Source organism: Solea solea, chromosome 5, assembly GCF_958295425.1.
Source record: "Solea solea chromosome 5, fSolSol10.1, whole genome shotgun sequence".
Taxonomy (NCBI): domain Eukaryota; kingdom Metazoa; phylum Chordata; class Actinopteri; order Pleuronectiformes; family Soleidae; genus Solea; species Solea solea.
Genome location: NC_081138.1, coordinates 2,328,879 through 2,400,967, shown reverse-complemented (window position 1 = coordinate 2,400,967; position 72,089 = coordinate 2,328,879). Strand labels below are relative to the sequence as shown.

General features: G+C 41.4%; 2 protein-coding genes across 2 annotated transcripts in view; both read right to left on the bottom strand.

Moving 5' to 3' along the window:
- Window positions 1-1,816, bottom strand: part of ric3a (RIC3 acetylcholine receptor chaperone a) — a 5,115-nt gene extending 3,299 nt beyond the window's left edge. The window contains exon 1 of the mRNA XM_058630173.1: window positions 1,657-1,816. Within this exon, the coding sequence (XP_058486156.1) occupies window positions 1,657-1,774 (118 nt within the window). The 5' untranslated portion in view covers window positions 1,775-1,816. The remainder of the gene's footprint in view (window positions 1-1,656) is intronic.
- Window positions 1,817-31,278: 29,462 nt separating this feature from the next.
- On the bottom strand, window positions 31,279-53,674 carry lmo1 (LIM domain only 1). The gene is made up of 4 exons (XM_058630386.1): window positions 52,976-53,674; window positions 41,146-41,359; window positions 33,643-33,768; window positions 31,279-31,993 (listed from the first exon to the last, which is right to left on the bottom strand). The coding sequence occupies exons 1-4, from the start codon at window positions 52,995-52,997 to the stop codon at window positions 31,888-31,890; spliced, it is 468 nt and encodes a 155-aa protein (XP_058486369.1). The 5' UTR covers window positions 52,998-53,674; the 3' UTR covers window positions 31,279-31,887.
- Between the last annotated feature and the right edge of the window lie 18,415 nt (window positions 53,675-72,089).

Below are 72,089 nucleotides of genomic sequence, written 5' to 3'. Positions count from 1 at the left end.
TTTTGAACGTGACTCACTACAGATATTAAAATGTGAAATGTTAAATACCTTTATTTTATTTTCCTTAGAAAAAGAACCAACTGTAGGTTATTGAATGGGAATTTTTTTTGTCAAAGACCTGCAATACCACCGCGGCCCACTAGTGGGCAGTGGACCACACTTTTCAAGGAAGTGTGAGGCTCACCTGCAGTGATGTGGACAGGTGAAGAAGATGAAGAAGACGCATTTGTTTGTTGGTCGTTGGAAAATCAAAGCATTTAAAGAGACTTTTCCACGGGAGACTGAAGAGGTTTGGACACGAACAACAAACAAACACTCATCTGCTGCAGAAACAGAGACGCAGCTGCACAGACACATGGACGTGGAGGTAGGAAACAGTCTATCAACACAACTTAAAGAGAGTTCGACCGAATCTGTGTTTTGTTTGTTTTGATTGGTCTTTATTTTCTCATGATGACTGAAATTACTTTGATACTTGGATTACTATGATCACCATTACTATATTATGTATCAGTCACGTGACAATCAATTGATTGATATACAGATCTGTGTGACAGCTGCCAGCTGAGTCAGCATTGACATGAATGAAGTAACACTACTGGACTATAATCAAATACAGAATGTCTGTATATAAAAATCCATACAATAAATGCATGAGTTAAAGCATAGCGTAATCGGTGCAAAATCCAAATGATCTCATTGTTTACATTGGAGCACAATATTTTAATGAAATAAATCAGCATTTTTCTATTGGGTAGACAAATAAAAAATAAACCCATGTAATCCTTTTACCCTCAGGTTTTAAGGGATTTTTAAGTGAAAACGTCTATAGAGAATAGTTGTCAATATACATGTGTACATTCAAACCAACATGTATATATGTATATATGTGTGTATATATATATATATATATATATATATATATATACACACATATATATGAATAGAGATATATATATATACATACACATACATATTTGTGTATATATATATATATACATACACATACATATTTGTGTATATATATATGTATGTGTATATATATATATATACACATACATATATATGAATAGAGATATATATATATATACATACACATACATATTTGTGTATATATATATATATATATGTGTGTATATATACACATATGTGTTATATACAATGTCCTTATAATTATATATAATTACTCCGTGTATTCATATTCTGTGTCGTGATTTATTCCATTGGCTTTAATATACTGTTAAAGCCGTTCCTACAGTCACTGCTTTTCATTTAATCGTCTTTTTGTTTCCCTGCGTTTGTTCCACACAGAAACACCATAGCAAATTCCTTCTGTGATGATATTAATATTAATTTGCCAATTAAACAAATTCTGCTTCCTGTAACACAAACAAACAAACTGCTCTTCTTTTCTTCTCAACTCGCTGTGAACCCTGCATCATTCTCACTGGTTTATATTGGAATAATCCCACAGAATATTTGACTCTCACTTATGCTTAAAACCCCCTAAATATACACATTTTAGCATGTTTTGTTGAATTCTTATCCGTTGTGTAACGTTATGACGTGTGCACTAAGGATGGTGCTTAGGCCTGCTCCACTCAAAGATGGAGGTAGCTGGATGGATGATGATCTGATATAAAGCACCTTACTTACCCTCAGGATGCTCCATCGCCTTTGTCCCTCTGGGTAAAAACATCCTGGGCAGGAACAGAGACACGCAGAGCAAGGAGCAGGATATGAGCGTCACCTTCTGGCAAGTGGTTATTGACATTCTTGCCCCCGAACACGACAGCGTTCATGCGTTTGTGTCCCTTGAAGAGTAAAGCTCGTATCCTCTGATGACGTTTCCCGTCCAGATTAGAGCAGATTAGAGCCGATGCATTCGAGTGCTATTTGTGATGATAGCTGCAAAGCCTCAGTGGGCTGAACGAGTGGCACAGTTTAATGAAAAGGTCATTTTATTTCATTCAGTCCTCCCAAAGTTACTTCACTTACTTCACAGATCAAACTTTTGCAGCTCACATAATTCACACTCTAGATTGACCATAGGTGTGAATGTGAGAGTGTTCCTGTGACGGACTGGTGATCTGTCCAGGGTGTGACCCCCGCCTATCTCCCTATATCAGCTGAGATTGGCACAGCACCCCCACGACCCTCCTTTGGAGGATAAAATGGTAGAAGATGGATGGATGGATGGTTGACAGCTCAAGTTCTGGTGTCTAACTCTGTGTTAGTTAGTATTTGACAGGTGTGTCTACTCATGTGATATTATTCTGTTAAATTATTGGGGTTAATATTATTGTCATCAACCATCACTTCTAATTGCTTGACCATTAAATCATTTGGTCCAATTAATCAGGCCAATATTTGCCACTTATTCATTCATCAGCCGGTTATTACAGGCCAGTCATGCAGTGCCTATACTGCTTTGTCCTTCACATTAGGGTCGCGGGGCTGCTGGTGCAAATCCCTGCTGACATAGGGCAAAAGATAGAAATTTCCAGTGTCCAATTAACCCTGATTTTTAACCGATTAAAAAACTGGCAACAGCATAGATAAACCATATCAGTCGACCTTTAGTTGCCACAGTGTCATATTGCAACATCCTTAACCGTCTGGACTTTATTTTTTATCGTATTTTAACCATAAAAGTACCAGAAAATGTCCTGCGAGTTAACTTTTGTCCATTTTTCCAGAACAACGTCCAATATCTGGCAGTTATTTACCATAAAATACTGCTTAAACAATTAAAAATGAAGAAAACAACAGATTTTGCGTGTTAAATTTGATTATTGAACGAGTCTTTGTCTCTCAATGTGCAAAACCAGGCTAAAAAAATGGAAATTATGCACAGGTGTTCCTACCACCCTCTCCTCTCTGGCGACACAGCACGAGTGAAATTACCGTAATAACCACATGTTGACGTGCAACTTCTCGGCTTTCAGAAAACGTTCACATTTTTCCGATAGGACAAACTGTTGTATAATTACGGTAATGCAATGTGCACTTGATTTTTTAACACAAAAGCCAGAATCCATTCATATTTTTTAAAGACTAAGACTTTGAGCACCTGAATTTCATTTATACATATTTACAGTGAGCATGTGAAGGCATCATAAGAACCCCACTGTCACCTCTCTGGTGTGTTTCACAGCAAACAGCAGCAGGTGGCAGTACATGCTCAGGTACTGAGGAACGACACTTGATCTGTTGAGTTCCAAACAGTGAAGTAAAATTGACTCATCTTATAATTTTAGAAACCACTTCACATGAGCAGCTCAAACATAAAAAATATTTAATAATATAAGCAAGTTTTTATTTAGTTTTGCCGTCAATGTTGAGAAATATTTACTTTTTTTAGTATTTTTGAAAGATGCTGCAAATTAACCTTTAAAGAGTAGCGGATAGTTATTGGATGGTTTTTTTCCCAACCATATGTTGTTGTTTTTTTTTTAATGTTATTTTGAACATGCAAACTCCTATTTGGCTCATTATCTCAAATCAGCGTCCACAAAGGTTGTGTAGGTGGGACATAAGGGACTAGCAAAGAGCACGCTTTGTTTTTTTTTATTTTTATTACTGTGATCAATGTCCATGGGTCCGATAAATAATGCATTGCATCCCCGTCATAGAAGGACACTTATGCGTCTTTCAACTTAACATGCAATGATTGGTTTGTTCACAAAACATTGAAACACTGAAAGCGCTGCTACAATGGTTAAGAGCTCTTGTAAAAACACATTCAGAAAGAATTTAGGCATAAATTTGGAGAGGCCACTGAAGGCCAAAGAGAAGTGGAGCAACATGGAGGCAAACAAACCAAAAGTTTTTTCACTAAGAGACATGTCAGAAAGTCACTTCATGTACCTGTGATTAGACCAAAGTGCCCCAATTGCCCTTAATATTATGCTTTTGGGTTTTTCTGTAGTGCACAGGAGAGCGTTTTTGTGCTCGGGTTATAATGATCCAAGTCCACAGCAGAGGGCGTTGTTCTCTGCTGCTCTTGCAGTGCCACAAAAACACCTTGTTCCACTCGTTTCCAGTCACATGTTTATGTGTTGACATGTACATTATTACACAAGGCTGCTTTAACGGCACTGGATCAGGATTTTAATCTTTTCGCTTGTGCAAAGTGACGCTTTTTACTTGTGTGGTGATAAATAAAAATGCTAATTGACCAGTTGAACTGAGGGGATGTAAATGTCTGCAGGAGTTGTGGACCCATCTCTCATTTCTTGTCACACATCTGGGGAAGGTTTATTGCCAACTGCTTATATAAATAAAAATGATCCTTTCATTAGATGCAGTCGGCGTTTATAGCCGACTTAACTTGCTTAACGTAATTATTTCTCGTCATTCATCTATTCCAATTTAGTTTTTAATCAGATTAGAAATGAATTTGTCAGTTTTAAACTTTAAAAGACGCACATGTTTGATGAATCAGGTGTCAAAAATAAGTCATTCCATCACATTTGAGACGGTACCAGCTCTGCAAATGTGCAGGAATTATAATCTTTTTTTATTAATCCCACTTTGTACTGTAAAGGTGTGATTATTTGCTTGTTCATATGCATCAGCTGAACATTAATCTGGCACAAACGCTCATTGCACTATATCTACTGTACCTTTTAAAGTGGATTTGAGGCTCTGGGTGCTTCAGAGCTTCTGTGCAGCTCATCTTGTGCGGAAATGCCGTAGAAAAGGTGGCGTTGGATGTGTTTGTGGCAGCGATTGCAGCTGGCCACGAGGGCTACACATGCTTCACAGCGAGTGAGGAGCCATGTGCTAATTAAATGGTTATTAAGTGGTGCTTTGGAGGCTGAGGCCTGCTGTCTGTTGCTTGGCACCCCAGTGGAATCCGCACCTCTGAACCTCTAGAGTGGGCCGCCCTGGATGACCTGTGCGGATAGGACGTTGGTGTGGTCGTGTCTAATGACTGTGACCTCCACATCTTTTGTTCTTGCACTGTAGAGGGCGGAGCGTCATCCGGCCTGTGGCTAACTTGTGCCGCAAGGTCAGAGAGGGGGTAACGGGGCACCTCTATTTCTGATTTTTATTTTGAGATGTGGTGGGTAGAGAGTTTTCACTGAAGAATTGGGCTGGGATTTGTGGTTCCATTGTGAGGCTCTGTTTTATAGTATAGTTTCCTGACATGCTTTGGTCTGTACCCATATAAAATAATAGTTACCTCCAGATGTAGTTCTCTAACAACGTCTCCAGCTGGTGTTTCTCTCTTCGGCGTCAACAAGTAGGACGAGGCCCTGTGTGCAGGTGGGCGGGTGAAAGTTGATTCTTTATGGAACAACCTGATTGTGACACTTGTAAAACAGAGCTGAGATTACAGCCACCGCTGCGTTTATTGCTGTTATTAGTGCTATTTCTGGCTGTTTCTTTGCTGGAGCAGCTGAAAACAAATGGTAACACTTGGTGAGGCAGTGACCAATACTGAATGGATATCTTTAATTATGGTTGCATTCGTATAAAAAGTGAACATAAAGTGAGATCATTGAACACAATTATGCCAATAACCGAAAAAGGAATTGGCTGAACACCAAAAAACACCAAGAAAATACATAAAACAACCTTCACCTCACATTGTAAGCTGTAATTATTTTGCATTTCCAACTTTTTTTTGGACCCCAAATGACTTTTTTGCACAATTTTATTTCATCATTGAGTTTGTTCCAAAAATGACACAAAATCCTATGAAAAACTGATTAGTGGATTCCAGATATCCAATTTATCTATTATTCTAATGACTCTATTCTGAAGTTTAGTTATTAAGGGTTTCCCAAAATTTCAACACAGTTTGACATCTTAAGGCAGTTTTTATTCAATAAATCCTTTGTTTTATGAAGAATAGCAATAGATTTGAGTAATTTATTTAGATTGATGTGTTCTGTGTGGTTTCCAACCAGCTTTTGCTCACTGTGATAAACTAAAAGCAGCATTGTAGCATGGTCTTTTTCACTAAAATGATGTTATGTGCATTGGGCCCCATATAATATATAATATACTTTAGTGGCATAAGAGCCAGGCTCGAGTCAATCACATTTTTGTATCAGACTGTATCATTTTCTCTTTCATCATGTTCTATTGAAAAAGAACTGAAACCAGTGATTGAGATTATTAAAGGAATACTTCACCGATTTTTGCATGTGGCTTTGTATTGCTAGTATAGCAGTAGTATTTTTAAAAATTGTGCTTCCCTCCCTCAGTTTTCAAAAAAGAAAATATATTTTTCCCTTTTTCCAATGACGCGAATCGCAAACGTCAGTGCAAGGTTTGAAACTACAACGCCAGTTCTGCACTTTTTAGACTCACCCATAGGGGGACGAGACTCCAATTCCCAGAATGTAAACACGGTGTCCGTCTACTTCGAAGCTTGAGACTCTCGTGGGGCAGCGAGCGCCGTGCATGCTGGGAGTTGTTCATCTACATGAGCCAAAATTAACATTTTTCTGCCTTTCTCGGCCAAGAAGGCACTTGCTTCAAATATTATTTCACATTTATACTAAATAGATGACCCAGTTTTAATAGATATTCATCTTTCCAAGAGAGAAGTCGGCTCCTCTTTGCACAGCCGCCCCCTGGTGGGTATTCCCTATATTTCACTTCCTATTCGTCTTCAGGAGAAACGTGGAACATTATATATGGAATGTTACTTCTGTGTAGGGGAAGTGAAAAACACCAGAATCTCCTACAGACAAGAAATAGCAGACATTATGGGATAGACGACCCCCGGACCACCAAGGCTCTCTCACCGCGAACCTGTAGGTTTATCCCTCTTAAGTCGCTCCAAAATCTTTGTCCACATTGTGCTTTTGTAGGCTGACACCAGGGAGATTTCAGATAAGTGAAGAATGTCGAGACAAACAAGGCATTGTTCCTGCGTAGATGTTCCTCATGAGCGTTGATCCTCAGTAAAATCAGCGAGCATTTACCTTGTTATACACTTTTCAAACTTTTCTTGGACAGTAAATTAAAAGTTCAGTGAGGCTTTATTGGCAGAACTAGAACCCAATAATCAAGTGTGTTTATAGAAAGCTATAATTACTTTGAAATTAAACTAATCAGGTTGTCATAGCTGAAGAATAAGCCTTTTTAAATGAAGGTAAAGGCCTTGTGCGGCCATGTTTCTACAGCAACGCCAACATTTGAATCGGGAGCTCGATCAGCGCTGCCCATCTGATACATGAGAGAGAGAGAGAGGGTGTTGTGCAAAGGCCACTGTAGTTCTGATGTTTGTGAAAGAGGGAGGAGGGAGCCGAGGATACGTCTCTCTGCACACATGACACACATTTGTAAACCCTGGACCTTTTAAAAATCTGCGACTTCACACAATTGACCCATCCTGACCAAGTGAACTTCATTTGGTTTGGTTTAAATAACGCTTTTTGGTTTTCTGATCAATTACTAACATTTCAGTCTCTATTTCATTGTCTTAATTTTTGAGTTATGCACTCGTTACCCTGAATGAAAAACCCTTTATCCACCACACAGCTGAAAATTTATGTCCTCGTTGGCATGAATGATTGTTATTGGCCATGCCATACTCCCCCCCCGCATAAGCTTTTAATCCCAGGAAACAAATATGCATTTGTGTACCTTCTCTGGATGAATAGATTATAGATTATTGCTGCCAACCAGCATTTGATGCCAGGACAGATTATGGCTGCTGTATGTTGGGAAAAAAAAAGTAAAGTAATATGGATATGCTGCAGTATTTTGACGCATAGAGGGTGTTGAACATCTTGTTTTGTAACATTGTTTTCATAATGGGCAGCTATTTTAAAGACAGTTGGTCCTTTTTCACCGTTCTCGCCTTGTTTCCGTGTTCTGTTCCCATTATTCCAGTCAACTCGACTGTGAACTGGCATAAAATGTATTTCTATTTTCCCCCCCGTAATTGCGACATTGTTGAAATAAGACTCATTGTTCTCATGGAAACCTCTGAGTACACATCAAGCTGTGCAATTACTCCAAAAAAAATAAAAGCCGCTAATGTCAGAGTGGTGAAAATATCACGGTGCACTCCCATTCCCAAAATCCAGCTGGGAAGAATCAAATTTTAAATTTGACCATGTGCATTTTCACAGCCACAAGCTCTTTTTAAGAAATGACATTCAGCGCTTTTGATTCTTTGTCTTCCTGAGTCCGGTCTCTCTGCAGCACTGCACCATTAGTGTTAATACCAGCACTCTGCTTTTATCTGTTTATTCCGCCTTTCTCTTATCAAGCATTTAATGACTTAATTATTCTTCATTGGGCTCAATTAATACACAATAGACGCGGCGGCTGCAAAGAGTCAACTGTTTCTGCTCCTGCATAGCTGTGCGTAAAGCACAGGAGAGCTGGGCTGCTGCAGTCGGCCTTCTATTATGCATTTGGAAATAAATGAGATTCCGTTCTTCTTTGGATGAAAGTCTGGCCTTTCTGATTATTATGCTAACAGCAAAATATAACATTGACTTTCATAAAATGTTCCATGCTCCTCGAGTCGAGTGAGGAATAGATTCACATACATGGCAATCAAAGCACCTTCCCCAAACAAAATTACTTTTTAGAAATAGAAATCGTTTTCTTTCTCTATTCATGCAGGTGATTTGTTGCGCAATGTCACCTTACTCAATAGCAGCGGACCAGGTTTACGTCAGGGTTTCTTCCCCCCCCCCCCTACACCTCCCCATGCCTCTAAATCAGTCAATTTATTTCCAAATTGCATGTCGAGTGTAGGAGCAAGGGCTTATGGCAGTATATTAAATCAATGCACTCCTACAGTATATGTTTTGAGAAGGTTTAATTTTTTCCCTCTTTTCGCTGATATTGATGGGGACGCACCTGGCTTAGAGTGTCACAAAGGACACGCCGTCACAAATTGCAATCCTATATTCATAGAAGAAAAGACAGGTGTGAAACGTGAATGAGGCGCATTGATGGAGTCGAAACAGGCTTTATAATAAAGGCTAGACCTTGACTGTGTTTTAGTTGTATGCTTGCCAGTCGGCACACTTTAGTTTATTAGTATCAGAAGGACAGACACCATCAGCATAACAGGAGTGCTATTTGAGTTTGTGCTGCCTTCAGGGACTGCCGTGAAGAAAGTACACACTTTAGGCTGTAGAGAGCGCGAACGCGATGTTTTCCTCCGTGATTAGACTGTTTTGCAAATGCGAACGGTTCGAGCTAAAACATTAGTTTCTGACCGTTTGTTGCTGCAAACAGAGCTGAAGGATACACAGAATGCTGAAGGCCACCGGCTCGGTGAGGCGATGGTTACTCGGTTGTTGACAGTTTGGAACTTTGGAACTAAATCTTAGAAACTGTAGAAGCTTCGAATGTTTCAAGCTGCAACAATTATTATTACTTTTAACCTCGATTAATCTGCTGATTGTGTCCTTGATTCACTGATGAATTGTTTTGTACCGTCCTGTGTAAAATCTCATGATCTCATTATTTAAATCAAGTTTTTGTTATCGTTGGTTGGTTCCAAGTCACATACTGTACATGTATATTCTGCTAAAAACCGATTTCTGTTTCCTGGTTGTATTGTTTAATGTGACTACAGGGTAGTTTCTAGGTATAAATGTCCAGTGTATAAACATTTAGGAGGGCTTATTGATTATGACTGTGTATCATTGCTTTCATTTAAAAACTGTTGGTTTTTGTTAGGGCCGAAAAATTAATCGAAATCGCAATACGGCCTGTATTGCGATTTCAATAAAATTTCGATTAATTGTTACTATAATGTGTGTGTGTATATATATATATATATATATATATATATATATATATATATATACATATATATATATATATACATATAGATATTTATCGATACAATTACTATTACTAGAATTACTTAAATTACTACTTATTACTATTACTACAATTATCAAATTGCAGGAGGCACAATACTGTATATCTTCAAAATATAATTTTAGATGACTTATTGTCTTGATCTATACAGGTCTTATTCTACAGACTGAAGAGGACATCTTTGTTTCTCACAGAGCTGCACAAATATCACGCAGTAGTCATTTAAAATGTTTTTAAATATAAGAAAAATTATGGAAAGATTAGCATTCCCTCTGATATCGCAAATCAATCAATTGTTCAGCCCTAGTTTTTGCAGCCTTAAGACCTTTGCACACCGGACTTGTTTTTTTCGTCCTTTTCCGATGAACTCACAGCTAACCAATCAGTGTGTCCAGCTGAGTGTTAACCAATCGGAACAAGTGTTATAATGACGTACAGTCCAAGCATTTAACACGGTGGCGGATCGCGATATTGTTGGGAGCTCCAGTGGCATGACGTGTGAATAGTTTTCACCGATGTGCTTTTTGCATGTAAAGGTATGAGCTAACTATACTCCCGGCTCAGCCCACATAAACCTGATGCATCAACCAAAGCAGGAGGAAACGGCAGAGAAAGAGTGGGATAGTAGAGAAAGTTGTGAAAGAGTGTTTACATCCTTTCTGGTATGCAGGGGCCACCGTACTTCCTCAATGTGCTTAGGAAAGGGACTCATTGCTAAAGTCTTTTTAGCTGATCTACGGTTCGGCATTGTTCGGTTTGATTCTTGTGTCGGCCTTCGTGCTGATGACTCTGACCAATCAGTGGCCGGCAAGTCTGTTGATGTCACACTTTAGCATCGGCTCAGCTCAGTAGGAACCTCGCCAGAGCTGGTACCAAAAAAAGCAACAGGTATTTGGAACTATCCCTGATGGAAAAGCAAAAAAAACCCAGAGTCGAGCCGTCAATTTCAAGGTATCTTTATTTTATGGATGGACAGATGGACAACAACAGATAACATCATATTCAAAGAACCAATAGTAAAGATAAAATATGATTAAACGAATAATAATAAGCAGCATGGATGCATAAAGTGCAGGTGCAAGGTGCCCAAGCAGGTTTCTGAACAATATGTAACCGGGCCAGTGTTGTATAATGTAAAACCGCCATTAGTATTTTTTCCATGTCGTGTTCTGTGCACGTCAGTACCTCCCGGAATCATTAGCAACATCTTTAATGGTCGAGTTCCTCTCGTGAAATTTGCCGCTGCACATGCGTGTGCTTCGTTTTAAGTATCAAACAGAGGCGTGTCTCCTGTGTGTTGGCGGCACCTTGAATGCCCTTAACCAGCACTAATAGGAGATAATGATTGGTGCTCAAAAAAAACCAGAGAGATCCATTTTGAATTATTTAGAAGTTAACTTTGTAGTGGAGGCACTTTATGCCCGAGGACAAACAGCCCAAATGTTTGCAAAATATAATTAAGCCGAGGCATCTTTAAATGTCATTGCTGCCTGTGCCATGTTTCAAATTGTTCTGCATCAACAGAATTTAACGAGATGGCTAAGGAATCCATTTCCTGCAAGCATGTGATAAGCCACACATACAGTGGAGCACTTTCATTGATTGCCAAAATAAAGCATTTTGTATGCAAATGTGGGAATGGAGTGGCTAAGCTGATTCAGCCTCATGGACACCAAATAATGGTCTTTACAATTAATACTTTAACATGCTATCCATTGAAAATTTCATCTTCCATTTAATGGGTCTAAAACATTTACACATGCCCGGAAAAGAGGGGGAAACACACTGTGTTCCAATGGATTAATATGAAAGCCAACAAACAAACAAAGCCACGCATGCATCGCTCTCCCCCCTCTCCCCCCGGAGTATTGGTCCCTTTCCTGTCATCTCATGCTCCTGCACATTTTGGATTAACAGATAATCTTTGAACATGAAGGAAGGTCTGCTAACCCCAAGGGGGAGGGATGTAGCGAGTGAAAGGGGGCACAGGATTGGAGGCAGCACTGCATTGTCTGAAGGTGATGTGCTTGTCTTGTTCTTGTAAACATGCAGCTCTTTTTTTTTTCTTTTTTCGCCGTGATATGGCCTTACATGCACCCCCAACCCAACCTACCCCCCCCCACCCGCCCATTTGCTCTTGCAGGTTGTGGTGTTACAGGAGAGCCACCACAGTGTGAGGGTAACATGGTTGCGCGCCAAGAAACCAAAGTCCAGTGGGAGTCTTTCAAGCGTAGATTGTAATCGCTTGTATTCAGTGACTGTATACATCAACGGGAGCGTACTGTTGACCCGTCTCGTCTCTCGGCGTAACAGCCTGCCAGAAATGATTATTAGAAGAAGAGGACCTGTCTACTCTCATCTTTTTATCGGGCTGGTTACAAACAACCACTGGGTAAAAGAACGGGAGGAGAGTACATTGAGTAAACTCGTACCCCGGCTCGGCCAATTTGTGTCTTGTCGTGTTCTTTGTCCTGGTAACTTTTAGTGTCTCATCCTGTGTAATGGAGGTTTTGTACTGAATGCCCACTCCGTCCTTTCCTGCCCTCTGTTCGTTGTGTCTCGTCCTTTTCAATTAGCTTAAGAGGCACCATCTGTTTATTATAGTTTAGATTTTTTTTTTTTGGTGACACTTGACAATACAGTAAAGTAACAATGACGGCAGTAAGTTTTATGGTAATCTTTTTTTCTGTAGTAATAGCTTGGAAATGAAAAAGCTGTTCTTTTCTGTTCTCGATTATTATGTATTAATATGATTTTATATAATTGTGTCCAAGATTTTTATCATTTTATGTCAAAATATATATATTATATTACATATCTGCTCACACACTGACTTTTTTTCCATGTACATGCTGCAAATTAGGAATATGTACACTATCATCCCACTTAAATATCTATATTTTTAAATCCAGACAAAGGAGTTGCCACACAACGGCACAGAGAGTGTATTTAACTTTCTCTATGTTTTAAAGCCCTCCTGGTCACATGATTAACTAAAAGATGGGGAGCTTGTGCCCTAACTGTTTTTAAATCTATTGCCTGCTTCCTTTTCTTCAAACCAAGAGAGTACAAACTTTAAAAATGATTACATGAGCTTCAAGTACAGCAACCAAAACTGTTGACTGCAGCGTTTGAAGCATAAGAGAAGTCTGAGCCTTTTCCAGATCTTCTTCAGAGTGCAAGGTGTGCGAGAAGGATGATGAGGAGGATGATGATGATGATGATGGTGGTGGGACTGACCTCCTGATCAGGGCAGCGCGAGGAGGCCTGAGGACACAATCCCCTCTCTGCTGTCCATGCTGGAATTTTGTGCTTGAGAAGTGTTTAACTTTCTCAAATCCCAATTGCACTCAGTGGGGAGCGTCTGCCTTCCCTCTGCCCGCAGGTTCAGTGCCTGCCCTCGACGCCTGGGCCTCGGGGGTGGGGGTGGGCGTTCGGAGCTTGGGGAGTAAGGGGATCAATAGGATGGCAGCTCGCCGGTTTGACAGAGGTGAAGTAAAGCAACGCGGGGGAGAGAATTGGGTTGAGCTAGTGAAGGCTGTAGATATCTGAGTAGGAATTATCCATGACACCTGGGCTCTCAAGCTGCGACCTTTAAGCACATGATTTAGGATCACCTCTATTTGCAGGGTAGCCTGAGCACATTCAGCACATTCAGCACATGCAGCCATTGAGCTCTGTTAGCTCACACAGGTGAGAGTCATTGTTTGTTTAGATTCAACCAGGGCCTTTTTTTATTATACTGCGCCGTCTTTAGTTTCACTTGGTTGTCAAGAAGATGTGGAATTCAGTCCATTCCCATTTTATTCTGCACCAGTGCCGATACAAACGTGTTCTTTTTTTTAAAGATAAAATATAATTTCGAGACAACACTGAGGAGAATAAACCTATATGTGATCGGAAATGCTGGGATTCAGAAGTTTGACATTTAACTATTGCAGATACGACAGATACAGGAGATGGAGCATGTTAATGGAAAAATGACAAAAGTCACGTCTCAGGCGCATTAATCCACCGCATTATGAAAAAAGGCTGATAAAAAAAGAAATAAATGTGGGCGAATATTTGTAACAAGTGGCATCGGTTTCCTCTCCGACTGTCAGCGAGGGAAGATTTCCTGAGCAGATTATGTTATTTACTCTGCTCAGGAAATCACAGGAGTGTAAAATTCAAATTCCCTTTTCTTCTTCTTCTTCATCGTCTTGATTATTTCAGAGGGAGAACCCAACGGCAGCTAAATGTAAATGTCACAGGTTTAAAAAGCCGCATAATGACGATGTAGCTTCATCATACCTGCATTAATTAAACCCGGCTCGAACCGTAGACTTTGACACAGTCATTTTCTGGCCAATTGTGCACGCGTGAGTGCTTTTTTCTTGGTCTGTTTTCTGATGACAAGCTGATGCACTGATACACTGAAAGATAACGGCTAAATGAGGAAATCCTTTGCGTGTTATGGACGCTGGAATAGAGGCTAAATAATAGGTTTTGCATATATTAGAATTATCTTAGAACATGAATATAGAATGTCCACTAAAGCTGGGTGATATGGTCAAAGGGTCATCAAGATAAAGAGGTTCAAATCTGTTATTCATAATTAAAGTTTTTGTTCCAAAGAAATCAGTTTGGATTTTATTTATTTTACAGAAAAACGGACAAAAGATCCCAACAAAACAATAAAAATGGAAATCCCATTTCAGAATTGTAAATCTCAAAGGCAAAAGTTAAATTAACAAATGATATTTAAACTGAATGAATGTTCTATCCTCACTAAACCTTCCTCTATCTCTGTCTTTCAATTTCACCATTTCTTATTACTTGAAAAATAAAGTAACATTTAATAAACAGTCAAGCCCTCCACCTCCTCTGCTCTAAAAATAAAAATATCTCTTCCATTAACTTGTAAAATTTGGACAGCTGAAACAATTAATAGATTAATCGATTACTAAATTAATCGACAACTATTTTGATAATCGATTAATCGGTTTGAAGCTTTTTTCATGATTAAAACAAGATTTGCGATAGTTTAAGCTTCTTAAATGTGAATGTTTTCTTCATTTCTTTGCTCTGGATAACAAAGAAATCACTAAAAGTGAATCATTTTGGTTTGTGGACAAAACAAGACATAGAATAGAATAGAATAGAATATACTTTATTAATCCCTTGCGGGAAATTCTTTCGTCACAGCGCTCCAGTGTACAAAGGTAACGAATGTTGTAGCAGCAAACGAATCTTATGGCAGCAATTTTTTTTGAAAATTACAAAGTTAAAAACTATAAGAATAAGTAGGAATAAAATGTTAACATTTGTGAACATCATCATTTCTGGGTTCTGACAAACAGCGGTCAACATTTTTTAAGGTTTTGTGGTTTTTTATGGACCAAACGATTCATCGATTAATCAAGAAAATAATCGACAGATTAATCAATTATGAAAATAATCGTTAGTTGCAGCTCTATGGACAGTAATTGTGATATACGGTCTATTGCTCACCAAAGTTTGGATTTTACATTCGTTAATAAAATAAACCTGAGGAATAACTCATATTCCTTTTTAAAACAAACAGAGATGTTTAACCGTTCCTTTAATCCAAGCTAATAAGTATTACATAAGGAATTCCTTGCAAATCTGAAGCGTGCCAAACAACAGAGATGCAAAAAAAAAAAAAAAAAGACTTCCCCTGGACATGTTTCCATGCCTTGTACTTGTTGAATAAAACATCTGTGTCATGCACATGGTTACGGCAACAAGAAGGCTCATGTTTGCAGAGATGATCCCCACCCCCCTCCGCCCTCCCCCCCCCCAAACAATCCTCCACCACCACGTCTGGGAGAGTTTAGCCTTGATGCATTTTACACCGGCCCCAAAAAAACCTGCGTTGACAACTTATCTGTGACCCGCGTTGAGAGCGGGAGCGGCGGCGAAAAATCAATCTTCCCTTCTCCCCTCGCCTTAAATACCAGCGGAGCAAACAAACAGGCCTAAACAATATGATATATACCACATATCAATTACACTAAATGCCTCAGTATCTATACTTCACTGTCCCAGGCACACACCAGTTACAAGGCACACATGCTGCTGCGAGACGATAATGGCGCTGCATTGTTCCTCACCATCTGGAGGACTGATAAGGGCTGCCTGTGCATCGTTGATAATGAGAACAGGCACAGGGAAAAACTGAGTGTTAAACATTTCCTTGGCCCATGAAAAAGGTTCCATTAAGTCCACTGACCCCAATTGAATATTAATGAGCTAATTAACGGATTTATTGTTATGCGCAATTTCTGGAGGGGCAATTTTTTTCAAGTGCTATTATTTTTTCTAATTATTTTCTGTACTTTTTTTATAATTGAATCTTTGTAGCTGCCAGCATCCTGTTTGTGCTTGGCAACAAGGAAACAAAAAAAAAAGAGAGGGAGAGAGAGAGAAAAAAAAGAATGAAAAAAACCAACTGGTTTTCCTTCTTTTAGCTGTAGCTATGACACAAAAAACAACATAACAATGCTCTTTTCCATCCAATTTGTCACCAGGAACACAATCCCCCCCCAAATATTCCTCTTTTTTTAAAACAACATCCCGCTTATCTGTTTTGGAAACAAACAGGACAAGTGATGTTCAGGTATTGGATTACAAAAGTGCAATTACTTGGTTTACTGCAGGCTGCATTGCATGGAGGACTTGACAAAGGTTTAAATGGGCAGTGACAGCTGGGCTTGATAGATAGCATAATCAGCTGATTTAGAGGATGCACTGAAGCAGTCCTCAGTGGACAGCTGGAGACTACAGCAGGCTACTGAGGGAGATGGTAACCTTGGGAGGAATGACTACAGACGCGTTGTCTAATTGCTAAATAACATATGGACTTTAGCAGCTTCAGAATCCACTTACTTGCTCTTAATATGCGATTCCCCCCGATTTAAACATGTTTTTTTATATTTTATTTTGTAGATTTAACATCTGAACACACAACAAACGAGCAACAAATGCATCGTAATGACGCATTATCGTGCGAAGCATTTCCTCTGCAGGTAGCATCCTCTCAAAAAGGTCTGTTTCCCCCCTTTTCTGGGATGAGTTGCTAACGTCGCTAAAGTGATGGTGAGCTCTGTTTGAGCTAAACTCCTTCACATGATTTGATTGGCTTGTGCCTGTGTTGGTATAATAGTATAAACATGTCTTGTTTGGCGTAGACTTGGAAAGTTGACGCAAACTGATGTAACGGACCCACAATGCAGTTGGGCAAAGGTTTTACGCAGCTCAATACGAAGTGAATGAGAATCAATTCACTTGAATCTCCTGCTACATACGTGTGAATCTGGTGTAAAAGAGAAAATAGCGATCACTCAAACTAACACCGTTATCACCACCGTTAAAATATTTCAGATTTTCCTCCAGGTACCGCCAGAGGAAGCTCACGTACCACTGGTGGTACACGAACCACAGTTTGAAAACCACCAGGTTTCCAGAGGTTGTTTAAAATGAGGGACTTCCCTCAAAGGATATTATCATATTTGAAGAAACAAAAACATATTTCGGTGTAAATGACTTAAAAATATGAAAGCTAAAATAGTTTGTGTAAAACCACAAACGTCTAAGACAACATTATTATCTCGTGTATATGTGAATATTTGTCATGACCAGAATCTACGCTGCCTGTAACACGGCTCTGTTTACTTCACTTGTTTACTTTTTGATATCTGGTGCAATTAAAATAAACATAATGAATCCTCTCAGCTCATTTAAGTCCTTTTTGTTTTTAAATGTATGTTTTTTCTTTCAATTTTCACCAGAAACGAACTGTAACTTGCAACATAAATGAATTCTAAATCTCGAGAGGTGTGCACACGACTGTAGACTGCGGTGTAAAAAGGCATGTGAGGTGTTTTAGTATCGGTTATTGTTGCGTCATAGCTCACCTCCAGTGTTAAGACCTAAAACACAAGACTGGAATTAAGCAGCCATTTGCACCTGGGTTTCTGCAGCACTGCACTGGCAGCTGCACACATTTCAATCAGCCTGAGCCCAGTCTGGGAAATTAGAGCGTAAACAGTATCTCTGTTGGAAAACTATGAATAAGAAGGAGCAGTGGCCACTCTGATAACCTTTTAGATAGCGCTAATGTAATTGTCATTGCATTTTGCTCCGTGCATGCTCGCCTAATTCTGTTTATGACGGAAATTCAATTCCGGCTTAATAAAACCATCAATTTCTTTTGGTTACTTCACCAATATAACTTAGAGTAATGAACTCATTTTGCTGTTGTATGGAGATTTAGTCTCATTACAATAATTTTTGCCTTGATCCACTCGGCAGCCGATATTAAGAGTAAGGCCCTACAGACATGGACGGCGTTATTATGCTATACATCACAAAGTGCATTAGGCTCATAAAACCTGTCAACGGTGTGGTTGAAAAGTTTGTGCACACAGCCCGGCAGGTTAATATATTTCCTCCAAACACCGAGTAGAAGTGTCCAAGCGATATTGCTGCTCTACACAAACCAATTTTCTGCTAGTTGGGAATTGTAGATTCAGTACCACCCCCTTCACACACACACACACACACACATTATTTATCCTGGATCAACACAGATGTGTTTCCCTTCAAATCAGCTACTGTAGTGCCGTCGGAGTCTGTTGTATGTAGTTAAAAATCTGCATTGAGTTTGGTAAACAACCCTGTGTTACTGGAGGGGTTCTCATAAACGCACAGTGAGTGACAGTGAATGTAATTACATCACTTCAAGGCCGGGTGATGTTTTGTTGTGCCACGGTTCGCTCAGCCTTCGCAAAACTCCGGCGGAAAACATCCCCTGCACCCTGTTCTCGGAGGCGACATATGCGGCGACAACTTTTTCCCCAACGGCTCTTCATTATTGTTTTTTTTTTTTTTTTTAACGACATCGTTTTAGTCGTAATTGCAAAAACATGATTGTCCGCGCGGCCGGCGAGCGGGTTGTTCGTGCACGGGAGGAACCAGAGTGGGGGACAAAGATCACAACAGAAGTGCACGGTAATTGTTTCGCACGCCGGCGTGGATGTGCGACGCCGACGGAGCCTTCCGCGGCCCTTTAAGGCGTCAAACGCAGTTTCGAAGAAGCTTGATGCTTTTTGAGAGGGTAATCTTTTGTAGCAATCAATTACAATATACCCCCCCCCCCCCCTTCCCCCCAGTGTCTAGGCACTAATGGCTTCTGTCTGCGCACATGGTGATGCATGTCGAGTAAATATACACTGTTTTCCTTTTAAATGTCTTATAATATGCATGGGGAACACAGAAACACACTATGATAGAGGGGTTGAGCATCAAAGCCGGAGAAGCAGTTCAGCCGAGTTTCTGAGTCAAAGAAATGAGAATGGAGCCGTTTGTGGCTTTCCTCCCATTAGCCAGATTGAATTACTGTGTTTTACTTTTAAGGGCCATCTGTTCTGGTTTAAGTCATATTTCTAAATCCGTCGTGTGTGTGTGTGTGTGTCTCTCTCTCTGTGTGTGTGTTCTTCTTTGATGGGTGAGAATATTTCTTTTGCTCAAAATAAAATGACTCTTGTGACATCATTAGCTATGTTTACGCGAACACAAGTCGTCAGAATAAAAGCCCGATCAGACGTAAACATGCCAATCTGAAAACCCTCTGATCTGATGCAGCGCCGGTCTACGCCGTGTTATCGTGTTCGTGTAAACAGTCGATCTGATCGCTACGTCGTGGTTTGGCGCTATCATGTGTCTGATCCGAGTAAACGTGACGGGTTTCTGGGAAAGGATAACAATTCCGTTCCAAACATGATTATGAACATAGATGAGAGTCACAGACGGGGAAGAGGAGGAAAATGAGGCAGATAACGAGCAGACAAGTGTTGCTTCATTAGGTGTGAACGATTTTGACTAAATGTCTAATTTTCTATTTTTGACAGGAATTGCGATTGTGATATGATTCGCGATATCAGAGGGATTGTGATTTTCACATCATTATTCTCGATTACTGTGTGATATTTAGGGCTGAAACAATCACTCCATTCATCCATCACTATGTTGACAATCGATTAATCGGTTTGAGTTTGAAGTTTTCAGCCTCTTGAATGTGAATATTTTCTGCTTTCTTTGCTCCATGTAACAAAGAAGTCATTAAAACAGAGTTGTTTTTGGACAAAACAAGACATTTGAGAACACTGATCGACATTTTATGACGTTTCATGGACCAAACAGTTACTCAGATGAATCGATAATGAAAATAATTGTTAGTTACAGCCCTAGTGATGTTTGTGAAGATCTTACTTTACTTGTTCAGCCCTACTGTGCATGTCAACATAGTCTATTCCAAATGAATGCTTGTGTATGCACGCCATTTTCCGTCCATGTAAATGATTGAATTGTAAATTCCAACTGGAATGAAGACACTCCTGCACATGTAAACGTAGCTTCTGACTTGCACGGAGATGCTGTCGCGGACATGTGGTTTGTTTGAGATGTGTGGCTTTATACCGCAAGACTACCAGAACGGCATTTGCTGCTCTATTTATCAGTAACTTCTAAATCAATACTCGTGATATTCTACCGTGTCTATTTTTAGCAACATGACGAGAATTAGCCAGGCTAATAGCATGTGGTTTGCTTAGCCTAACTAGCTTAAGTTGTATCAGCAATGGAGGACTACTAAAGGATTCAGTAGTGGAAAAGCACGTTGAAATCCAGTTATGGTTGCACTTTCAGCAATAAATAATATATAATATCTTCTTATCAGTTGCCTCTAAATAATTGGAAATTGTTTTTGAAACAGCCTTTTTTGATTTGTGCTGGATTGATCCCAGCGGACGTGAGTAAATTTGGAAAGACATTACAGAATTAACCTTTCGCGACGATGAACTCACAAGTGCAAAGCTGTCGGAACACTAACAATGCCTCGCTAACTGTAACTATAGTAAGATAGACAACCTCATTTTCATTTTCAGAAGCTGGACATAGATATGACTTTGCCGGAACCATCTACAAAGCAAAAGCACTCAAAAAGGAAAATATCCAATAATTCCATTCAGGGAATTTCCACCAAATGAATTTCATACATCAATGGTCTTCTGATGATAACACAATAGCGTCTGCTGTTGCTATTAAATTCTATAACTCACCTCCTACACAGCGTCGTGTCACCAAATTCATTTCAGCCATCCGTCTACCACCGGTTGCTTTTGTTTAAATCTGGTGAAGTTTTATTGGATTTTTATTGATTTATTAGCGGTTACGCTCGGTAAATTCGTACGATGTGTCGTGTCATGACATTTCACATTCGTGGTCTCCCCTTGGTCACGCCGAAGCATTTATTCAACGATGATGTGATTTTTGTTATCTTTTATTTATTCAAGGAAGTTAATAATACATCTGTATATACATATTAAAAAAAAACCCTACTTTTTCCAAGGATGAACGAAATTGAAGTGGGATTTACACAACGAGACGCTGAAGGTTATTGTCGCAATAGCGGCGAGGGTTTGAGTTTGGTTGCCTGCCATTAGTTGTAATGCAATAGACTGTATGGACAACTCTCTGAAGGACCTTAGGTGCAGGACACCATCACAATAAATGACACTGTGCGTTACCGTCGCACTGTGACACAAGAAGGACAGCTCCTTTTTTTTTTTTTTCTTTCTTCTTCTTTCAAATCCAAATGAACAAAGATGCATCGACTATAAAGACTGAAAGAAAGAGACGGCGGCGTGATAAAGAGACGGCGGCGCTGACTGATGAGGTTCACTCAAAGGCCGTAGTGTAAGAAGTCTCATATTGAATTGCAATATGAAAAGATTACTCAAATGCCAGGCAGTGTCAGTGTGAGCTGAGAGATCTGCATCGTCGTCAATGACTAATTGGATTGCTTTGTGCGTTTAAGTAAGCCTTTTAGCACTTTCACAAGACGACTGTCAACATGTTGGCACACTGCTGACTGTCCTCTCCGACACGTATTGACCATTTACTGTATATCTAAGCAGCTGAAAGAAGGCTGGGGGAGAGTTCTCCACATGGGGAAGTGAATAGATTTCGTGCATGGAAGGAAATAAAAAAGGGTTATTAGAATCAAGGGTACAGCAGCAAGAGCTGATGAAATCAACATTTCAACAAGCTAGATTAAAGGTGGAGCAATGCAGAGTTGTGCTTAACTTGGAACAAAAACAATTGAAAAAACAGAAAGTTTTAATAGTTTCTGAAGCAGCGATGCAGATTTTGGTACCAAAATCTGGAAATTTGCCACTGGAAATTCACAGACTAGCTGTCGATCACACTGGTGTCCACTCATGATTGTACGTTCTTCACGTTCTATTGAAGAAGAGCTGAAACTAGCACTTGACACTAATAACTCCTCAGGAAGATGTTGCGTAAATGACACCAGTTTTCTTGTCTTGAGGACCACTCAGAACCTTTCTCAGAAAGGCAGAACCTTTAGAAGCAATGTGGGGGTTTAGTGTCTTGCAGGGACACATCAGCAAATCGAACCCTCACTCTTCTTCTTGTTCTACCACTGATCCACTGCACTTTGTGTAACCAGCACAGTCACCCCCTGGTGGCTGAAGTCGTATTCACACCTAATAGTCCGCTAGACTCGGTTCGATTGGGGGTTGCAACATTCAGCCGTTCAGAGTTTTGCGTTCACACTTTCGCACAAAACCGAACCTCTTTAATAACGTATTCCCTTCCTCGCCTGAGGTGGCGCTGCGCCAAGATTTACTGAGGGAGAAGACGAGACGAAAAATTCGTTTATGTGAACATACAACACATTTCTCCCAGCTGCCGTTCTACACGTGGTTATGTTTTGGTTGTGTTTACCCACAATGCCCTGCATTGTAGTCCGTTTTCTTGCATTTGGTTCACTTGAAGCGAATTGAGAACTACGTCTTTAGGTGGACCAGAGTTCCCTTTCTTTGGTGCGCATTCACACGTCCATAAAAACGAACTGGACTTTCCAAGCAAATGAACTGGGATTCAAATAAAAAAAAATTATTTTTACAGCCTGATGATATTTCTTTTCCTGATATTCAGTCAAATGATTTTTGACTGATAACGAAGCGAACTATCGTATTGGATCTTCTCTAATCTTGAAGAATGTCCAGATAAAAAAAGAATCTATTCTTCTCCATACATCAAAAACATTTGACTATATATAGAGAGCAGACATTAATTTATGGTATGAAAACCAGCCTTTGATTTAATTTGAACTCTCGGGGGTTCATTTCAGCTGAAATACTGACGGGATCTTCATAAAACTCAGGCCTTGAAGAGCCTCTGAAATGTCACTGATCCATTGTGCTGTTGCAAATATGGAGCTGCCTGACTGTTTCCCTGCCAGCAGAAAAGACTCTCCTGAACAACCTCTTCGCAGCCCAGCAGGCCTTGCACTGTCACCGAGGCCTGCGATTGAATTGAATGGTCCACAGATTACTCAATTATTTCTATATACCAGCCTTCCATGGCAGACTAAAGGCCTATTATTGGACGGACTCAGACCATAGGAACTTATTACATGTGTGACCTTTTAAAGCCTTTCACCGTGATGGATCTCAGGTGAGAATTTACTGGAATCAATTTTTATCTGAAAGCTCGATGCTTGCTCAACAGCCCAGCGCTGTGTGAAACATTCTATTATATATATATATATATATATATATATATATATATATATATATATATATATATATATATATATATATATATATATATATATATGAAAGAGGAGAGATGGAGCCCTTGACTACAGGAAATGGACAGCTTTTTAAAGAACTCCAAATGCCTTCAAGTCCTTACCTCGCAAATTAAGGAGACTGTGAAATAAAGTATTGTGCTTAATCAAGGAAGGTATACAAAGGCGTAGCCAGGTTCCCCAAAGGTTCACATGAAAAGGTGCATCCCACTTTGTGAGCTATTTAATCAGTTAAAACACAGATGGTAGGCTGCTGCAATTAATTAATCATATATGAGGCAATCCTGTCTGCGAGCTGAAAGTATGTCAGTGCGACAGAGATCTCATTTGGATTTCATTGTAACTACGTGTCGCTAGGATAATTGCTAATATATGAATAGAAGTGGCTGAGGAATTAATGCTGATATCATGCACTGAGTTTGAACTACAAACCCACTCGCACACATAAAGATCCATAACCCAGTATGGCTGGCAGAGTTTTGATTTCTGAGCTTATTTTCAGATTTTATACATATACAATGTTTCCACCCAATACCACGGCGTGTGTATACTTATAGGAGCATAAGGAGACTGCATCAAAACAAAAAGATCATCAAAAATAATATACAGTGTACTTCCACTGTGGATCATCCCTACTCAACAAGGTGATGTGCTTTCTCTGCCACCCCCCTCCCCCCCTCTATCTCTGTTCTTTATGGAAGGAGAAAATTGCACATGTAATAAAATCCAATTTTATATTTCATTCTGAGAACAACAATAAACGCAAAACAAGCAGTAAATAAGCTTTTCAAAAAGCTGATTACCAAAGCAATTTATTCCCCAAGTCTAGGACTGTGTTAAAGCAGAGCAGGGCTGAAATGTGAAGGGGGCCCACATTCCAAATCTCCTCTTCCTCAAGCTGTTTGCTTGCCATGTTATTAGCTGAGCTGCTTGGTGTGGAGCCAATCTGATCAACTTATTTGACTATATAATGGTCTGGCTCCCACAGAAAGCTGTTAGAAAAGATTGTGATTGAGGTCATCCTTGAATCCATCATAGCTGTATAAACTGCTACATATATTACCAAGGAGGAGAACAGCTCTCAACAGACATAACTGCAATGTCTTTTAGTTCATGTCTGTGTATATATATACATTATGTATGTATATATATATATATACAGTACAATATATATACCTGTCTTAAGTCACTTGATCTTTGGTCAAACTGTGGTTCCTCACAAGTTGTAATTTTTTTTTTTTAGTCAAACATAGCCTAAAACTAGCCACTTTATTAGGTACACCTGTTCAACTGCATGTTTAAGCAAGTATCTAATCCGCCAATCACATGGCAGCCAGTGGGTGCCTCCGAATAGGAAAGAAATGGGATTTAAAACCGTACAAGTGTCAAATGACTTCACACAATACTGATGAAGTCTATCAGCGCTGTGTTTCACAGTATAGTGATCTCATTACTACACACAGGAAGGGATTTGTTTTATGTCAAGACAGACTGAGGCAACTGCAGCAGTTTTAAGGTGTGTATGAAGTTAAGGGGTGTAGTGGTTAGCACCCATCGAAAAACCTGGTTATTCAGCATTTTAACCGGATAAACGCTGTGCTCTTGTATATGCTCCCTCAGACAGGTCTGATAGTATTGCTTGAAAATGGTAGGCTTGAAAAATCAGTTCCTCATTCATCACTCATAATAACCAAGATATGATCTCTGAATGCACAACATGTCAAACCTTGAAGGATAGAGCAGCGGAAAACCACAAAAGATGAACGTCCTGCCACTTTAAGTGTCCACTGTACCTGAAATTCTCGCCCTTAGAATGAGACGTCGCCAATGAATACAGTTTAGAGATGGAAATATATATTTGAAAGCCAAGTGTGTTCCTCTACTCTCTCCTTGTATCACTGTGGAAGCTCACTGTATGCCTCGAGCATTCAGCCATGCTAAAGGAAATGAATGCAGTAAATGAAGGCCTCTGCTCCGTCTTCACCTGCGGGAAAATAGACTAATGTTATGATTCCTCACTTCCTCATCTCTTGTTTTAGGTCATATTTCTGTATTATTTCTGTAATATTATTTTGTTACTCATGTGTTGGTTGAGATGGTTGATGGGTGCGATTATGGGTGGGTGCATTGGGGGGGTTGTTCCTTGTTATGTTTTTATCATGGGAAGAATGGAATTAGATTTGTGTCAATATTTTCCAATAACACATTTTAAGAAGCAAATTAAATATTGATTTAATCATTCAAAAATATTCCCTCACTTGTTCTTTATGCTCCCTCATTTGTTCTTTGCGCTCCCTCATTTATTCTGTGCTACCTCATTTGTTCTTTGCACTCCCTCACTTGTTCTTTGTGCTCCCTCACTTGTTTGTGCTCCCTCATTTGTTCTTTGTGCTCCCTGATTTGTTCTTTGCACTCCCTCACTTGTTTGTGCTCCCTCATTTCTTCTTTGTGCTCCCTCATTTGTTCCTTGCACTCCCTCACTTGTTCATTGCACTCCTTTGGTTTTTTGTTTGTGATTCTGACCGTGGGCGGGCCTTAGGAAGCTACCTGCTGATTGGCCAGTGAGTTTTGGAGCAACAGCTCAATGTACCGGAAGTAGTCACTGTCCGTCTGGAACTCGTTCCCCAAGTTTTCCCTGTCGACGTCCAACAAAATAATTGTCTAAATAAAAGTATCTAACGTTTATAATAATGATATTTAAAATTATAAGTTCCAATCGCAAACAAAAAAACACGTCGCAGAGAACAAATCAGGGAGCGCAAAGTGTATTTTCAAATAATAAAACACAATATTTTTGAATGATTAAATTGATATTTTATTGCTTCTTAAAAGGTGCTGTTTGAAAATATTGACACAAATCTAATTCCATAGGGAAGCACCGTTTGTTGCGTTGCTTTATATGAAAGGTGCTATAGAAATAAAGTCTGATTGATTGATTCATAATGTTCCTGTTTTCAGACACTATGTTACAAAAGTGACTTAAAACTTGGTGTTTTTAATTAACAAAAAGTGACGGTGCACAGTAATGTGAATTTAGAGGTCTTGTTTGCAGCGAGGTGTTGCAGATATTTTAAATTAGGTGTGGCTGGAATGAATGAATGAGCCAAAAGTAAAAAGTCTGCACAATATTTTTTGAATATAAATTGAGGCAGTGATGGCACAGGAGAGAATGTTATGTGGAGATTATTCACAGTTATATAATTTTAGTTAGAAAACCAGGCGCTTCTCATTTTGGTCACTTATCCCTCATTGTAAAGGTCTGTATATTTCATTGCTGGTGCAGCAGCTTAGGGGATACATTTCAAAGCAGCAAATAAAAACTGGCTAAACTTCCAAAATTAGCACTTCAAAGTCAAACATGATTTGCAGCGAGCGGAGGGGTGGAAGCAGTGTGACTGTGAAACTGCGTATGTAAGAGCCTCAGTGTGTGTGTGTGTGTGTGTGTGTGTGGTGGAGCTGATGTACAGAGTTCAGCATTAGGCCTTAGAACCAATTTCTAGGCAAATTGGTTTCATTTAAGAATGAGATCACAGAGTAAGCAAACCTCTTTCAGGGCAAGTTCATGCATCTGTAGCCATTTATTTCAGTTTTATATGCATTGCTCGGGCACAGGCTGTTTGTAGGTAGCATATGCATAATCTTAGCCACGGGCAACGCGCTGCAGCTAACGTTTACCTGCTATTACCGTGAAGTTAAATAGTTTCTCCCGTTTTATTGCTTTCTGTCAAAAGGTGCTTCAGTGGTAATTTAGTGTTTTGTTTTATATACAGTGTTCCTTCCAGCACTGTTGTGGAAACAGTGATAATCAAAGCCACGTGTGACTAATTGCCCTCACCAGTGTATGGCACATGGCTCACACAGGCCCATTAGGCATCAATGGAACATGTGTTGGGTGTTTTTGGTGGAGTGTGAAAATCAGCTTCTTTCTAATGGGAATAATATTTCACCAGTTGAGTTCAGCACAGTCAGCATCTGTGCCCTTTTTAGGATTGATTTAAGTTCACCACATTTCAAGAAGGTAAACAGTTTATTTTTCCATAGCACTGTCGTATATTTGTAGGTTCCATTCAGACTATCATTTTTAAATTGTTGCCTCATGCACCTGAGCAGAATCCTCACAGATATTCCCTCTAATGTCAAACATTCACACACACACGACTAGATTTGAAAAATCATGGCACATTACTCACTGTAGGATATTAAGATGTTTACTTCGGCAGATGTGACACGCCACCTGAGCAGGAAGGTGCAAACATGGTATTGCATTTATTGCAATACTTTGCAATAGGGCTTCACAGGTGTCAAACCCGCGTCACTTAATATCACGGTACTATGAAAACATGGCCGCCACAACCTTCCTTTAAAAACATCGGTGTGGCTGAGTATGAATATAATATTAACATGAAATTACATATATAAGCTTTTCTGGTGTCATTATAAGCAGTTGTCCATGTTGTTATTTTCTAAGTTTTAGATTTCTTGATTTATCTTCCGTCTTAAATATGTTTATGATTGTGAGGTATACTGTACATCATTCTATATCAAAACAAAGTTTAAAAGTTTAATTTTATTAATCCCCTTAGGGAAAGTATTCCTCTGCAGAAATGAGGGAGCACGAACAAATTAGAGAGTGCAAAGAAGAAATGAGGGAGCACAACGAACAAGTGAGGGAATATTTTTGAATGATTAAATCAATATTTTATTTGCTTCTTAAAATGTGTTGTTTGAAAATATTGACACAAATCTAATTCCATTCTTCCTATGATAAACAACCCCCAGCACCCCCACCGCACCCACCCATAATCACACCCATCAACCATCTGAACCAACACATGAGTAACAAAATAATATCACAGAAATAATACAGAAATATGACCTAAAACAAGAGATGAGGAAGTGAGGAATCATAACATTAATTTAATTTTTAATTTTATTAATCCCCTTAGGGAAAGTATTCCTCTGCATTTGACCCATCCTAGAATTAGGATTAGTGGGCTGCCACACTGAGTAGCGCCTGGGGAGCATTGGGAGTTGGGTACCTTGCTCAGGGGTACCCCAGCCCTTTTTGGCCGGGTGGGGATTTGAACCGGCGACCTTCTGGTTACAAGTCAAGTTCCCTTTCCACTTGGCCACAGGCTGCCAAAAGGTAAAAAACAAGCACTTTTACTTTGAAATTCTTTGAAATATCATCATGGAAATCTCTATTGTGATATCATAATTGAATATTGTTTGACACCCTCGGTCTAGAGTCTATATTTTGGCGTCAAACCCAAAGATTTTCCATTTATGCATTTATAAATTTCATTTTATTTTAATGTAAAGGCCTGTGTGTTAGGATTTAGGATGGTTTATTGGAAGAAACTGAAAATACTACCCTTAGTTTTGGCATCGGAGCCTTGTTATAAGTTGGGTGTGAAAGGTGGAGGTGAGCGGAGGAACCCTCTGTTTGGATCCCCGATGATTGTGTATTTAAATGTCTTAACCTTGGGGCCAAAGCCCATGATGTGTGTTTTACTCACATTAGCTCCACTTGCCATGTCCAAATATACCGTATAGTACAACCTTGACATTTCCAATCCACCAACACTCTTGTTCTGTCACGACAGCAACTTACTGTGGGACGGGAATGATTGTCCAGAGCTGTCGCGATGATAACAATTATCATTTTCCACGCGGCAATAATGAGGTTGATTGCTCGCCAAGAGTTGGACGCCGACTGCACTCATTTCGCAAACACAATGGCAGAAGGTTATTTTGAGTATTACCTGTAGTAATCAAAATCCTACTATCGGTTCCCAAAAAACTCTCATCCATAAATTCAATTTATTCTAATTTGTCCTGTTGCGTTGTGGATGGAGGGAAAGTGAAACGCAGAATTGCGAGTTTCGCCCCGGAATTTTCCGTTGTTATGTTGTTATTCAGCGCGCACTCTTTATGACCGGCCCTCTGCTGACAGCTGTCCCTATGTCAATATGAATGTCTGTCGAGAGGGATGATACATCACATGAATCGAGGCAGATAATGAGCAATAGGGAAGGGCACTTTTTAACGCCCCCTCGTGTGCGACATATGATGCGAGCCAAGCTAATTAAGCAGATGCCATAATGCAGTAATCAGGAACACAGAGGAGGTTGGAGAATTCACAAACTTGAGTCATAACGGTGCAACATTTGGTGCTTAAGAACTTCCCCACTAACACAAGCAGATGGGGATGCCAAGCTGCAGTGAATGTGTTTGTGTGTTGTAATTCTGGCTGAGCATATATCTGTGTGTGTGTGTGTGTGTGTGTGTGTGTGAGTCATGCCCATGTGTTTTATTACAGGATTGGTGTTAAAATGTGCTTTTTGGGTGTGTACACTTGTATATGTACAATAAACTAAAGTCTGGCTGAATCCTGACACTATGTGTGTGTGTGTGAGAACTTACAGCTGGGGGCAGTGTTACCTGGAGAGGTGGTTTCCTCATTATTTCTTTTCCAGAAAATGAGCAATCAGCCATATTGCATGGAGCCTGATTGTTTCCCTCTGTAAATCAATCCAGGAATTGCAATTAAAATGTTCTCTTATGTGGTATAATTGATGTCTACCTAATCCTTTATTTGCACACCTGCCGGTGAGTCTGAATTTTTAATGAATTTCTAATTAATGCTCTTTGCACACTTGATTTATGCGTTAGCAAATTATATTGCCGCTCCTGTGTCCTGCTGGTAGGAGAGTGTCGACAGAGTGTCACGCCTGGCCTGAAATCTGAAGTTTGTTTGCTTTCTCCAGAAAAGGAAGAAGGTTAATTTGTGCATCTATAATACAGCAGCGGAGGCTCGACAAATTAAATATATGCTGTTGGCTAGATCCGGATTTTTCCGTGAGTGAGATTCAAATATTAATATATCAACATCGGCGACTGTGTGTCTTCATATTCCTCTTAGATTGTACTGCTTTACTTTTGCCATTACCTCCCACATTAGAGTGCACTGACGAAAGGTGCATCACAGGGACAATTATAACGTCCCACTAAATCTAAGCCGGCGACGTAAGATGAACAACTGCTCGTCTGTTTGGTTTTCAGGGTCGATCGTGTCACACATGAGGTCTGGTAACGTGTGATGTCATAGTTCCAGGCCGTAGAAGTCCTCGTTCAGACTGATGTATGGTAGAAAATGGATACGAACCCCTTAGTTTTTATGAGCTCTGGCTGTTTGAGTTCTGGGGGGAGGAAACATCTAAAAGATTGATGTTTGTTCTCTCTAATTAGCCGCCATTGTTTCACGATGTAAGAAAACATTTTGAGGTTTTCATGTCGGACTCGACTGAAATCTTCAGCTGAAACGTTACTTTCCGACATCATTGTAGCAAAATGCTCAATGAAAATCTCATTTTGGGTTTGGAGAAAAAAGACATTGTAGCACCGTAATTGAGATTATTATCTGCGGCGGATTAATCTGTAATGAAATAATTGCTAGTTTCTGTCCCAATTGCTAAAATAGGTCAGTATGTGTCGTAACTGACATGAGTCATGTGCTGTATGTATATGTGTGTGCATCAGACATGACCTCATTAGATAAACTATTTAACCAAGTCTTTATTTTTTAAATGCGGCTCTGCACCTCTGTTCCGGAATGAATGAATGAATTTAAGTGCACGTTCACAACAACACACGTTTGGAGAAGCATTCTTTTATTCCAAATAAAATCTTATTTAGTCCATTGTTTTTTTTTTTTAAACAGCATTTCTAATTCCACCAGTGCTTTGCAAAATGTCATAAAACTTGTTTTTTTCATTGCATCGTGTTTTAAAGAAGGAATTCAAATATATTTTCTTTTCTTTTCTTTTTTTTCTCCTGCAAGGCTTTTTATACCAGTGCGGTTATTGGAGACATGATTACATATCAACACATGGGTTCACCTCCTCCAACAACTTTGGTTTTGGTACAAGAGAAAAAACTCACTATGAACATTTATGAATCTTTAATTCACACTAGTAATAAAATTGCATTACATTTCATAAAATAAATGTTCCAGTTTATATATACAGAGAAAACAGACTGTACATACCCTCCAATTAACCATTTCTAAAAGGAGAAGAAAAACAAACCTTGAAATCAAGTTTCACAAAAACATACAAGCAATACAGTGCTCAGCTAAGCAGGCACAACTGTACATCAACGTTTGTAACTGCTCAGTGTTTGGGGGGTGGTGGGCGGGGTGGGAGGGGCAAAAAGTTGAACATTTACAACAGAGTCCTTAGGGACTGATAAAGGGGTCTTAAAAAGTATTGCAGGCAAGCAGACGGACGCTTGTCTCTTTTTGAGTGCAGCAGAACATCCATCCTGTGTGTAAAGTGTGGAGCTGATTGTTGCTGCCCGTGAGTTTCCCCCCCCCCCAACTATTGAACCTGCGTGTCAAAGCTCCCGTTGAGCTGGCCCTCCTCATAGTCCATTTGACACAAAATCATGTTGTTTTTAAGGAAAAACTTGTCCCCCACGCAGAACCTGTCGACAGAGGAGAAGCAAACGGAGGCAAAACTGGTTAGAAACACCAATGCATTGAAGTCAGTGTGTGTGTGTGTGTGTGTGTGTCAACTGCACTGCAAAAAATGGTGCAACCGAGCTCAGCAGGTAATGATTGATTTGCACACAGGCTCAAGATCACATTCAAAGTCTGTTCTGGTGGTCGTTATGAAAGCAGCACTTCAAATCAGTGTTTCTTCACCATTTTTTGTAAAATTTTTTCCCTCTCCTTGATAAAGCATCAGCTTTTAGTCATAAAAATCTTAAAAAAATAGCTTAAACTAAGTAAAGATTTATCAAACAGCACTTCTAGTCTGTATCTCCAGTCTGCAATGTGTGCCAGAACTGCAGCAAACTCTATTAACTATTTTAAATTTTAAAAAAAAGTATAAACTTTAATATTACATACATGAAAAAGTCACTTTTGGAGAATTAGCAGCGTTTATCAAGTGTCTCAGTAATCAACCAATTGATTATTTGAAAATGGCTTCAATGGGTCAGGCTGAATAATTGGTCTCCCCCTAATTAAAACCTCTATTATTTCACAGTGAGCAGACATTAGTGGCGGCACCCGCTCCTCAAAGTGGCACCACATGACTTTCAAACACAACTCTTTTCCGCGGATCGTTGTTCCCTCTAAAATCTCTGTGTCAAACCGAAGACGGAGAAATGACACACAGCGGCCTGGCGTTGCCTCTGTTTGTTGGTGGGCAAGCGAAGATAAGAATAGTCAAGTGTCGCCCTGCCTTATTAATGTGCCAGTGTGGTAAAACAGTCACGGCCATGGCAGCGTGGTGCCAGATGAGGCCTGGCCCCATGACTGCCAGCTGAGGAGAGACTGCGGTCATAATTCCCTTACAGCAGGTGTTCACTATGGCAACTGAATCTGGCCTGTAGAAGGTTAATGGGCTTGTGGTGTGTGAAAGAACAGGGTCATGGCACCTCTGACAAGCATGCAAAGGACGCTCCGCTCCCAGAGAGGTGCCATTACTGACGGTGTATTCATGGGAAAGAGCAATATTTGGGTATGTCATATTCCGTGAACATCACAGCAGACCGTAAAAGGCTTTGTGCTCGCTCCCAATTTCACAATAGCTTCTATCGCTATGGAAATACCTGCTCCTCGGCAGTCATTAGGGAGTAGCATCGAGATGCATTCAAGGGATCTTGTAAATTCCATCACTTCTGCTGCCACCTTGTGGTAATATATACACTGCATATTGTTTTTGTATCTTTCTAATAGACTGATCGGCTTTTTATAATCAAATATTCACTGCTGCTGTTGCTGGCCTAAAATTGACTTATCTACAATGTAATGTTTAATTATTATTATATATTTTTTTTTTACAGATCTAGCCACTAACGAGGACAAACTGCGCGTAGTATGTCATAATAAAAAATAATTAGCTCCTTACAGCCACGTTTATTGTGGGAGGAAGACGACCACAATTTAGTTTGTATTTTCTTTCAGACTCAACTGTGGTCTGGAGAAATGTAATAAAAATCTTTGTCGCACCAGAGAGCTTTGTCAACAACTCCTAATATTTAAGCTATAAGCAATTTTTTATCTCCTCGTTGGTATTTTTCTTTTAAAGGCAATTTTGTTATGCACTGATGATCCCCGTTCTTACCTCTGGTTACAAAGCTGACAGGCAAAACAGTCCAAATGGTAAACATTATCTCTGGCTCTCATCACCATTTCAAAGGCTGGGATCAGTTTACTGCAGGCTGCGCAGTTCCCCGTCGTACCAAAGAGCCTGAAAGACAGAGAGCACAGACGGAGATTAACCCACCTTCGCTTTACCTTGATACAATAACAGAGCAAACAAAAAAATGACCTGACAGGAGGAACAATAGCAGGGAAAATGCTGCAATGGAAGGGGAAGCGGGACAAAGTGGAAATCTTTTCCTGGCAGCCACTCTGTATTTCTGCGTAATGAGAGCAACAAACACAGATCTTAATTCTTGACTAATGATCTAATTAAAACGATCACATGGTTTTAATCTCCGTCTTCAAAGAATTCCTCCGCGTGCGCGAGGAAAACAGGTCTGAGGCGAAGCGTTGGTGTGCGGTCGAGTCTCCCGTCGCCTTTTAAAACTAAAATAGCTTGCGATTCAAGTTTATGTCCGACCAGAGTCAGCAGGGCTGTGTTCTGGAGCGCCGTCATAAACATATCTGTTCCATCCCTCAGAATTCACAGAATTCCCATTTTTAGACGAAAAGAACCCCAGAAAACTCAGAGGAGTCACCGTGCGGATGTTTAAGCCGCTCCCATTCACTTGCTTTCACCTTGTTAAAGAAAGCGTCTCTCCAGCAGCCCTGCTTCTAATTAGAGGCCACTGCCCCAGAGGAGCCGCAGAGACGGAATCACAGGGAGAGAGGGATTCACAGGGTGTTAAACACAGACATTGTTATAACAGGTGATTGTTTGTTTTTTGGTGGGGGGGGCCTGAATTTTCTCATAGAGTCCACATCTGCCACCCACGGAGAACACGGATTGTAAAAAGTTGTTTTCTGTACAGAGAGATCCTTAAAAATGAAAAAATAATCACAGTTCTCACACATTCAGAGTTGATCCAAACATGGAGCAAATATCAGTGCTACAGACACTGACCTTAAACTGTTTCATTTTAACTTTTCTATTATATGATAGGGCTGCAACTACCGGTTATTTTCATAATCGATTAATCCGCTGTGTGATTTCAATAGGAAACCAGAAAATATTTGCATTTAAGAAGCTGAGAAATCCGAAAGCTTAGTAAATAATAATTATTCGTCAATATGCGCTATTATAACAGATCTGTACTTTTTATCTCATAAATTTGACTTTTTATCTCATAATTATGACTTTATCTCATAATTTTGACTTTTTATCTCATAATTTTGACTTTTATCTCATAATCTTTACATTTTATATCATAATTATTACTTTTTATAGCATATTTTCGATGTTTTATCTCATAATTTCAACGTTTCTATCTCATAATTTCAATGTTTCTATCTCAGAATTTGACATTTAATCTCATAATTCCGAAGTTTTATCTCATAATCATGACTTTTAACTCATCATTTTGACGTTTTATCTCATAATTTTGACATTTAATGTCATAATTTTGTCTTTTTATCTCATAATTTTGACTTTATCTCATAATTTTGACTTTTCATCTCATAATTTTGACTTTTTATCTCATAATCTTTACATTTTATATCATAATTATGACTTTTTATAGCATATTTTCGATGTTTTATCTCATAATTTCAACGTTTCTATCTCAGAATTTGACATTTAATCTCATAATTCCGAAGTTTTATCTCATAATCATGACTTTTAACTCATCATTTTGACGTTTATCTCATAATTTTGACATTTAATGTCATAATTTCGACTTATCTCATAATTTCGACGTTTTGTCTCAAAATTTCGAAATTTTATCTCATAATTTCGACGTCTTATCTCATAATTATGACAAACTTTGAGGATATTTTTATTATCAAGGCCTTGCCAGAACCATTTGCAATTTAACTCTTCCTGCCTTTGTTTACTCTCCACTGAAAAGCCTCACACCTCATGTGTCATGATGACAGTCAAGTGGCAGGCAGTGCTCCAGGCTTCGGCACACCTGAGCTCCTCTGCGCTTAGGATCACACAGTGATGACTTTTTTCCTTCAGAGGAACAAAGGCTTTAAATCAGCCTGTCGAGCTCCGGTCACGTACCGTGGACTGACTTTAACAACTCCAACAACTATTATAACGCATCTCCTCTGCACCCTGCTGGGCTGAGGACAAGGTCATCACGTGACACAGGTCGGCCAAATGTGGAGCAATGAAACCCAGCTTGCTATAAACACACTGAAGCAGTGGGACATCTGTGCTTTTCCCCCCCCCATGTTTTTAAGCTATAGCTTAAAGGCTGAAGTGACTCTCGTCTGATTTGATTTGATTTTTGTCTCTGTTATTGTGAGCCGGGTGTCATTTTGTCAATCAATTCAGATTATTCTGATATATATCCATGCAAAATGAACGAGGATGATGTTTCAGGTGCAAGACACTTACTTATATTAAAGGTCAATATGGATCTGCAGTTTGAAAATGTGACCATAGAGCCTACTGTCTGTCTCGTTGTTTACATTTATGTCACATTTGACAAAATAACAAGTTGGAATGAAAATGCAGTATTTTGCAATAGCACAAAAAGGGTATTCAAATCCTAGACAGATATATAACCTTTAATAACCATTTCATGGCGTGTTCATTGAATACATCAGCATTGTAGTCTTAAAAGTAAAAGTTAAGTACTATTTTACATTAAAGTACGGACACTAGCCGAATCAAAACCTCACATTAAATGGAGCTAAAGTCTTCTATACAGGCAGGAAGGGAAGTAGCATGTGACACTAAGGAGAAGTCAGTATATTACAGAGTGTACACACTGTAAGAGAACTGTGTTACTGCAGTCAGTTTTAGAAGTTGACGCGCTTCACAGCACTGAAACAGTGCCTTGGAGTTGCAGATTACCTTTGAAAACATTACTTCATTTCTTTTCTTTCTACTTCATGTCTGAATAGACCATTTTCTGCATAATTCCCATGTATTGTTCCGACACATGTCTCGTATTATGGGAGTGCAGTGGCTCATGCACTTCAATTTCCCTGGTCATTTGGATTAAATAAATCAATATTCGTAAAAAAAAGAAAGAAAGCGGAGGAGAAAAAAAAAAATCTAAAATTCAACACTAACAATTTTTTTCTCAGCTTTTCTATTAAAACGGAATGTGAACGGTGAGAAAATACTTTTGTCGATCAATCGTCAGCATTGTAGCAGGAGTTTGAAGCTCCCGTTTTAGACTCGGCGCTTTTGTGGTTCATCTAAATGGATTAGAGGGTTAGTGCTGATTTGGAGCGCTCCCCACAACCTGTGAGACATCGCGGTGTGGATTTCTTTGTGAAAGGAAGTGAAAGAATCCAGCCTGATGCATTTGTTTTGTGTAGATATTATATGAGCCCTTTTAAAGTACCTAATCATTAGAAGTGTGATATATTAAAAATGTTAAAGGTGAAGACTTGGTCAGCGTGAAAGTTTCCAAAACTGCCAAAACCTCATACTGGAACACCAAATTACACCTTTGACTGAGAGAGTAGCAGCTTGAATTAGCATTAGTGAATCCCACTGAAGCTGCAGCAGCACAACTGAGTTTATAATAGATGAAAGTCTCACCTTTTTTTTTTTTTAACCCACTAAAAAGGTGAATAACACCATTCCCGTGGTTGGTCTGTCTCTTAGTAATAAAAGTAAAAATGGATTAAACGAAGAAAAACACTGTCCCCAAGTTGCAAAAAGTGAGGTTTGCAAAAAACATCAATGCAAAATAACATAAATAACATAAATAACAGCCAGAAACTGAATGCATGCTGCATCTCCCACTCGTCTCCCACTCGTCTCCCACTCCAACTTATCAGTTACAAAGTCTTTAAACAATTTTAATGAATTAATTTGACTCAAACTTGCAGATTTTAGTACGTCATTTTAAATCCTCAGAATAACAGTCATGACTGTGCTGATTTATTTATGTATTTTTTTTGGTTTTACACATTAATCCCGTCTATAACTCTCTCTCATCTGCAGACTGCTGATATAAACGTGTCATATATGATCGATTCTGGTCTTAATGTCTTGGTTGTACATATTGAGATATGTGAATGTTTGTGGGCGTGTTTTCCTGTAAAGCACTTTGCGTTGCGTTGTCTGAAAAGTGCTGTATAAATAAAGATTGATTGATTGATGCTGTCTGTGGAGCAGTACCTCGTACTCTGCCCTTAAAAGAGCTCTAATTTAGCTTTGTGGCTAAATTGCTTTGTGTGCTGATGTGAGTTTTTTGAGGGGGAGTGGAGTTGGACGGCAGTAATGTAAATAAGCCTCTCTCTCTCTCCTTCTATTATTGAGTTATTACAATGGGTCTTTGGAGAAAAGAGGGCCCTTCTTTAGTTCTTTCAACTCGCTGCTTTGCAAACTTCAAACCCTTAAAGCTTCCGCGGCGCATCATCTTGCCTCTCTCGGTGTGTTGCTTCGTGGTCCTTGGAAGCGTTCTACCTGTTCTCTGAGCTCTTTGAGACGTCCCTGTTTCATAAAAACGGGAAAAGCTGTTAATGCGCGCGTCACGCGTTTGCAGCGGCTGTGCACGCCGCTCTATTCAGATCTGTTCTGCGCGGACATGAAGAGCCACTGTTACACTTGTTTGACTCACTCAAGAAGTAAGGATGGAGCTATCATCTTCCTCCTGCTATTTCACTCCCAATCTTCATTATCTTTAAGACATTGTCGTCTTCCAGTTAATTATACCCCCACTTTTGATAAGTGGCTGACTCTTATGTCCTCTCTAATATATGAAACGGAAGATTAAATTATGTCAGGCTTGGATTCTGATGAGCGCCACGACGAGATTGTCAACCCCTCTGGTGAGGTCGTGTGATCTTGGGCCTCGGGCATCGGGGGAAAATGCCTAATTATCTATTATATGTGCTTAAAATAAAGCCTTTTTATGATACGGAGGGAAAACTAGACGCTGAACTTTTGCTGGTACAATGCTTTGGAGGGCAGGGGAGGACACCGGTTGGATTGTGTGTGTGTGTGCGCGTGCACTTTTAGTGCTCGTGGGTGCTCGAGTGTAGGATTTCCGGAAAGCGTGAGTGCATTCAATAAGTTGCTAATGCCACTGAAGGACGATCACAGATGGAGCTCCTATAATAATTAATATGACGATGGCAGGGTTCCAAACCCTGGGAAATAACCAAAGTGTGTTTGATCCACCCGCTTTTCTTTAATGAAGTGCACGCGGCTGAGTGAGTTAACTTCATTACTGCAGGTGAGGGGAAGCCTTGGCTGTCCAACACTGGAGGAGACGGCCATGAAATGGACACCAGCACCAGATAAAGACTTGCATTAACTGTAATATCGTGGTCTCTCCTGCTGGGTTTTTAATTTGTCCCGTAATAGAATTTATCTCGAGCAACTTCGGCCGTTAAGCGTTGTGCGTTTGTTGTGGAGCGAAGAGCAGATGAGAGGGATGGATTTCATTTTGCAATCCGGGGGCAACCGGGGCAAAGAGAACTCTCTCTCTCTCTTTTTTATTCTTCGTTTAGAATTCCTAACTCCTGACTTTTCCATCTCTTCTCTGACCTCAGCATCTTATGATCTCATAATGTAAAAGCTTTTCCTCCTCACCGTAACGATACTAAGTAGTTGGGTACCTATAGCTCAGGGTTTGGGAGGGGGGGGGGGTCACTGTCCTCTTAAAGAAATGTATTTTCCCAAGTGAAACTCCGAGCTTCATCATTTTTTACCTTCTCTTTTGTCATTCGCCCAATTTTATTACCTCATCTGCCCCGTCTGAGGGCAACAGCGGGTCTTGGAGGACCCTCTCACTGCATCTTAAAAGCATTAACCGTGTGTTGGAGCTGATGAATGGTAATGGCCTCTCTCGACGTAACATCCCTGAGCACCTTTCAAGTGGTCTGTGGGGCTTCTTCCAGGTCAAAGCAAGAGCTGATATCAAAGCGAGATCCACGAAAACCAAGTGCATGAAGGTTGGATGAACCTAAATGGGTAGAAGTGAGCTGGAGGGAGGAGCACTGAGCAGGACAGGGAGGGGCTGAGGGCACCGGCATCCCTAAGTTGGCCCCAAGGGGATCTCCTCTCCCCCCCCCCACTCAGATAAATGTTAAGACCTCAATGGGAATGTGACTTAATGCCCAGGAAATGGTCATGTTTAATTTAACAAGCAGATGGCAGGGGCATCTGACAGGAGGGGGGGGGGGCAGAGACACTGGTGATGAAGCAACAACCCTGCCCTGGAGGTTTCTCACAGAACACGACCGAGAACCAGATTCCTCCGTGACATCGTCGTCAAGTAAACACGGATACGACAAAGACGAAGAAACAAAACTTCCTAAATGTAATTATCTAATAAATCTGCTCGGTATAAATAAGAAAAATATGAATCGAGAACAAAATGAAAACATCCCGCAGTTTAAAAACATTACGCTGACTAACTTTCATTTACAAAAAGTACTATTTTGTCTAATTGTGACATTGTTTTAAGATGAATTACACAGTAATTGAATCCATGGAGATGTGCTGAGGCGTCTCTTTCTCAATCGACCGTGTGTAAAATGCTCAAGCACCCCCCAAAAATTTATGTTTTTCTACACGCGCGCGATAAAAAGAATATGCACGCCGTAAAAGTATACGACCACGCTACATATTGGGTTTTTAAACTGACAGCATTGTGGATTCGTTGCATAATTTTTCAAAAAATTATTAAGATTTATGACTTCAGGGAGCGACTGGGAACACGCGAGAGGGAGCGCCGAGTGTACGGCGAGGGTTTGATTATCAAATGATTACCAGATTTCCTTTTGGAAAGTTTGTGTTTTTAATGATAAATCATCAGGATATTTACTTGCGTCGTCGTTGATTATTAGGAATGGAACAAGTACAGACGCAAATCCTGAGGATGAAAACAACAGTGTGTTTGTTGCAGCTGTGGAGCAGTAGTGGGGTTCACCCATATGTGCATTTTATTATATAAAAGTGTGTTTTGCAACTGCAGAAAAACAAGATTATCGGCTGAGGTACATGCTAATGAAACAATATTAAACTTTGAGACAATTCCATGATATCGGTGTGAACGATGTCTATTTTTTCTGAATTGATACATGTAATAAAATGTTAAAAATGTAATAATCCCAAATTACCAATGGGAATGTGTTTGATTGGGGTTCAATCCTGGGTCAGATTATTTTTAACAGCTTCAGCTGTGATTAGCGTTCATTTCGAGCAGGGAAGCAAATTCTGGCGTAAATGAATCTTCCAGCCGTTAGCATAGCTGTTAGCCACGAAATGTCGTTTTACTTTTTACAACTTGGGACAGCGTTCAGTGTTTTTTTTTTAAGAAGAACAATGTCGCATTTTGCACATTGATGTAACAAAAACAGGCCTTTATTGACTTTTTTGTTTCAACAACAACAACACACTGACAAACCAAAGAAAAAGCTACTTTGTAGTTCTAGGTCATAGCTGTTGTGGTGTGTCGTGCTACAAGTGGGGAAAAGGTGATGTGTGTGTGTCTTTGCTTGCCTCAGGTAGTCCCTGCGACAGAGGATGAGGTTGGCTTTCGTGTAGAGGGTGGAGCCCACCTCCCCCAGGCGGCAGTCGCAGCAGGCACATTTCAGACAGTCCTCGTGCCAGTATTTGTCCAGGGCCTTGAGCAGGTAGCGGTCTTTAATCTTGCGATTGCAGCCGGCGCACCCCTTCTGTTTTCCTTTGGGCTGGACGGAGAGCATCGGCACACCTGTGGTGATAAGGAGACAAACAGCCACGCGTGATTTACGGCCCAGGAACACGAGTGACTTTCCGCGTTCTCGTTTTGATAAGCGGCGCCTGAGAAAGCGGCCTTGCGCGCGGGCCACAGCACGCCGCTTTAACCTGCTTCGTATGCATTAAAAAAAACATTCTTCCATGTAGATAGGCGCGCGCGGGTCACACCGGTCCACGAAGCGCTCACTTACTCGTTCCGCTGAGAACACGGTGTCGTACAAAAGTTACACGATCCCTTTACAGAGGCGGGGCCACCGAAGACACCGACGCTTATTCTGCGGTATTCACAGCGAGCCGCGTCGCACGTTAGTTACCTATGCTGCCATTTCATCAGAGCCCATTTCACTCATGTGTCCGCAGCTGTAAAAGCTCCTCATGGGCTTTGTTTGGTATAGATTAACATTAACCTTTTAAAAAGCCTCTGACCACAGAAACGCTGCTACCAGACCCCAGTGAGATATGTTATGGCCTAAGTGCCTTTTAGCATACACTCACTCGCTGTGTTTCGTACACACACACGCACACGCACACAAAAGCATTACAGCCGTCTCTCCTTTTACACTCATCTGTACTCATGTGTCCGCGACGAGCGAGCCTAAGTTACCAAACTCGCAAATTGCCCTGCTGTCACGCAGGTCCCCTTTAAGTGCGCCTTTTAGCCTCCTAAAGGACAAATAAAGTCCATTTAATAACTGCACTAAACACTAATAGTCAGAGTGTGGTTGACATTTGTGTTTGGACTAAAAGCCCCCCTCAGGCCACTGCTGGTACAAAGGCAGGGGTGCGCAGCTCCCCTCTGTAGCACTAACAGGTCTGCCACAGCTGAAAGCACAAGACAACAGCTCTTAAGACACTCTCTCACACACTGAGCTATTGATCCGTCTAAAAGAACACACAGTGGACGCCACTTGCCACTCTACTTTCAAAACACATTTTGCTCTCCCCTCTTAAAAAAAGCCTGGACACTGCGTCGTAGGGGGTTCGGCCCGGCGTTCGGCGTCTATAAAAGCCCGTTTCCACCGAGCGATGTATGAAATGTCACAGTTCCTCCGCCGTCGCGCGGGTACACGTTGTTCCCAATAAAGAATTGTTTCATTTCTTTTTTAACAGGAGACACGACTGCGACGCCGCCGTGACGACGGAGTGCGAACGGGGTCATTCCCGGCAGTTTAGAGCTGTTGTTGTGCGAGTGTAACTTCTGTGATAAACACAACCCTCGGCTGATAACAAGGGACTGCTTCACTCGGCTCAGCCTGTCAAGTCTGTTCTCTTTCACAAAAACCTTACACTGCTTTTCAAAGGGACGACTGTGGAATGGGAAAAAAAAAGAAAATCACATTTTCTGTCTCTCTCTCTCACACACACACACACACATGCTCTTAAACTGACTTACAAAGTACCTTATTGGATCCAGATTTGTTCTGCACTCTTTGGCCGTCCGCACATCAACAATGCTATGAATGTACCATCATTAGCTTTTCACCTTTTTAAAAGAGGTGAGAGAAATAGGAGCGCTTGTTAGTCAAAATTTATGGCTCGGGTTTATATGTCAGTAGGTGCTCTGGTGTTGTCGAGCCGTCTTATTTCTTTATCAGAAGTGGAAAGGAGAGGCTAATTGGGCCAGCGCTGGCGATGGGAGCCATCAATTAGTGTTCCGCCTGGTTCTCCAGCTCCCTCACCTCTCCCCCCCCAAAACAGACCCTTTAAAGCCGGCACATTAGGATCACAAAAACCTGCTATAAATACCAATGTTGGGTGTAAATGAAGCTAAAAAGCTTCAAATTCAAGCCGCACTGGTTGAGGGCGGACTCCTCTACCTGCATTTCACGGCTTGTTAGGGGAGCTCACTGCAGGTATGCGCCTGACAGGTTCCTACAGAACTAAAAACAGTCTTAATGAGGAGAGAGAAAATGCCTCTGTGTGTGTGTGTGTGTGTGTGTGTGTCAGTTGCTGCAGTTCCCTTGGGGATCACAAAAATCTTTAATTTGCCTTTTATGACACCTAATTAGTTATTCTACTCAAAAATCTTTGCTTTAAATAAGAGAACTAATTGTACAAAAAAAAAGAAGGTTGTTCCTGAATTCTGAACTCGTCCTAATTGGTCGAGACCACCACCTGCCACACACTCCTTAAACATATCACACGTGTGATAAAGCCTGACCTTATCCTGGAACTACTTCACGCCACTCACGCCGTCTATTAGACGCACAATTACGTTAAAAGAAATCCTCGTCACTGTAAAAAAAAATGAAGTTTGATGTCTTCCACCAAAAGCAGCCTCCAGGAAGCCGCTTTAATAGGAGCGCACCCCCCGCTAAACAAAGAGCAGTGACAGAAGAGTGTAAACTAAATGTCTTTTCAATTCCCTTAATGCCACGAGCCATTTTCTTGCACCTGTCACCACTCTCGGCGCCCTGGGAAACAACGGCGCTGTAGAACAGAACCTCCCGTGCTTGGCACCTCCCGGAAAGAAAAGCCACATTATGAAAGGAAGCGGCGGCGGCAGCGGCAGCAGCAGCGGCAGCAGCCTAGGAAGGCAGCTTCCACTTAATCCAATCCATTTAACAGATACAAGTGCCCCTGACCTTCCAGTGTCATTTGATGTCATCAAAAGCATGCCTCTCCACATCATGATTCATTCTCCAACAAGGGATGCATTTTACCCCTCAAAGTGGAGAGGCAGCACTTGCCCTGCCAAATATCCTGAGTCCTGAGAAGGAATTTAATTTGCCATTAGCAGTGTGTGTAAAGGCCTGTCATCTCGCACTTCTTCCATTCCATTCTTTAAGATTATATCTTTCAAGAATATGTACAGTTGGGTTTTTTTTCTCTCGGTCTGTCAGAGCATGTATTTTCCATTATAGAGATAGCATCCCATTTCCATGTAACCCCATTTAGACTTCCGTTTTAGAGCTATCGAGAGAATCGCATCGACCCGCTAACCTTTTTTTTTTAAATATAAATTTAAGGTTTTAAGAGAGAATCTGCTGTTTGTAGCACCCGAGGAAAATGTTTGAAAGTCGGAAAAATACAATTATTACACGGAGCCACGTCTGCACTAAAACCAACGTGAAAAACAAAAATCAGCGTCATTATTCCGCGATTCTAATTCAGCCATGTTTTCCTTTGGTGTTTTTACTCGGTTTGGTGTTTCCTGTTTGTGAACAGGAAGCTGTTTATCGATTTGTTTCATAAAAGTCCCGCTCGCGAGACACAGAACTGGTCAGAAATGAGGACAAGGACGTCTTTCATGAACGATAGTCGAGTCGTGGCTGCTGAGAGTCGCTTTATGTCATCACGGCGTTTATGTTTCGCATGATCGGGAACAGAATTTATGTCCCTAAACAACGCAGCGTGTATGTAGCTCAAGTTCATCCCCATTATCCTTCACCGTGACAACACACATGATGTCAACGAAGCAGCTGCTCTCACAGGCATCCCACTTTAGTGGCATCAGTGGCAGCTACATCTGGCGCTGGTGTTTTTGTTAAATGTCTCCTGATCAATTAAAAGCCCTGGCGGCGCGGTGTGACGCAGACTTTGCTGGTTCACGGGGGAGGTAGGAGGGGTCTTGATGAGACGCGGGGAGCTCCTTAGGAGGCGGAAGCCGGCCCCTGGGTGGGCGTCCTCTCAGGGGCCCTCGATAACTCCAGCTCCCAGCTGAAACAAATTGTGTTTCTTAGGGAAATTAGATACTATGTTACTTGAATGTATCTTTTCATTCTTATCTATTAATAATAAAACTGTTACTCTAGAATAATTTATTAATCCATTACTAAATTAATCAAAAACTATTTTCATATTCGATTAATCAGTTTTTTTCATGATTTAAACAAGATTTCCGACTGTTTAATTGGAAATCACTGTTACTAAAATGTATCTATTCTTATCTATTAACAATAAAACTATCACTATATAATGACTGCATTATAGAGCTGAAACAATCGATTACTAAATTAATCGAAAACTATTTTGATAACTGATTAGTCGGTTTGAAGCATTTTTTCATGATTTCCGATGGTTTAAGCTTCTTAAATGTGAATATTTTCTTCAATTCTTGACTCTGGGTAACAAAGAAATCATTGAAAGTGAATCATTTTGGTCTGTTGGACAAAAAAAATCATCATTTCCAGGTTTGACGAACAGCGATCAACATTTTGTGGACCAAACGATTCATAATCAATATATATATTTTATTTTATTATATTATATTATGGATGATGGTCGGCACTAAATGGTACAAACTCTCTGAGTCTCCAGAGGCCACAGTGAACGCCGTGTCCATGGCAATCCCAAATAAAACTTGACCCCGGTCCAAGGTGTCTGCCACCGGGGTTCATGGAGATCTCGTGCAGATGTCTTGCCATTGTGCGGCTGAATCAGCCCCCTTTCACTCGGGCTTCCGTCATTGCCCATAATTGAGCCCATAGACGCGTTATTCAACTGCCGAGACAAAAAAACGCAAGACATCTGGTCGTAATAACATCGGCTGGAATACAAGATGATGCCCGTTGTCTCCGGCATGTTCGTGTCCACAGAAACACACACTTTGGAAAAGGAACTACCATTCCTAACGAGCCTCATGGCCGTGTTTTCCTTCTACTTTTGCTGTTAAGAGGCTTCTACTGTTACTGTATGGCGCGCTGCATTTCCAGATGGCTGTGTATGAATGCTGCAGTCTGTGAGCTGATTTCTGTGTCTGTGCTCTTATTATGACATAATTAACACCCACAGTATTTGAGCTGGGGGGGGCAGACAGGGCTGGTGTGAATGAGGAGGGGACTGTTCATTAACAAGATGCACTCTCTCAAAGTTTGCAGCTTGCCGCGGCTAATAAGCCCCGGTGAAACGGAGCTCAGCCGTCCCTTGCATTGACCCTGGCACTGCCCGGGATAAGGGAGGGTTTTGTCTCCTGGAATAATTGCTCTTTTCACATGTTACAAGTGTCCTGACCCCCACGGTCGGCAGCCACTTTCCCCACCATAATTACTCCTGATCCGCTCCAAATGAGTCAGCCGCATTAAGGGCTGCACTAACACTGGCCCGGCTTCAAGCACTGCATGGGGAGTCTCAGCAGAGCGGCCTGGAACAGGAGTGCCTTTTTCTCCCAGCCGACGGTCATTTCCATCACGTCAGAGGTGCATTTCTTACACTTGAAGTCAGCGCCGAGGCCCTGGGACCTTTTTCTGAGGCTTACAGAAGGCATTGTTAACTCCTGGTGCTCGCTGCTCGCTGTGGTTTGGCTGCAGACGCCGTCCCAATTAATGGAAAACTTCATTAGTGTGTGTTTTTTTTTTCCACTCTTTTCAGCCCCCCTATTATTTTTAATTTATTCACATGGGGTTAATTAAAAGAAATGTATCACAGCGATATGCAACAGCTTTCTAATTAAATTCATTGCTGCTTTTTTTTTTTCTCCAAGACATGAAACTGGCAGAGTTTCCAAGTTATTACAGGAGGCAACTTGTTCCAACACTTGGTTGCTCAGTCGATTAGTAGTCTGTAAGGTAAACTGTCAGCAGCAGCCGACGCGGAGTGAGAGGAAGAGGGGGAATGAATGAGGGAAGAAGATGAATAAGGAGGAGGAAAGGCACAGAAATGCTCCGAGTGTTGAAAGAACAAGGGAAGCGTTTGTTGGTTTTAGTTTGCTTCCCTAAAGCTGTCATCCTCTATTGTTACACTGTAGTTCTGATCTCAAACTATGTTCTTTTAAACTTTGATAGAAGAGGCAATCTCACCTGCCACCTCAGGATTCCTGACAGGAAGAAGAAGAAGACAAAAAAATCAAACCATTAGACCTGTCACGGACACTTTCCGCCATCCAGGAACATAATAATGCACAAACACTGCTTTTTTTTTAAGTCCACATTAAAAATGCATTTGGAGGGGGGAATAAATGTAGCCGTGGAAAGTTTGTGTCACTCACAAGGTCAGGACGTGATGTACAAAATCCTTCCCACTCCCCAGCAATTATCGCTCACTTATTATTTCAGAGGATATGCCAGGAGACAGGTGTGTGCCATTCAGGGTCCTCGGTGTGTCGGGGAAACGGAGGAGGGAAGAAGGAACGCCACACTGTGTGGCACCGCGTGAGGCTCTTTAATCTTGAATAATGCAAATTCCCCACAGGGTGCAGTTATTTTGGCAGAGCGGGGCCCTCTTATGCCGCTCAAGCACCTACTGCCTCACCTGATGGGGTAAATAATGAGGGAGGTCGGACGGGTGGGAGCAGAGTTTGAGACGAGGTCTTGGTGGAGATTGGACGGGATGCCATATGGGATGGAAAACTAAGCTGTCTCATTTAGCACAGGCTTAAAGCGCACAAGAGACGGGGGGGGGGGGGGGGGGCACTGGAGATAACGCCGGCGACTGTTTGATTAGGAAGATGGCTTTCTTTTAATGAATTCCCTTTAACACGTTTATATTACCTCATAATATTAAGACTGACCCTATTTCCTCGAGGGGTAATTCTCGTTACTGGCTAAAATCAAATGGCAATTCGACGGGAGACGACGGGTCAAGTGAGATGAAATGAAATGAAATGAAATGAAAAGAGATGTGATTGGACTGGGGGGTGTGTGTGTGTGTGGGGGGGGGGCTGTTCGTGTGAGAAACAAGTTAAAGTTAATGCTGCGTTTAGTGGGAATCTGTGTGTGTGTGTGTGTGGTGGATGTCAATTGCCTCTGAATTTGCAGTTGCAAACATCACAGTTAAGCACTGATTAAATCAATAACTCCAATATCCAAAACCTAATTTACTAGCTTTAAGTGGCAAAGAACACCCCCCCCCCCCCCCTCCTTGCCCAAATCACAGACTTTAAATAGCTATTTAAGATTTGATTTAGTGAAGGTCATCCAATAAGAGATTAGTTCTCTCAGCAAGTTGGATTTTATTTAAGAGAAAGCACCCCGGGCTTTTCTATTTACCAACAAGAGAGCTGGGAAACAGTGAAGCCCTCCTTCCTGCTTCTTCCTGTCCATCCTTGTACTGAACGAGCAGCTCTAATGAGGCGTCTCGTTCTGTTTTTAACCTAAACAAATGCACGTGACATTTGGTTTATGACAAAAAATAGCCCAACAAATGTCAAATTCTGTTGGATTAGAAATGCAGACTGTTTGGAAATGTGAGATAAACTGGATATGCCTACAAAATACAGTACTAGTTGCTCAGTTTGATTCAAATAATGCACGTGTTATTACATTATATATATGCTTTTTCACGTCTGCAGAAAACTGACAACATTCAGACTGAAAGCCCCACTAGCAGCCCCTAGAGGCGGCACCGGTCCTCGCACCCTGCAAGAACAAAGTGTCCATTACTGACCAACTGCCACTGTCATCCTCACTGAGCCTCACTGACACAGACGGAGCCACAAACACGTGACAGTCGGCACAGCTTTGACTTCTCGAGCTACCAAGACACCAAAAAAAATAAAAATAAATACATTTAAAAGTCATTAAATCCCCTGGAATCATTGGATTCAAATGTGTTTGTTTCACTTTCCTGATTATCATCTGTGCGTGAGTGAATCTGGGCAGGTCAGCTGACCCTAAAAACTATATTTGTACAATTTAAAGGTGTCGCAGGTGTCTGCAGGTGCTAATCAAACAAAGCTGCACATGTGACAACAACAAAATCTCCCTCCACTGTGGCAGACAACAATCCTTGAACTCCCAGTTTCGATGTCAACTTGCAATTTTGCGAATACAGATGACCAATCCCATCATGTACACAAACAAGTGACCCCACCCCCCCAACTCTGTTCTGCACGGATACCGTTGCTGCATTCTGGGTTAGCACTGAACAAGGTGATGATGACACGCTTTGAAGAAATACAAACAAGACGAGGTGCGATTCTTCCTCCTATCTTGTCTTAGTAAACATGTGATGACATCACAGCAGGATGAGTAAGAGTAAATAAACACGTGAATAATCCACTGGGAAAAAACTGAGACGTCACAGGATGTGTATGAACGTGGAATTTATGTTATTATACCCTCTGGATGAGGGGTTTATAGATTTCGGGGGTTGTTTTGCATGTTATCAGTTCCATACATGTCTGCATTTATCTCAGACACATAGATAAATCAGCATATTTGTTGATTTTCACTGAATCATTAGCACTGACCTTCACTATTCCACTAATAATATATAGGAATACATGGCATACCGTCTTCTTTTTGTTCTTGATGGAGAAAAAGAAGAGTTTTGTAAGAGTTAGGATCACACAAACAGGATGATCCGTGTTGTAAACAATATTTGTACAACACAGCCCCGCATGTGGCCTCTGGCAGGAATGAAAGGGGACGCTCTTCCGGCTCAAAGAGCACTTAAGTGACTTTGTGTGTGTGTGTGTGTGTCACAGCGACGAGTGCAGTTGTCTGCGTTGACGGCGGGTGGGCGGGTCTCTGAAGTCTCACTTCAGTCCCTTTGAATTCGGCTCAGATTATGGAAAGCGATGCGCGTCTGCCGCCGCCTTCGCACACCCTCACAGATGTGAAGCGATCGGGGACCGATACGGATCTGGAGGTACTTGAGAGTTCCACACGTGCAAGATCAGAACCAGATTGGAAGGGATTAATCACTCGGATGAAAAATGGCATTAATTTGATAGTTGGGATTGAGAAATCAGCTGTGAGATATTATGGAGTGGCAAAACACTGAGGGCGCAGTTTATGTTCTGTGTCAACGCAGAATCGATATTTACAACCGTATCGGGCTTGTTCTGATCGTATGGAGAAGGAGCTTTTTATGCTGCAGCTCCTTAATCTCCCAACTGCTGCTGACGATTGTTTGAGGCCAAATTAGAAAAAAAAGGACAGCGCAGGCGATGCAGGTGCCTCCAATAAGGCTTATATAAAAAAAAAATAAAGATTAGTGACTTAAGGAATATCAAATAAAGCAATGTGTTGGTAATATTGTTCAGGGCCCTGAGCACAAAACCAGACGTAATTTCAATATTTGAAATGGGCAAGTTTAATTTTGAAGTCAGAGCAAACCAATAAGCTGGGAAAATAGCAAATACAGGGGAGCAAATTGCATTCCTTTGTAGAAGTGAAAAGACTTAAGGAACATATAAAAGTAATCTCTGACTGGAAATTAGAAATCAACCCTCAGAAACCAAATAACAGAAAAGAAATATGACTGTCCACTTTCTAAATCAATATAACATTGCTACAAGACAGTATTACCATGGTAACACCGGGAGAGAATGAAGCATTTCTTATTATTTCAAAATAAAAATCGGAGCCTGAAGCCCAAGTTTTATTACAGCAGCCATCAGATCAGCAGTCTGTTTTCATCCGACGCTTCGCTTTTCAATCACATGCTTTATGAATGTGCAAATTTCACTGGACAGCATGATAACGGGGTCATAAATTAACAAGCGAAAGGCAACCTGAAATTTATCAGTTGCTGGAGGATTTTTCTGCTCTGCTCTCTAAAGAGTTTACTGTCGTCGGTGCTAATGTTCAGCAAATTCTGCCTCCACTGTGGACCCACTTTCTTCTCCTGCACTCCTCAGAAGGAGAAGAGAGAAAATGGCTGAGTTGCGTTTTTTTTTCCCCCTTCTCAAATTAGATGAAAATTGGAACCTTCATATCGTAGAAATGAAATAAAAATGTTGACACAGTATTTCGGGACATGTGTTGCTATTCATTACTAACTAAGACCTGCGTATGAGGTCATTTCACAGAGCGGTGCCTGTGCTACAGTCGTCCTCCGTGCTCGCAGTATCAGTGCTCCACCAGATTATCAGCCAGCGACTGCAGAACATCTACGATGCAACGTGGAATCTAAAGATATACGAGACTTAAGTTGCAGCCAACTTTCAATTCACGTCGTTATTTTAATCCTAACAAGCTGACGTGGCGGGAAATGATTCATAACCATCATCATTTTCTGTTGGAATTCTGTTAGAAAAACAAAAGGCTTTTCTGAGGACACTCAGAGTTCAAAAACAGTCAAAACAAACGCAGCTTTGAACCCGAGACTAGACACTGACACACTCACACACACACACACACAGCAGTGAATCAGTCAGGAAAAACAGATGATAACCTGACCCTAACCCCCCCCCCCACACACACACACACAAAAAAAGAAAAATCGACTCACACCTCCCTGTGCACAAACAGTAAGCACGCATATATTTGTGCAGGCACTAAGTGGCTACATTAGACAAGAAGGTGGAATTGACAAGCCTATAACTTTGGAGCCAATAAACGCTAAAAGGCACCACAGTGAAAGAGACCAGATTTCAAGCAACTCTGTTGACAACCTGGGCCAAAACGCTGGGTCTGCTGGTCGGGCCCAGCAAATAAAGGGTGAAGCTTTTAGGCAATGAGCAGCAGGTGATCTCAGCTTTTCTGCAAGTCCTAATGCTCCTAAAAGCCACTCTCCCTGGTTCTGTAATTGGGCATCAGTAGTTAATGTAGTATTGACTGCATTACATGCTCCTGTGCATCCTTTCCCACTAATGCCATTTGCATCACCTTGTACATTTACCATATTGCTTAGCCAATAACTGTTAAAAGCAATCTGACTCATGAATCATATGGGAGAACTCTTAGCTCGACAGACATCCAAAGGAGACAATTTACAGTTGAGTTAATTTGGGTACATTAGCGGCGCAACATGGATTCAGCCAGACAGACCAATTTATGTCTCTGTCCGCAATCCTTTTATTGGTTTTTAGATGTGTAAGTGAAAGGATGCTCTGCTAAGAGATATGAAATATCCATTTTCAAACATAAATAATGGCTCACAGATGCGCGTCCATCACTTTTAAGAGCAGGAGGTGCCCCCGGATAAAGTATATACATAAAAAAATATGTATATATACATAAAAAGGTGTCTGAATTACAAAACAGCCTTCAAAATTCTTCCAAAAAAAGACGAATTTGGCTTCAGAGGATATAATTAGGATGTATATACATGTATTTTACAGAGGCTCATGACGACAGCGGTTTAATCCAAAATGGGACTTCATTAGAGCCGAGTTTGATTTAAATGAAAATTAATTAGATTGCCTCACCCATTAACCTAAATACATTGAAATAGATAAGTTATGCGAGTGGAGCCTGTTTGGATGGGAAGTGAGTGACGTGAACGTCGCACGGCGCTACCCATAATTTGCAATCAAGTTAAAAGCACTCTGCTGTCATCTCTCCCATCCCGTGGTGATGTCAAAGGCTGCCTCACTAACTTCACAGACGCAGGGAGAGAGAGAGGGAGAGGGAGAGAGAAAAAGCACTTAAGAGTAGAGGAGGAGAGAAAGAGAGGAGACACACGCTGGAGTGAGTGAGGGAGTGAGTGAGTGAGTGCATAATCCTCCAAATAAAAACATGCAACTCCTCCAAAACTAAACAGCATTTCCAGTGGAGGGCTGTTTATGTGAGTGCACCTCAACTTCACGGCCACAGAAAGTACCCTCAGTGGGCAAAATACGGGCCAAATACTGGCAGCGGAGGCTGTGCGTGCGCATGGAATCACTCTCTTAATGTGTGGAGATGTCAGTTCGCTGCCCCCCCCCCCCCCACCCACCACCCCCCAGGTTACAGCGTCCTTGCGTCTCGAGATGTTTACTCACCCTCTTCCTTGTCCAACACCATCGTCCTGAGGAACGAGGACTCCTTCCCCGGGCGATCCGTGCTGCTCGGCTCCAGCAGGCTGCACCGCTCGCTCTGCGCACAGCTTATCCTGGAAATGGCTCTGGAGCGCGCGGCTGACGGCTACACTACAGCCCCGATAAACCCCCCCCCCCCCTCCTCCTCCACAAAAATGGGGGGAAAAAAAAGAAAAAGAAAAGATGAATTGCTCGTGTGCACGTTTCTTCTTCTCCCCCCTCGTCTTCTCCTATCAATCGGCTGTGGATTCAAACACGGGATGTTCTCCGGCAGACGCGGCGAGATCCCGCATCCAAGCCCAACTGTAAATAAATCGCGTCAAACAGCGTCGGTTGCTTTTGATTAAATTCCATGCGAAAGAAACACGGGAATGAAAGACGTAATAAACGTAAGTGTCGCCTGCGTGCGAGCGTGTGAGAGTGAATGTGTGTGTGTGTGTGTGTGTGTGTGGAGTCAGCGCTCCCTGCACGGACGGATCAGACGCTCAGACTGAAGCGGCTGAGCTCCCCCTCGCTCTTTAATAATAATATCCTCTCCTTCTCCTTCTCATTTGCTCCCAAACAAGCAACTAAATTCAAACAAAAAATCCAATTGCAAATGTGACAACTGCTAAAAGCGAACTCGCGCCTCCCTCTCTCTCTCTCTCTCTCTCTCTCTCTCTCTCTCTCTCTCTCCTCGCGCTCGCCTCCGTCTGCTGCCACTGAATAAATGCGCGCAGCTTCCACAGACCCTCGGATTCCCCTGTTAATTAAATCAATTCATTATGCTCAGATCTGATTAGCAGCCCTTCCCCCCTCTTTGAATCAATTATTCAATACACAAACATAATTGCTTGTGCCAGAGGTGTCTAAGTATTAGCTTATTTAACTCCAAGGACACTAATTACCCCTAGGGCAAGGGAACTTTTCTCATTAATTCTGACAAAACACAAAAGCACAGCTAAGGGAAAGTGTGTGCGTGCGTGCGCGCGTGTGTGTGCGCCTGCCAGTCTGAAGGTGCACGACTGAGCGCGCGCGCGCATACACTAAAGGTTGCATTGATGCACGTGCGCACGCACGGAGGAGAGTATATGAGAGAGGAGAGATGGAATGGTGTTCCTGGTGTATACAATATAGTTAACATAAAACGCGCTTATTGTGCGCACCTTCTTTATGCAGAGTGCACAAAGAAATAAGATCTAATTGTGCTCTGTTTAGCAGTTAATTAGTGTCCAGACACAGTTATCGTGCAGTTTAAAATAAATAAATAAATAATGAAAAAAAAGAAGGCAGCACAACAGATGGGCCACGTTTTTGATTAGCGACGAGATAGAAAGGCTGAGTTCTGAATCTGGTAATATAATTGTTGCCTGTTATTGCCAAGATGAAAGTGTTGCTGTTGCATGGTGGAGCCTTAAATAGCACCACTTTCACTTGCCCTGCGGAGACTGTGAACCAATTAAGGGTGAGATCCAGCAAAGATTAGCCATTTAGAAGAGAGGAGTTGGGGTGCATGGCTACAATAATACCGGCTCGTCGGCGAGCCAGCAGGCTGTCTGTGGTGTGAGCCCGCTCAGTCTGTGCTCGCCTTCTGTTAACGTTTTGCATCGGTCATAAGGAACCTACTGTACGCGCATCATATCATTAGCCGCCCTAGAATTAAAGCTGCAGTGTGTATTGTTGTTATTCTGCCTCGGTTTGTTGTTTTTATGAATGGAAACGTCATTTGTATGCCGCTTATCTGAAAATGGGCTCTGTCGGGCAAAACTTTCAGACCTGACTGAGGGAGCATTTGTGGGTATACAGCAGAGGCTTCCTCTGAAATAATATGTTAGCGTAGCAGCATATTCTGTATACATTTATCGATAAGGCCTGGATTGAGCTTTACCCTTCCCTCTGTTTTCAAAGACCAGCTGATATACACTGGCAGTAAAGGGGCGGGTGGCTCGAATTAGCATCCATCTCTTCACTGATGTACATGAGCAGTAGAATTCACAATTTGTGGGTGCTTTTTTTGTGTCTTGTCAGACTCCAACCTGTTTGTGCAGTGCGGTTGCTAAACTCTGACTTTCGCTCACTTCCTGTGTGCAGAGTAGTGATGTCACCGGGCGACACGGGGGATCTAAACATCGTTACATTGACAAACGCGGCAAGTGCTCAACTCATTTGTTTTGAGGATGTAACGGATGACATGTTTATAATATTTAAAAGTTATTCACTACCGTTTTATAGATAATTGTAATAATATTTAGTCTCAAACTTTTGGCCTCTGCAAGATCTGCACCAGACCATGTTTTAGGAAGTTAATGGAAATAGGCCATGTGAGTTAAATGGAGTAAAATAACTACACCCACTTAAAAGTGCATTTATTTACAGCTCGACCACATTTTATAGGCTCTGTTAATGTGATCATGTGCCACAAATGTAAAAGCCCACCGTACATTATAGCCCATAGGGATAATTTCAGTTCTCAGGGCAGCAGGCTGTGGTGAGATTGGGTTTGGCCCTGAAATCAATGGGCTGATCCCTCTCTGTCCAGCTTCCTGGCTGACATGCTTGACTTTTCATCTCCACGGTCACATGGATTGATGACTTATGACCGAGAATGTATGTTTGCTGACCTCTAGCAAAGTGAGTGACACATAATTAATCCAATCACACAGAAAACTGGACCAGAAAAGGGGAAAGAATGGTTTCAGTATCGCTGGAGCTCGGCTTCAAACAACCGTTTGACATTTGAATTAAAAAAAAAAATACAATGTAAAGACCGTTCATAGCAGGGAGCAAAAATGGTGTGTCTGTGTGTGACTGGTAAGAAATAATAGATGGAGTTCTGAATTTACTGCAATTACCTCACTGCTTCAGGACTGTGTGCTGCACGGAAACTATCTAACCCGAATATACAGGACATATGTGTGCAGTATTAATGGTAGCTCAGTGGTAGAGCGAGTCTCAGAGGTTGTGGGTTCGATTCCCGGCTGATTGTTGCATGGACATTGGCAACGGTGGAGAAAGATCTTGTCTGGGAGCTCGTTACTTGACCAACTTTTGAAAGGTGAAGCCATGGACCCACAATGCAGTTCACCGACGCCTGGTGCTGCGTTTCAGCTGACATTAGCGTGACCTCATCTTACGCTAACAATAACAGCACTGTGGCTCTTTTAAGCCTAAACAGAGTGGAACCCTAATGCATTGAGTCATTGGTAACACCTGTGTTTGTCCTGTTTCATGGCTGCTGTAAGTTTTAACCCGTTGGAAGCTACATGTAAAGATCCCAGAGTTTCACAGACACAAGAGGGCAAACCGACAAAAGTGCAGCGCTGCACAAACTCGTGCACTCGGGCTCAAGAGGTCGCACGTGAGATCAAGTGATACAGAGACTGGGATGCGTCTCAGTCCGGCTCCTGATTCAACAACGATCATAATCTAAATAAATGGACTGGTCGCACAGTGCCTCTCAATCAAGATAGTCCTCATCGATATAAATGACCCACATTACCTTAGTGTACAACCTGTGCGTGATTCAAGGCTCCTGTCGGCCTCGGCCTAGACCCCTCCCCACTCCACATCTACCGCGGGGGTCAGCACACACTAGAAACTAGCTCCTGAGTGGGCTTCTCTGAATGCCAGATAATTAAAACTCATTTCTGCGCATGCATTACCCCGTGCCCATTCTATTTATGGGCGGCTCTCAAATGCAGCCACTACAAAACAGTGCTCTGTAATTAACCCCGCCTAATCAGATCGCTCGCTAGTGTTGTGTTCCTATCCGTCCTCAGGCACACGGCCATTGGACAGGGGGGTTTCAGAGAGAGGATGAGCCCATTCTATAGTTCAGAATGGCTAAGCAGATTAAAACCTCATATCGAACATGATATTTACAGGCAAGGCTCAGTGGAGAGTGCTCCTTTTATGTGGGGTGGGGAGAGGCTTTGGGGCTAGGCTTTTAAAGCCATGTCCCTTAATTGTACTCTGGCTAAGTGGGATGAATGGTGCTTTTTAATCAGACCACTGACGGGGCTCGGTGTTGTAAATGTATAAAGATGGCGCCCGATAGTTAAAATGCTGAATGATATGCTTTTAGTCAGAGTTTCAAAGCTTCTAGCGATATCTAAATTTATTCGCGCATTAAGCTGACACCTGTAAACATCAGCGTGATTATCCTCCCGTTGTTTCTGATGCCGCCGCAAAACATCGGCTGGGTTCGTAATTGCGCCGTATAATTTATAGTTGTATCACCTTCTTTGTGGGCCTCTCCCATTTAGACAGACATTCAATTAACACATGTGAATGTGTCTGATGTGCAACTTAATGTTCAGGGAGAAGAAGTGTTGCCTGTGCGACAGTGAGACTATCTTTATTTCTGCTGGCTGTGGACGTGCTCTCCTGGATCTGATGGTTTTGGTTTAAAGCGGGAACGATGCAGGATTTTTACTCTAATGTAACGGCTTCGGAATCAACGCGATGGTTAAATGTGTCGTTGTGTGGCCATCGGGGGGCTGTCTCCTTCCAGGAAGAGGAAGCCACACATGAGGGAACCTCGGAGCGGCTTTGGTGAGAATAGAAAAACGCACAATCGCACAAAACGAACGCCGACCCAACGCCGGCGCCTTTGCTGTTACACTTGTAAATATCCTTGAGATGAACTCTCTGTCCTCTGAAAACACAAGCACATGGCCAGGAGAGGGGAAGAGAGAGAGCGGGCGCATCAGAGGTGAGGTTTTTACAGCAGTCAGACACAAGGGGGAGCTCCGCAAAACCAACCACACTTGCAAAGTTCCACTTTAACATGTCAAATACTGAATTGCAACCACTTTTTAATTCCCCTTCATAGTGAGGCTGGAAAAAACTAAAATAAATCTCTCGCATCAGTTTGTCATAACAAAAAAAGCCTCATCATAACAAAGGTTGGAGCCCCCGCTGTTCAGGACCAATCAAACGGGGACAAGGTGTCATTCGTTGGGTATAGGGAAGAGGAGAGAGTGAATCCCTTTCCCAAACAGTTAATCCAACTTTAATCCCAGTCATTAGGAATTAGACATGCCGAGCTGTCCGGCCGTGCCTCTAAATTACAATCAAACGGTTACCAATTACACAAATTATTGATGGTAGATTCTCTTTTCAACTGCAAATTAAGGCTATTAAGGAAGGCTCCTTTTTAATGCAAAAGTGACTAATTAACCAGCGGATGGGAAATCTGCTGCCCAGATATCAAAAAAAGTTCTCAGCCCACATTGCAGGAACACAAGGGAACCAATTAGTTTAATTATCAAAACAGCTAATTAAAATTGCACAGTTCCTAATTAGTTCTTTGCTTTTGCCTCTAATTGACAGCATGGAGATAAATGGGCTGCCGATGAAAACGGGGAGAGGAGAAAAACAGGGGAAACTTCGGCGGAATATTTATGCTGACTTTATCTCCGTCTGTGTGGCAGCCCTTGAAAGTGGAAAATTAATGACCTTAATTCCCAAACTGTTTTTCCTCCGACGGTGCTCCCCTCTGTGCTCCTGGTGCACGCTCCTTTGTATGGGCCTGCCACACTGCCAACTGCTGGAATAGGAGGGGGGGGAAAAAAGAAGAGTACTTGGGGGTGGGAAGGAGCCACGATTCTCCTCCTAATGTGACAGCTCCCACCTAACAATGGTGAAAGATGAAAGAATGGAGCAGATGTAACCACTGGGAGCGTTGCATCATGGGACTGCAAGTCTGTTGCACTTTTTTTTTTTTTAAAGCACTTCTGTCATCTGCGGGGGCACTAATTTGTCCCATTAAAAAGAAGGAATTCTGTCTGGACGGAGATAAAAGACTTTTCATGGCCTGGAAATACTTAGAACAGGGTTGTGTTTTTTTTCTTAATTTCAATTTTAGACTGATTAATAGGATGCCCCGGCAAGATGACAGCTGGTCAAACTTTGCACATCATTGTTGATCTTATAGTCTCGAGGCTGCGAGGGGAGCCGTGACGTGGTCTCCTCCGGATTTATTGTTAACGGTTCTCCCCGCTTATTGGTATGATCTGTTTAAAGGTCCTTGAAAATAAAGAAGAAAGATGGATCCTGTTTGAAAGAATTGCTACACTAGCAAACCTGAACGACAACCATTTACCTCACAAGTTTGTGTGTGTGTGTGTGTGTGTGTGTGTGTGTGCGCACCTCTCTGGTGTCTATCCTTCTGGCAGGCATTGTCTCTTTGTCTGTGTTCCTGCAAGGCCAACCTTGTTACGTGTAATCCTGTCCCTACCGCCTGCACGCAAGTGACATGTGGGTCCTCTTGGCACATTAGAAGATAACTATCGACTAATCAGTTTACTTTTGGGAGTGTGTTAAAATGTAAATTGCATTAATGCTCAAATTATGCATCAAACTACGCAGATAGGCCCGGCCAGGGGCCGCATAATGCCGGGATCATTCAGTTAGTGCCTTCTACATGCAGTGTTAATGCACTCTGATTTCCCCTGCTCTGGTTTGAATCAAGTGTGATACGTCAGCCAGTTGGTGTCTGGGAAACTGGAGGAGCTTTGCATGAAGTGGAAGAGAAAGAGCCTTTTTTTATTTTTGGTAAAGCTCCATTAAGAGGGCGATAGCCGCCTGTTGGATTTCTTTTGTCTAATTTACTTTCAGTCTGTCTGACGTACGTTCTGCGAAACTCATCCGGCCCTTTTTTTGAGTTGCATGCCGAGGGAGGCGGGGCTAACGCGGAAGTCGCCGCCCATGACGAACAAACACACGTCCGCCGCTAATTGATTGTCTTCTGTTTTATTTACGCTGCAGTAGTAATTAGTGGACAACATAATGTAAGCCATTCATTAGCACCTGGCCACCACTATAGATTTCACTGCTTTGTCTCAGATGCACACATCATTAGGGAGAAACAAAGACCAGAATTTATTAGCGCGGCGTCTTATAAATATGCTTAAAGTCAGTGTGCCTTTAAGGAAGAACACAGGCCCGTAAAACTTTTGTCAGCGTTTGCTCACTGATTCCATTTGCCGCGGAATATGTTAAGGAAGAGCAGTATAAATTTAATTTTAATTGTTTTGTACACACGCCAGTGAAAAGGAACTGATTGGATACAGTTCAGAGACAGTATATTAATACGTTATTTTCATATGTTAATTAGTTTGCATAATCTCTCCCTTTGCTTGGTTTGGAAGTACCTGGCATCGAGACGAGGACTGGGGAGAATAGACGAGTCCAATTTACATAAAACCAGCTCCTCTGAACATTAAATAATAATGCATCTGCAAGCTGAAGGTGTGTTCAGTTAGCAGAAAGCACATTTTTATAATTTATAGTCCAGCTGTTTCAGTGCTTTCTAGTCCATTTTCCTCCCTGCCTGCTTTTAATGAAATCTTGTTACTGGAGAATTGACTGGAGTGAAGTGAGATTTTAATCCCATTGACGTTCCACTGTGGAAATGCACACTGGTGGGAACTTTTAATGGTGGGCCCAGTAATCAGGAGACACTTGTATTCAGCTCCCCACAATAATGAATCTCATCAAATGTTAAAGCCGGGGCCGTGTGCGAGAGGGGCTCAAATTTCAAGGTTTTTGACCATCCCCATTTGAGAAATTCCTCAGGGAGTGTGTGATTACTCAAGTTTAGCAGTTTATTGCCTCATCTTTCAATAGCCACTGAAGCACAAAATTCTCATCTCGGTTGCTCTTTTTTTTTCTCCCCCCCCCCCTCCCCTCCCCTCCCCTCCACTTGAAGAACAGGCCAATATAGACTGCGGAACAGCTGCTCAGATCCCGAGGAACTGCTGTTGGCGCGGCAATGTTATTAGCCGCCACCATCATTGTCCAGTCACTGTGTCGTTCAAAGAACAGAAGCTTAAATTCCATGACAAACATCGCTGGTTTGGTTTTAACTGGGAGCAGCAGTATTGTGCAAGTAAATATAAACGCAAATGAACGACGTATGAAAATATAAAAGCGTGTTTGACTTCAAATTGAGTCTCTTTGTCTCGTTTTAACCTCTGACATCCGGGTGTTGAGTCTTCGCCACTGACTGTTTGCACAATTCATGTTGATTATTTTCAAGTTTCATTTGTCAAGGTGAGGACAAAGCTATTTAATTATGTGGTTTATGGTTTGAGAGCATGTAGTCTTAGTCCAGGTCAGGGGTGTCAAACTCAAACGACCTGGGGGCCAATGAGCATCTAGTCTGGTCAAGAGGGGGCCGGTCTAGAGAAAAAAAATGTTCTATAGCGGGGTGGGCAATATAATATATTCATGATGACAGAATTTCAAAGTAAAAGACCTTGTTTTGATATAAAATTGCGTATACGTCACAATAAAAACCTATTTATGATACATAGATAGAACATTTAGCAAATAATGAGGATAACTATTATTAAAACAGCTTGTTGAGTGTAATACATTTAATAAAGCAATAATTACAACCGAATGTCTTATTACTATTATAAGAAATATTGCTAGCTAATTAATTTTGTGGTGGGCGGGCCACATGTAGTCGATTGGAGGGCTGCATGTGACCCGCGGGCTGCCACTTATATCCATAATAGTCAAGTTATATGTTATGATTAGTGAATCTCTAAGTTTTGCTCTGTGAATGGACTCCACCGCTCACGCGTGTGCGTGTGGGAGTGATGCTGTTTTTATATTTGACTGACTAAAATGTGACCTTTGAGATAAGAGGAGGAGTTAGCTTCTTGTGGGGGGGCGGGGGGGTTGAGGGGAGTTCCTGCTGCTCTGAAGCTCATGTCCCCTTTGATCCCTCTGTAATGAGACTAACACCAGACACTGTGGTCACTGAACACACTGACACACCACTGGAGAGCCGCGTGTGCACATGTGTGTCCTCGGGTACAATGGCGCCTGGAGACGTGTTATATATCCGCTGGGATGGATATAATACACTGCTTCATGCATCAATTTGCGGGTTAACACACTGCGTGAATGATATATGCAAATACCCGCCATTTGTCATACCAAATAAAATGTCTCAGTACAGTATAGGGCAATACCATAATGATCACCGAAGACATTTCATATTCTCTCGTGATGACTGTGTAAAAGAAGATGGACAACATGGCCGTTTCCTTGATTGCCCCCCAGTGGCTGGCCCTCAACCGTGTTTGCCGATTAAACACAGAAAATGTGCTTTTACCTATTAACGGGAATATTAAGCCATGGTAAATTGCCGTGGGAATAACACACAACTCCTTATATGGACATCCTGGGGGTGTGTGTTTATAGGTCACATATTCAGGCTTTGAAAGATGCTTTTTTTTCGTCTTCTTATGTGTTGTTGAGTGAGTGAATGAAGTTATGATTCATTTTGATATAAAGTAGCAATAATTGTGCAGAAGTCACAAAATAGACCCTTTTTCTTTTCTTTTTTCCATGAAAACGAGCCACGTATTTATAAATTTCACAAAGTAAATCCGATTTTAAACATTTTTAGTAGTTTTTGCTCACGTGTGTTTATGCAGTTGACATTTTTGATCAGATTGTGCTGAAAAAATGGCATAAGAAACTCAATATTGCACATTCTTATAACCTCTGTATACAGTATAGTAATGGAAAAAAGCAGCCAAAATGCTTTGTGTTCTACGGGTTAAAGGTGCTAAAAGTAACATTTGACCTTCAGGCTTGAGCTTAAAAATGCTTGAAAGTAAAATTCAAACAATAACTACCGGGTAGTGTCACAAGTTCTGAATCGTGTTGTGTAGAAGGAGGAATAATTAACACTCTTGGAAGCAGTCTCCAGAATGTAAATAATCCATATTCACAGCAGCAATGGATGAGACACACCCTTAAAGACAGGGACACCCACCAAAATGGACAAAGGGAGACATCCAAACGTCTGTCAGGTTAAATAATGGACAGTAACTTTGGAATAATTAAAATAAATGACACACATAAGGACATACAATACTAACTGTTACACTATAATCAAACAACAACAATACATTCAAACTAAAACCTTATCAACTTACTCGGCTCCACCCTCCTGAAGAGGGAGGAAGTGATGTCACTTCACTCTTCATATTCAGTCTCCTTTTCTTCCTGCATAAGGAGAGCTCAGATTTTTTTTGTGTTGAGCTTAACAAAGTTTTCCGTTGTTGTGATACCATGCACTCAAGTTTAAGGGCACTTTCCCTGACCTGATCACAGCTGAGGTAAAACCCGGTTCTCGGAGACATCTTCAGAGATCCACTGAAGATCAATCATGACCGGCCCCATCCCCACGAGACCCTTAGTAACAGCCACTGATTGCTTTCTGCTGTGCAGGCCGTTAAGTGGAGGTTGGCAATGGGCTCCTGGACAACACTTAACAATCAATCAGAGGGCACAACCGCTTCTTAGTGCACGCTGGTTCTTCCCCTGCATTACACACAAACAATAATTCAGGTGGACACAAGTGACACTTAAGAATCACGGCCGGAGTGTGCCCCCGTGATTTAGCTGGAGAGGGACTTGCCGGACCGTAGACTGAAACTTAAGTTGCTGGATTTACATAAAGCCAGTGATTGAGGGCTCTGGTGAGTTTCTGAACAGTGCTACGAGGATATGACGGCATGTGGTTTTCGATGCTTGACATTTGGCTGTGTACTTTGTCCGTGATGTAAAAGATTACCAGTTGTTTGACTTTGACAGTGAAAGCAGAAATAATTGGTCATCAAAAAAAATGTCCCTGTTATTATTGTCTCCAAGGCTCAATGCAGCTTCAAGGTTATGAGACAAAAGTCCTTTCTTTTAGACTCACATGTCTTTAGCGGTGTATAGAATAATGGGCTTTTTGCTTGGTGCACAAAAGAAAATACAATATAAACATGGGAGCCAGTGCTTTGTGTCTTAGGTGTAACTAGATATGCAGCGGAAATACTTCCGTAAAAGCCCGGACTTAAAGTTTGCCTATTGATTAAGGATTCCATTGACTTAATGAACCTTCAACCCTCCATCAGATGACCAGCCAATATATGCTCTAATCTCTAAAACGCATGTCTGGCTGTGGTTCCTTTTAAATGAATTGATCTACTCAGCTCTCCTCAAATGGGGAAATGGGCAAGTATTGATATGATTCTTGACTCGGTGATGGATGTGCGTGATGGTAAAACACGAGCTACATGCGCCGCCGTGCTTTCGGGGTAAGCGGGGACTCAGTCGCCGGAGCTCTGCAAAGACAAAGCAATATCATTTGTGTCACTGCCAATACTCGGCTTCCTCTGCGTTTGCCTAGATTTTTAAAAGCTCCAAGATACAAACTTCACGTTTTTTTGAATAATGTCAAGAAAATAAGAATCTGTATTTACTCATATGTGTGTGTGTGTGGGGGGGGGATTTATTCCAAATGGCTTGCCTTTACTTTCCATTGATTTTGAAATTGATTTTCGTTCCACTTTCTGCTGCAGATCATGTCCGGTTGGAGGTATTTTAGCAAAAGGAGAGTCATGTTAAGAGAAAGTCATTTGAAGGCTAAAATCCATCTCTGCGGTGGAGTAAAGCAATCACAGCGAGCTTCACGAGAGCATCACAGTGTCCAGAGGCAGACAAATATTTATTTAATCAGATTACACCCGAGCGGGACGCTGATGTCTGCGTCCATCCAGGCCTCCGTTGTTTCGCTACTGAGAGAATGCAGAGGTTAGACTTTCTGAAATCAAATTTTCAGGTTTATAAGTGTGAGTGCAATGAATAATCCTCAGTGTGTCATTAACTTTACTGTAATCCAGGCCTTTTGCATCCAAGAACCAGGCAGACATTATGAAAAAATGTCTATTTCTTCCTCTGATTTGTGCACGGTTGTCAAAAAATGTTGCAGCTATTTCCTGACACACAATTACGAGTCCGCTGCGCAGGTCAAAGGCCGTCATAATTTGAGCTCTAATTGCTTCAACTCATTTCATGTCATTTTCTGTGATGAAGGCAGAAATAATAAATCAGAGACACGTTTTTTCCCAAAGATCTGAAGATTGCATTGTGAGCGTCATTGCAGAAGGAAAGTGTAATTAGGGAGAGGAAATGATTTCAGTCAAGCACTTGAATTTTAAAATGAAGCATGGTATTATGTCAACATTTAATTATAGAGCAGTTGTCAGAGACGCCTCGTCGTCCGTCTCTCTTTGCTGACCCTTGTTCTTCTTGTCATTGGAGCAAATGAGCGGCTGAGGTGCAAAAACATGCAACAGCTATTTTGGTCCCAACCACGATAATTATCTAATGCATCTCACTCCACCATTGACTCCATGTACATTTGACTGATCACTGGGAAAAAAAATCCAATTATATAATCAATGCATTTTGAAGGTGTTTTCATAGGTTTGGCCGAGCACGTCAGGTGTTTCTACTGAACTGCTGAAAGTAGCATTTCAATGCATTTGTGTTGTTGTTTTGAATCGGTGCGGAGGTTCTATTGAAAATAAATTGTGGCCTATTTAATATGAAAAAAAGGAAAATAAATGAATGTCAACTAGTTCATTTAGTTCCATTGAATTTAATTCAAACGTGAGTTTGAATGTGAACCTGTGAACAATCAGGTGTATGAATTGAACTTTGAACTACATCGTTTTTAAGTTTATACACTGTTAATACACTTCACTATTCATGGTTATGTTCTGTTGATGATTGGTTCCTTTAGTCACTTTCTGTCCTCGAAAACACTCTGGGAGCTGGTTAGATAACTTTTCTAAAGCGGAGGATGAAAGGATGACATTTTACAGGAAGCTGCCATTGTGTTAAGTTCAAAATGGTGACTTCACTTGCAGATTTTCCTTCTTTTACAAACAGAAACATCAGTCTTCCTGTACTTGCAGTCATTCTGTCTGCAACGTATGGCCCTAAATGCCCCTGCATTTAGCTTTGTATGACTAGAATAGGGGTCGTATTTTTGAAAAATTGTGCTTCCCAACCTCAGTTTCCCCTGAATCGGAAATATCTTCATTCTTTTCTTCGTTACGTGTCCACCAGTGACACTTGGTCCTGTTAACATAACTGTTAGCAAAGATGGCCGACACTGTTTACATTCTGGGAATGAGGTCCCGTCCCACCAGTGACACTTGGTCCTGTTAGCATAACTGTTAGCAAAGATGGCCGACACTGTTTACATTCTGGGAATGAGGTCCCGTCCCACCAGTGACACTTGGTCCGAGGCTTGAAACTGCAACGCTAATTCCGCACTTTTTAGACCTCATTCCCAGAATGTAAACGGTGTCCGCCATCTTTGCTTAGAGTTACGCTAACAGGACGAAGAAGTGTCACTGGTGGGCACGTAACAAAGAAAAGAAGGAAGATATTTCTCGACTCAGGGGAAACTGAGGTTGGGAAGCACAACGTTTCAAAAATACTATTCTAGTAATACAAAGCTAAATCCGCCATCTTTGCTAACAGTTACGCTAACAGGAAGAAGAAGAAGCGTCACTGGTGGGAACGTAGCAAAAGAAAAGAAGGAAGATATTTCTCGACTCAGGGGAAACTGAGGTTGGGAAGCACAATTTTTCAAAAATACTATTCTTGTAATACAAAGCTAAATCCGCCATCTTTGCTAACAGTTGTGCTAACAGGACGAAGAAGAAGTGTCACTGGTGGGAACGTAACAAAGAAAAGAAGGAAGATATTTCTTAACTCAGGGGAAACTGAGGTTGGGAAGCACAATTTCTCAAAAATACTATCCCTATTCTAGTAATACAAAGCTACATGCAAATCGGTGAAGTATTCCTTTAAATATTTAGATTTTAGACATTTCATTGGTTATTATTGGAGATTAACCCACGTTTTTTTCGTCTTTTTAACTGATCTAAAGTTTGTCATTGTTCGACGTCATGCATAGTATCGCATCAGCTCGCTTGGAACCTCGCTAGAGCAGGTACTAAAAAAAAAGTATGCTCGTGGAAATGCATCTTAACCGTGCCGAGGCAAGGCGAGTCGAGCCGTTGGAAGTCCATCAATTGCAAGAGTGCAGATGTTATGACATAATAAGTGGAGCCTTGATACCATCTGCGCTGCACTTGCTGGCCAAAACAAGACACGTATACATAATATGTACACTTGCGGCTTCACACACATTTAACAACCTGTTATTGACTTTATATCAGAGTGAGTGTGACTCCTCTTGGCAAGTATCAAATCAGCAATCTAGTGCTGGCAAATCAAGCCGTGTGATTGTCATCATAGAGCTATTGTTAAAGTGGCCGAGCTCACTGTAAAGCATGACCTCCTCTGTGTCACAGCACGGCATGAAATCAAGACGCTGGTTATACAGGGTCAGGTGGCTTCATGACCTGTGATGTCACAGGGCACAGGGACGTAATGAGCTCTATGCTTCTGTTTGAACCTCAGCATATCAAACGGTGGAAACCAGCCCAGTGGCAAACATTAGAGGAGGACAAACATGGGGGGGGAAAATGCCAACCCTGCAAAACATCGCTGACTCCCAGAGGGCAGGGCTCGCAATTTAGTGGAATATTATTCATGAAGGGTCAACACAGATGATACAGATCTCAAGCAGCTGCATCTTTTCTCCATCTTCAACCAGTCAGACCTAAAGAAGCCTCTTGGACTAGAGGTGAAACAGCTTCAGCCTTGTGTACAAACCTGGCAACCGAGCAACGCCAACACCACAACGTGAAATGCTCAAATCGCACAAAGGAAGGAAGGTAAGACAGGAAGTCAGTCAATTATTTATTCATATGTGAATGTCAGTATTCTTTACATTTTAAACTCTGTCGTTTTATTTAAGATGTGTGGGACCATGAATCAGTGCTTACATTGGATGCGTAATACAGATATTTCAGTCTTCTTAAAACATATTAAAAATATCTGGAGCATCATCTTCAAGCATTCGACTCCACTGGCTTGATTCTTGCCAGAATGACTCTGGACTTGCTTGAGGCTTGAAGGTTAAGACCTGAGACTATAGTCCCATCTCTCATTATTACATTATGACTTTGCTCTGTACACTTTAAACCAATAATATTTTCATCGTATTGAGTATAGAGAGGTTCTCCAATCATGGCTAATGTGTTCTATTTAACAATAGTTTTAAAAAAAGAGGAAATTATAATGTCCTGTAATGGGTGTTGTTGCTGTTTTATATATACAGTATTATCTTTTATTATGTACATTGAGGTTGCCAAAAGACACATTCATGAAACGTGTGTGTGTGTGTGTGTGTGTGTGTGTTTCCCAGTGACAGCATTAGGGGGTGCAAGTCGTGTTCACAGTGGTGTCACGCAGCCTCTCCGCAGATTGGCTGAGTAAGAGGAACAACAGAATTTCTACTGGAGAGATCAATTATAGATAGACGAAAATGAATGGGGAAAAGTAATTTAATAAATTATTGACTTGATGTCTTATATCATGTACAAAAGCAAATGAAAAATTAGATTGTGCATTTGGATGAAGTCGGGTTTAAAGAGCTTCAAAATTATATTTAATTAGACAGGAAAAATGTGTCACGGGTATATGAAGTTTCACGGGGAACGGGCGACTTGATGATCGCATTTGCAGCAAATGGCAAATGCCGTGCCGGCAAAGAGCGAGACTGGAACGGCAAGGATTGGGTGGTGGTCCTCTGTCCTCTTCCCAGTAGATGGACAGATTAGAGGAAGCATTTCTCGCCTGTTAACGCCTCAGTAGCTGCTAACTCACTAATAACCACAGTAAAGATACTCACTTAGCATGTTGAGCACACAACTAGTGTTTATGGGTGAACACCTCAAGCGACTCCCAGATTTGTTGTTAAATGATGCATTCAGAGGCCCCGCGTGTGTACAGCGCACAGACTTGTGCAGTTGTTGTTGTTTCTCCACACATTAACTCGCTTATTTCCTTTAAGTCATCCCTCTGTAGCTGGACTGCTAACCTGCAGAGTCGTCCTAATGAGAGCCTGAAGAGTTCTGAAGAGAGTGGTCGTCTTGTCTTTGTGGGATATTCAGCAGCATCGCTGACCCTGGCACGATCATACATACTGCAGCTTATATTGAGGATGGATGGATAGTTAAAGGGAAATTCCTACTTCTCATGTTCATGAGTCCACAAAGGTCCGCTCGGGTCTAACCTAAGTCATTTATAAAGACTGGGTCAGGATCCACAGATGGATTTTTTCTAAGCCTTTATATAAACAGTAGTTTTACTCATTTACAAATACCAGGTGTTGCATAAATGGCAGTAAAAAAACATGCTGTGTACAGATTTGCTCATCACAATTCATATTGGATTGTACAGGGCCCTGGAGGTGACGTAGATGGATCTTTTTTTTTAGAGCGTGTGCGTGTTATAAAGCGTGCATGCAGTTTAAAAAAATAATAATAATAATAATAAAAATATACATATTTTTTTATATATATACATAAAACTAATAATAAGTTGCATGTGCAAGATAATAAGTTTTTTAAACTTTTTAATGCGCCAAATTGTCATTTTAGGGGTGTTTATTGATCCGCCGGCTGACCTAATATGCTACCGGCAGCGTTTACTTGTTGTCACAGCAACCGTAAACATCCTGTGTTAGCGGAAACAGGCAACGTGTATATCCGGCTATTAAATCTGATGTGCACGTGCGACATATTTAAAAAAAAATTCCGTCTATGTCACCTCCAGGGCTCCGTAGGATTGCAATGCTTTGTCACGGTTGGTGTAGTGGTTAGCATTCTTGCCTTTGCAAGGGCCTTTCTGCATTGAGTTTGCATGTTCTCCCTGTGTGTGTGTGTGTGGGCTTTCTTCAGATTTTCTGGCTTCCTCCCACAGTTGGTGCTCTGTGGGTGAATTTCAGTAAAAGCAGAAGTACAGAAGGGCCCTTGGCTGCATGTGTCTGCATTGGTAGAGTTGTTAGACCAACTTTCAAACTATAAAGTAAAGGATTCACCTTTGTTTCTTTGGATCTGGCATGAACTTTTTTATTTTTACAGTACTCTTTTGTTTTATTTGTCCAAAGGACATGTTAAATGTTGAATTAAACATTGTTTTCAAGACTCGTAAAGCCGACTGGCTGGCCCACACAACAGCCACGGGAAAGTAAACAAAGGCGATGTGGAGAAACTTTCATCCATCGCTGTATTTTGCTCTCTCCTTTGCCTGAACTGTGATGAGAGGGTGAGAGGAGGAGCAGCAGCAGCAGCAGCAGCAGCGAGGGAGGAGGTGGAGGAGAGATGCAGGAGGAATGGAGACTCATTTATGTGTGAGTTTCCGAAGCCATCTCTGGGACACTTGTATCCCCTTAGACTATGTCGCCCGGTGTCTGGAGAGGGCGGAATGCAAATGGAGCAGGTTTCCAGATGAGGCTGGGCACAAGCGCGGGCCCATGTTGGGACCCGGGTACGCCGTTGCTTAACAAGTGTTCCTTGTCACGCTGCGCCCCTGGGGTTGAGCCAAACGAATCCTATCATCTGCAGTGTTGTGTTGCTTAAGCAAAATACTCAAATTTGCAGCCACTGTTTATAAGATAAAAGACCCTCTTCAGGGAATGTCAGAATTAGTTGTTTTTTTTTCTCCAATTAATTTGTGTTGTGAGTGTGGTTTCATGGTCGCTGCATGGGCTCCCAGGGGGATTGGTTTGGTGTGCAGTGCATTTGCTCCATAGCCAATATGTCAAAACGAGATTGTTTACCAGCTTTTTTTTTTTCTTGTTTGCTATCAAGAGGCGGAGATATTTCTCAAATAAGAGAAAAGCGTCTCCAGTAGGATGCGGATCGTTCATTTACGAGTGATTTTCTTTTTAGAGAAAACATCCATGTCCTTTATCGGGTTTCTCTTCCTCATCCCCTGCCTTTGCTAATCAAATGAATTCTTCCACACTGACTCATACTCGGCCAGCGTCCTTGATGAATTTAGAAACACTGTGTTGACTAATTGACAAAATCATTGAAAAGTAAAGATAAAATCCTCACTGTAATTGAATGTGAAGCACCATTTATCTATAGATTTGTACCAGACTACTTTATTGGATTTACTTTCCCGTGCCTGAAATATGCTGCAGCAAACTGACCTAAATTTGTATACGGGGACACAAAAATCTACTTTCATTTCCTTTCTTTTGAAATCCTTGGTGGTTAAGTTTTGCTATATGCGCCCATGTAATCATAGAGGTTCAGTATTTAAAGTTTATATCTTTATTGTGGAGCAGAGAGAGAGAGAGAGCTGCTCGTTGCTACAGTGCTGGAACAGAATAAGGTGCTAATAAAAAAATGTGTGACTCTACTAATGAATCCGATGCCGCAATTCTGCAACTCAAGCACTTAATTATCATAAGACGTTAATGTGCTCATTCAAATGGGCAACACTTTGCTTGGAATAAACTGTATGGCTTAATGACTTGAGAAAAGAGCCTGATGACATCCTGCTCTCTTATCAACACTTCCCAAAGACTGGCACGCGAGATGGCAGTTGGATACGATCAGACCGGCCTATAAATGAAGCCGCTAAATATTCATTGATGTCTAATGTGGTCACAGACTCACTGAGAGACACCATTTATCAGCCATCTCTTCACATTTTCATACACCGATCCGGGTTGGAGTGCAGACCGAGGAGAGCGGAAATCTGGGCTAGTCGTCACTCTTGATATCTAAGAGTAAGGAAGTGTCGCCACTGCTCTTTGTTCTAACATCTGCCCGTGAAAAGAGATAAAATAATGGAAGCATTACGGGATATTTTCAAGCACCTTTCACTCCCGAGTCTAAATAGGTCTGCTACCGACTGCCGACATCAAAGGGGTATCATTACGGCAGTATATGATCCGTCCATTAGCCGCACACTCAACTTTTGTGGCATTAATTGCTCTTGATGTGTACGTACACGTGTGTGCGCTTGTCTCTGCACGTGCACACAATTTGTCTGTGTGTGTGTGTGTGGCCCCACAGACACTCACACAGCCTGTAGAGGTGTAAAATGAAATCCCTCAGTGCAGTTGCATGCAGATGATGTGCTTCAATGGCCTAGCTGCTCTTTGCACCATTGTAATTGAATAACCTACAGAAAAGTCATCACATTCCCACTTTGCTATTCCCTCTCTGTGTAACATGTAAAAAGTCCTCTTGTAACTACCTGGGAGAGCAACCCATCAACAGCTGTTAGAGCTGACTTGAAGGTTAAATATTAGGAAGGAATCCAATTTCTCTTGTCTATTCAGCTCAGC

Coding starts and splice junctions, on each gene's coding strand:
- lmo1 (XM_058630386.1), bottom strand. CDS start 52,997: ATGGTGTTGGACAAGGAAGAGG. Junction 41,360..52,975: donor GGTGTTGGACAAGGAAGAGG/GTGAGTAAACAT, acceptor TTATCACCACAG/GTGTGCCGATGCTCTCCGTC. Junction 33,769..41,145: donor TGTCGCAGGGACTACCTGAG/GCAAGCAAAGAC, acceptor TCTGTCTTTCAG/GCTCTTTGGTACGACGGGGA.